This window comes from Lolium rigidum, chromosome 1 (genome assembly GCF_022539505.1).
Source record: "Lolium rigidum isolate FL_2022 chromosome 1, APGP_CSIRO_Lrig_0.1, whole genome shotgun sequence".
Classification (NCBI taxonomy): Eukaryota; Viridiplantae; Streptophyta; class Magnoliopsida; order Poales; family Poaceae; genus Lolium; species Lolium rigidum.
The window spans coordinates 317,735,768-317,807,856 of record NC_061508.1 but is presented as its reverse complement, the minus strand read 5'-3'; the positions used below and the strand labels follow the sequence as shown (position 1 = coordinate 317,807,856).

The 72,089-nt window shown below is 45.6% G+C and overlaps 3 protein-coding genes and 1 long non-coding RNA gene across 4 annotated transcripts; 1 reads left to right on the top strand and 3 right to left on the bottom strand.

The window, feature by feature from the left end:
* Positions 1 to 26,836: 26,836 nt before the first annotated feature.
* Positions 26,837 to 28,993, top strand: LOC124661844 (probable serine/threonine-protein kinase At1g54610). Its single transcript, XM_047199730.1, has 5 exons — positions 26,837 to 27,514; positions 27,601 to 28,140; positions 28,253 to 28,350; positions 28,474 to 28,585; positions 28,703 to 28,993. The coding sequence occupies exons 1-5, from the start codon at positions 26,837 to 26,839 to the stop codon at positions 28,991 to 28,993; spliced, it is 1,719 nt and encodes a 572-aa protein (XP_047055686.1).
* A 1,992-nt stretch (positions 28,994 to 30,985) lies between these two features.
* On the bottom strand, positions 30,986 to 31,725 carry LOC124684230. The gene has a single exon (XM_047218591.1). It carries the CDS (start codon positions 31,626 to 31,628, stop codon positions 31,353 to 31,355), a length of 276 nt encoding a protein of 91 aa, XP_047074547.1. The 5' UTR covers positions 31,629 to 31,725; the 3' UTR covers positions 30,986 to 31,352.
* Positions 31,726 to 37,684: 5,959 nt separating this feature from the next.
* On the bottom strand, positions 37,685 to 38,184 carry LOC124684229. Its single transcript, XM_047218590.1, has one exon. It carries the CDS (start codon positions 38,169 to 38,171, stop codon positions 37,896 to 37,898), a length of 276 nt encoding a protein of 91 aa, XP_047074546.1. The 5' UTR covers positions 38,172 to 38,184; the 3' UTR covers positions 37,685 to 37,895.
* A 30,885-nt stretch (positions 38,185 to 69,069) lies between these two features.
* Positions 69,070 to 71,060, bottom strand: LOC124684228. Its single transcript, XR_006996955.1, has 4 exons — positions 70,969 to 71,060; positions 70,804 to 70,859; positions 69,457 to 69,498; positions 69,070 to 69,357 (listed from the first exon to the last, which is right to left on the bottom strand). It is a non-coding gene; the product is annotated as an uncharacterized LOC124684228 (long non-coding RNA).
* Between the last annotated feature and the right edge of the window lie 1,029 nt (positions 71,061 to 72,089).

Sequence of the window (72,089 nt, the reverse complement as noted above, 5' to 3'; positions counted from 1 at the left end):
ATACTTAGCCAGCCATGCTTGCTTCTCAGGCTCTGAGCTAGCTGCAGGAGTTGAGCTTTGGAGGTTTGATGGAGTGGCATACTTAGCTAGCCACGTCTGCTTCTCAAGATCTGATCCAGAAGCTCCTCCTGCTGTTCCAGAAGTCCCCGTCGTTGCGGTCCGGTTCGTGAGTGCCCAGTTACTGCAGTCTGGCACGTATGTGCACGTGTACCCGTGAGGGATCTCCTTAGGCGCCTCATACAAGAACTGGTAATCACTAGGGTCACCACCGATCTTGTAGACGACGAATGCCGGTGAACTCGGCACTTCTGGTGCTGCCAACGCGAACGGCAGTGGTGGTCGGGACTGGAGTGGTATCTCTCCTTGGTGAGTCCCTAGAGCAGGTCCCGACGGAGAGTACCGATGCCTCATGATTTCCTGGATCACCCGAAGGGCGACACGCTCCAAAGTGTTCACCGAGGCTCTCGGAATGGCGGTGCGGCGAATGAGCTACCATGAAATTAATCTCCCGACGCGAGACCCGGTGCGTTCTTCCGAAGGGGTAGACAGGTCCACTCCATCGAGCGCGCCTTCGGTGAGAACCCTTTCCACCTAATGCCGTGTGAGTGGGTCCTCTGGAAAGAGCCGATGAGGTCGGCCTCGAGGATAGCTTTGACCTCGTCATACTTCTTCTTGAGCTCCTCAGTCAGATCTTCGTACGTGACTGGAGTACCTTCCGCCATCTCAGATGTAGATGGCGATGCAGTTGATGTCGAAGACTGTCCCACCGGGCGTGCCGAATGTGTTGCGGTCGAAACCCACCGGCGAGCAACGACGGGCAACACAAGAGAGCCGGGAGGCTCCCGAGATCTGCGGCTGGCCCCTGGTCCCTCGAGCGACGGCCCACAAAGCCTCGGCACGCACGTCCGATGCTGGTGCAAGGGCGTGCCACCCGACCTATACCCGGTCGGGAAGGTGATGAATTCGCTTCGCTTAGTTTCCCGCATGGCATACACGTAAACATTAAATACGAGCCTCGATCGGCTCTCGAGGTTGTCTCGTGAATCGGCTCAAGGAGCCGATCCACCCATGATTCGTATGAGGTCTACGATCACATGGTGGTCCTGCTTGATCAATATGAAGCTAAAACGACCTACGACGATTTAGGGTTTTCACCACATAATCGGAACATCCTACGCGTGATTGAGCCTGGCAGCCACGCACGGTGATAATAAACCAACCCTAGACAAGGCCTAAAAACCAACATGAAGTTGATCCCCGGAACATCTTATCTAGGGCCAGCAAACTAGACCCTACGTGCTACTCGGATCCTTCAACCCGTTTGCAAGGCCTAACTATGCGAGATATTAAACTAATCCTTGAAGAACAAGGAGCAATCATAACAGATCGGATCTACTAAACAATGATCAAGTGAGGTGCCGCCCTTACACCTAAGATAGGTGTAAGGGCGGATAGACGTCTAAGGGTTGCATGGACAAAAGCATGTGACACGATGAAACAATGCTAACCCTAACACATCTATGATAACTACGTTGCTCGCCATCAACAAGGCTTCAGCACAAGCAACGCATTGTGGTGACCCTGCATACCACTGCATGTTGTAGTATGCCAGTCGTTGATATAACATTCACGAAGTACCATTCCGCAAATATTACATCCCTCAGAGTAGTACAACAGAACATAGCAGGTCCATAACTCATTCATTTATTATTACAAATATCACACATATGTTGTCTCGGAGCTCCTCTTGGGTCCTAAGAGGAATACTCCTGGGTTCGAGGCGAACCCAACTTAGCTTACAATATAAGAGTCTCATTCAGTTATACATTTATTTCTTCGAGTAGCTAAATACTAAGAGTTCGGGCTGCTCGGCTTCTACTACTACTCGAGATGTTCGGGCTTGATCTCCTCCGGAAGCCTCCCGGTTCCGTAGACGATGAGGTAGTCTACGCCCTCGATACCTCCAGAGAGGTCTGGTTCTTCATAGCCGATGATCTCGGCTCCTTCATTGTTGTTGTAGTCCTCCTCCAGACGATTCAGACAATCTAAGCATGGGATTTAAGAGTGGTATGAGTACGAGCGTACTCAACAAGTTCATTATAGATAAGAGGTGTTTAATGCACTAGCTATGATATTAGACCAGAAAGTCTAATACCAATGCAAGTTTTGGTAAACATTTCTTCAAGAGATTGCTTTTATTCCAAAGAGCTATGTCCGTCAGCCTTCACCGGTTTACTAGAACTTCGTGGAGTTCCTTTCCGGCCGCGTTCGCAGTTCCTTATCCCGGAACAGGGAGTGACAGGTCACGCTTCTTTACACTCGCGAGAGGGTGTTGCTTTACCCATAAGAGATCTTAACCTTGGTGCCAACCGGCAGCTTTCCCGTCCACACTTCCTTCGGTGTGAGGCCCGGTATAAGGTCTAGCCAATCATGTTCCTCCGCTACCTCGAACACCCACCCGTTGTTGCATGCCCCGACCCTGGGTCCACGCCGGTCCCATTATTCCCGTAATTTCAGGGTGGACCCCGACCACGACGACGAGTGCTGGGCTCTACCATACACTCCTACGCCGGTAGCTGCAACCCATCATAGACCGCATTACCGTGGGGAATTAGAATGGGATCCCCACCCTCCGGTTGTTCCGCAAGACACAACTGCTACGGCAAGTGATGTCTACGTTCCCCCTCCTTTCCTGTAGACAGTGTTGGGCCTCCAAGAGCAGAGGTTTGTAGAACAGCAGCAAGTTTTCCCTTAAGTGGATCACCCAAGGTTTATCGAACTCAGGGAGGAAGAGGTCAAAGATATCCCTCTCATGCAACCCCTGCAACCACAAAGCAAGAAGTCTCTTGTGTCCCCAACACACCTAATAGGTGCACTAGTTCGGCGAAGAGATAGTGAAATACAGGTGGTATAAATAAGTATGAGCAGTAGCAACGGTGCCGTAAAATAGCTTGCCGGCGTGTAGTTGATGGTGGTAGTATTGCAGCGAGTAGTAACACAAGTAAAACAAGTAAACAAGCAGTAGTAACTCAGCAGTATTTAGGAACAAGGCCTAGGGATTACACTTTCACTAGTGGACACTCTCAACATTGATCACATAACAGAATAGATAAATGCATACTCTACACTTTTGTTGGATGATGAACACATTGCGTAGGATTACACGAACCCTCAATGCCGGAGTTAACAAGCTCCACAATAATGCTCATGTTTAAGTAACCTTTAGTGTAAGATAGATCAAAAGACTAAACCAAGTACTAGCATAGCATGCACACTCGTCACCTTCATGCATATGTAGGAGGAATAGATCACATCAATATTATCATAGCAATAGTTAACTTCTCAATCTACAAGAGATCATGATCATAGCATAAACCAAGTACTAACACGGTGCACACACTCGTCACCTTTGCACACGTGCAGGAGGAATAAAACTACTTTAATAACACATCACTAGAGTAGCACATAGATAAATTGTGATACAAAACACATTGCAATCATAAAGAGATATAAATAAGCACTTCACTACGCCATTCATAACAGGTGAGTAAGTATTCCGTGAAATATAGCCTAAGAGACCCACACGGTGCACACACTGTCACCTTTACACACGTGGGACAAGGAGTCTCCGGAGATCACATAAGTAAAACTCTCTTGTCTAGCATAGTGACATCTAGATTACAAGCATCATCATATGAATCTCAATCATGTAAGGCAGCTCATGAGATTATTGTATTGAAGTACATAGGAGAGAGATGAACCACATAGCTACCGGTACAGCCCCGAGCCTCGATGGAGAACTACTCCCTCCTCATGGGAGCAGCAGCGGTGATGAAGATGGCGGTGGAGATGGCAGCGGTGTCGATGGAGAAGCCTTCCGGGGCACTTCCCCGCTCCGGCAGGGTGCCGGAACGGAGACTCCTGTCCCCCGGATCTTGGCTTCGCGATGGCGGCGGCTCCGGAAGGTTTTCCGTATCGTGGTTCTTCGCATCGGGTTTTCGATCCAGGGGCTTTATATAGGCGAAGAGGCGGCGCAGGAGGGTCGAAGGGTGGCCACACCATAGGGCGGCGCGGCCAGGGCCCGGGCCGCGCCGGCCTATGGTCCGGGTGGCTCCGTGGCCCCCTCCGGTCCTTCTCGGGTGTTCCGGATGCTTCCGGTGAAAATAGGAACCTGGGTCTTGATTTCGTCCGATTCCGAGAATATTTCGTTACTAGGATTTCGAAACCAAAAACAGCAGAAAACAGCAATCGGCACTTCGGCATCTTGTTAATAGGTTAGTTCCGTAAAATGCACGAATATGACATAAAGTGTGCATAAAACATGTAGGTATCATCAATAATGTGGCATGGAACACAAGAAATTATCGATACGTCGGAGACGTATCGGCATCCCCAAGCTTAGTTCGCTCGTCCCGAGCAGGTAAAACGATAACAAAGATAATTTCTGGAGTGACATGCCATCATAAACTTGATCATATTGTAAACATATGTAATGAATGCAGCGATCAAAACAATGGTAATGACATGAGTAAACAAGTGAATCATAAAGCAAAGACTTTTCATGAATAGTACTTTCAAGACAAGCATCAATAAGTCTTGCATAAGAGTTAACTCATAAAGCAATAAATCAAAGTAAAGGTATTGAAGCAACACAAAGGAAGATTAAGTTTCAGCGGTTGCTTTCAACTTGTAACATGTATATCTCATGGATAATTGTCAACATAGAGTAATATAACAAGTGCAATATGCAAGTATGTAGGAATCAATGCACAGTTCACACAAGTGTTTGCTTCTTGAGGTGGAGAGAGATAGGTGAACTGACTCAACATAAAAGTAAAAAGAAAGGTCCTTCAAAGAGGAAAGCATCGATTGCTATATTTGTGCTAGAGCTTTTATTTTGAAAACATGAAACAATTTTGTCAACGGTAGTAATAAAGCATATGAGTTATGTACATTATATCTGACAAGTTGCAAGCCTCATGCATAGTATACTAATAGTGCCCGCACCTTGTCCTAATTAGCTTGGACTACCTGGATCTTTGCAATGCACATGTTTTAACCAAGTGTCACAATGGGGTACCTCCATGCCGCCCGTACAAAGGTCTAAGGAGAAAGCTCGCATTTTGGATTTCTCGCTTTTGATTATTCTCAACTTAGACATCCATACCGGGACAACATGGACAACGAGATAATGGACTCCTCTTTAATGCATAAGCATGTGGCAACAATTATTATTCTCATATGAGATTGAGGATATATGTCCAAACCGAAACTTCCACCATGAATCATGGCTTTAGTTAGCGGCCCAAAGTTCTTCTCTAACAACATGCATGCTCCAACCATAAAGGTGGTAGATCTCTCTTACTTCGGACAAGACGGACATGCATAGCAACTCACATGATATCCAACAAAGAATAGTTGATGGCGTCCCCGTAAACATGGTTATCGCACAACAAGCAACTTAATAAGAGATAAAATGCATAAGTACATATTCAATACCACAATAGTTTTTAAGCTATTTGTCCCATGAGCTATATATTGCAAAGGTGAATGATGGAATTTTAAAGGTAGCACTCAAGCAATTTACTTTGGAATGGCGGATAAATACCATGTAGTAGGTAGGTATGGTGGACACAAATGGCATAGTGGTTGGCTCAAGTATTTGGGATGCATGAGAAGTATTCCCTCTCGATACAAGGTTTAGGCTAGCAAGGTTATTTGAAACAAACACAAGGATGAACGGTGCAGCAAAACTCACATAAAAGACATATTGTAAACATTATAAGACTCCACACCGTCTTCCTTGTTGTTCAAAACTCGATACTAGATATTATCTAGACTCTAGAGAAACCAAATATGCAAACCAAATTAGCAAGCTCTAAGTGTTTCTTCATTAATGGGTGCAAAGTATATGATGCAAGAGCTTAAACATGAGCACAACAATTGCCAAGTATCAAATTATCCAAGACATTTTATCAATTACTACATGTAGCATTTTCCGTTTCCAACCATATAAAAATGAACGAAGCAGTTTCAACCTTCGCCATGAACATTAAAAGCTAAGAACACATGTGTTCATACGAACCAGCAGAGCGTGTCTCTCTCCCACACAAGCATTTATTCAAACAAAAACACAAACAAAAACAAACAGACGCTCCAAGTAAAGTACATAAGATGTGGCCGAATAAAAATATAGTTTCAAGAGAAGGAACCTGATAATTTTGTCGATGAAGAAGGGGATGCCTTGGGCATCCCCAAGCTTAGACGCTTGAGTCTTCTTAGAATATGCAGGGGTGAACCACCGGGGCATCCCCAAGCTTAGAGCTTTCACTCTCCTTGATCATAGTATATCATCCTCCTCTCTTGACCCTTGAAAACTTCCTCCACACCAAACTCGAAACAACTCATTAGAGGGTTAGTGCACAATAAATATTAACATGTTCAGAGGTGACACAATCATTCTTAACACTTCTGGACATTGCATAAAGCTACTGGACATTAATGGAACAAAGAAATTCATCCACCATAGCAAAAGAGGCAATGCGAAATAAAAGGCAGAATCTGTCAAAACAGAACAGTCCGTAAAGATGGATTTTATTAGGGCACCAGACTTGCTCAAATGAAAATGCCCAAATTTAATGAAAGTTGCGTACATATCTGAGGATCATGCACGTAAATTGGCTTAATTTTCTGAGCTACCTACAGGAGGTAGACCCAGATTCGTGACAGCAAAGAAATCTGGAACTGCGCAGTAATCCAAATCTAGTACTTACTTTACTATCAAAGACTTTACTTGGCACAACAAAACACAAAACTAAGATAAGGAGAGGTTGCTACAGTAGTAAACAACTTCCAAGACACAAATATAAAACAAAGTACTGTAGCAAAATAACACATGGGTTATCTCCCCGAAGTTCTTTCTTTATAGCCATTAAGATGGGCTCGAGCAGTTTTAATGATGCACTCGCAAGAGATAGTATGTGAAGCAAAAGAGAGCATCAAGAGGCAAATTCAAAACACATTTAAGCCTAACATGCTTCCTATGCATAGGAATCTTGTAAATAAACAAGTTCATGAAGAGCAAAGTAACAAGCATAGGAAGATAAAACAAGTGTAGCTTCAAAAATTTCAGCACATAGAGAGGCATTTTAGTAACATGAAAATTTCTACAACCATATTTTCCTCTCTCATAATAACTTTCAGTAGCAACATGAGCAAACTCAACAATATAACTATCACATAAAGCATTCTTATCATGAGTCTCATGCATAAAATTATTACTCTCCACATAGGCATAGTCAATTTTATTAGTAATAGTGGGAGCAAATTCAACAAAGTAGCTATCATTATTATTCTCATCAAGTGTAGGAGGCATAGTATAATCACAACAAAATTTACTCTCCATAGTAGGTGGCACCAAAAGACCACTATCATTATAATCATCATATATGGGAGGCAAAGTATTATCAAAGAAAATTTTCTCCTCAATGCTTGGGGGACTAAAAAGATCATGAAAACCAGCTTCCCCAAGCTTAGAACTTTCTATATCATTATCAACAATGGTGTTCAAAGCGTTCATACTAATATTACTACCAGCATGCAAATAAGATTTCATAGGTTTTTTAATTTTCGCATCAAACAATCCATGTTTTAAATCAGGAAATAGAATAAGAAGCTCATTGTTGTCCATTATGCCAAACTAGTGTAAACAAGAAACAAAAAGATGCACTTGCAGGATCTAAAGGAAATATCTTCGAGCACAAACACAATGGCGCCAGAAAAGTACTGTTACACGGAACCGGAGTATGAGTGCCTTTTTACCTTTCCTCCCGGCAACGGCGCCGGAAAATAGCTTGATGTCTACGTTCCCCTCCTTTCCTGTAGACAGGTGTTGGGCCTCCAAGAGCGAGAGGTTTGTAGAACGGCAGCAAGTTTTCCCTTAAGTGGATCACCCAAGGTTTATCGAACTCGGGGAGGAAGAGGTCAAAGATATCCCTCTCATGCAACCCTGCAACCACAAAGCAAGAAGTCTCTTGTGTCCCCAACACACCTAATAGGTGCACTAGTTCGGCGAAGAGATAGTGAAATACGGGTGGTATAAATAAGTATGAGCAGTAGCAACGGTGCCGAGAAAATAGCTTGCCGGCGTGTAGTTGATGGTGGTAGTATTGCGACGAGTAGTAACACGAGTAAAACAAGTAAACACGCAGTAGTAACTCAGCGATATTTAGGAACAAGGCCTAGGGATTACACTTTCACTAGTGGACACTCTCAACATTGATCACATAACAGAATAGATAAATGCATACTCTACACTTTTGTTGGATGATGAACACATTGCGTAGGATTACACGAACCCTCAATGCCGGAGTTAACAAGCTCCACAATAATGCTCATGTTTAAGTAACCTTTAGTGTAAGATAGATCAAAAGACTAAACCAAGTACTAGCATAGCATGCACACTCGTCACCTTCATGCATATGTAGGAGGAATAGATCACATCAATATTATCATAGCAATAGTTAACTTCTCAATCTACAAGAGATCATGATCATAGCATAAACCAAGTACTAACACGGTGCACACCATCGTCACCTTTGCACACGTGCGGGAGGAATAAAACTACTTTAATAACACATCACTAGAGTAGCACATAGATAAATTGTGATACAAAACACATTGCAATCATAAAGAGATATAAATAAGCACTTCACTACGCCATTCATAACAGTGAGTAAGTATTCTGTGAAATATAGCCTAAGAGACCCACACGGTGCACACACTGTCACCTTTACACACGTGGGACAAGGAGTCTCCGGAGATCACATAAGTAAAACTCTCTTGTCTAGCATAGTGACATCTAGATTACAAGCATCATCATATGAATCTCAATCATGTAAGGCAGCTCATGAGATTATTGTATTGAAGTACATAGGAGAGAGATGAACCACATAGCTACCGGTACAGCCCCGAGCCTCGATGGAGAACTACTCCCTCCTCATGGGAGCAGCAACGGTGATGAAGATGGCGGTGGAGATGGCAGCGGTGTCGATGGAGAAGCCTTCCGGGGGCACTTCCCCGCTCCGGCAGGGTGCCGGAACAGAGACTCATGTCCCCCAGATCTTGGCTTCGCGATGGCGGCGGCTCTGGAAGGTTTTCCGTATCGTGGTTCTTCGCATCAGGGTTTTCGATCCAGGGGCTTTATATAGGCGAAGAGGCGACGCAGGAGGGTCGAAGGGGTGGCCACACCATAGGGCGGCGCGGCCAGGGCCTGGGCCGCGCCGGCCTATGGTCCAGGTGGCCTGTGGCCCCCTCCGGTCCTTCTCGGGTGTTCTGGATGCTTCCGGTGAAAATAGGAACCCGGGTCTTGATTTCGTCCGATTCCGAGAATATTTCGTTACTAGGATTTACGAAACCAAAAACAGCAGAAAACAAAGAATCGGCACTTCGGCATCTTGTTAATAGGTTAGTTCCAGAAAATGCACGAATATGACATAAAGTGTGCATAAAACATGTAGGTATCATCAATAATGTGGCATGGAACACAAGAAATTATCGATACGTCGGAGACGTATCAGCAAGCAATGCTTTACCGTGGGGAATTAGAATGGGATCCCCACCCTCCGGTTGTTCCGCCAGATACAACTGCTACGGTAAGCGCATCCGTTGATGAACGAGAGGTGGAAACACTTTTGACTACTCCGTCCCACTCCGGATCTTATGGTTAACACGGGTATTACGGCACAAGAATCACTGGCGACATTTGTTGTTTAATCCTAGATGGATATAAACCCTTGCAATGGAACCTCCACCATATCAACACAATCCATGGTTCCATTGCCCACCACATAGTCATATTCATAGTTATGAAAGTAGTGGTTTTGGTTTTTATGCAATAGTGATAACCATAATACCTTGCAAGTAATTTGATAGAAATACTCAAATGACATGAGCAAGTGATGAACTTGCTCGAACAACTGCAAAGTTTTGCGGTTGGATGGTGTGGACTGACCCTTGTCCTCTCGCTTCGAAAAATAGCATCATTGTCCGATAAGGGCAATGGTTAAAGAAGCAATTATGCATGATTCAGCTTTTAGGGTTGTTTCCCCCTTTCCGGTGTTTTATTATTTTATGTGGAAGGTTAATACTAAGAACAAGTTAGGGATACTCGTTTAGGATAAAATACAACCTTGAAATGTTGTCAAGGTGTTTTTATAGTCCAAAAACATTAATGAACTGATTTTCATTATTGAAAATATTGTGTGTGATTTAAATGATTATTTAAATCATCAAATTAAGACTTATTCTTAATTGTCTTCAAAAACCTCTTTTGATATTTTATTTAAGTAGAGAATTTTATGCTTGATCAATTTTCATATTTTTAATTATTTTTTTAGAGCTATTAAATATTTATTGTGCATTTCCAAAGTTTATGCATTTTAATTGAATTGTGAAATGGCAAAAATGCCCCTGGGCCCACCTGTCGGTGCAACCCAGTGGGTTAGATCGAACCGACCGGTCCGGTCCGGCTCGACCAGCCCCATTCCCCTCTCTTCCTCTCACGCGCGACCAAACCCTAACCCTCTCCCGTCGCTCTGGCGATCCGTGGTCGCCGCCGCCGTCGCCGAATTACCTCGGCCGCCTCCGGTCATCTCTGGCGACGAGATAGGTTGCAAAAGAACGGCCGCACGACGGCACACCGATCTGTCCGCGGCGATCTATACTTCATCGCCGCCACCGTTCGCCCCCATCTCATCTGCGTCACACGACCGCAAGGTTCCGCGGCGATACACCACTCGCCGGCGCCCCTGGTGCTGCGATGCCGCCGTGGCGTTGACGTGGTGGTGATGGAGCGCACGCGCTTGGCGACGCCAGGCCAGGCGCGGCTTGGCGCTGCCGTGGGTGGCCTGTGCCGCCGTGCCGCCATGGCACGCCGGTGCTCTGCTCCAGGTACACGCCTCCAATAATCCCTTCCTTCCTCCTTCTCTGTGCTCTGCTCTAGGGGTTGGCCTGCCTCTCCCATGGAGATGCTGTGCCGTGCCCGCTGCTTGCGCTTGCTGTGCATGCGTGTGTGCTGCTGCTGTACTTCTGGCTAGCTGCTGCTGTTGCTCTACTGTTATGGCCTGTGCTGAGCTGCTGCCGTGTATTGCTAGCTACTGCTGCTTTACTAGTTTTGCTCTATGCACTACTGTGATATGCTGGACTCCTACTGTGACCCTTCTGTGATTGTTCATGAACATCCAGTGATGCTCATGGCCTACTGTCTGGCTCCTGTGATAGCTACTGCCACCAGGACATCCTGTGTATGCACATCCTTGGCCCTGACATGATTAGGATACATGGTCCTTATATTATGCATGTGCCAGAGCCCCTGTGTGGTGCTCATCCTTGCCAATTGCTCAAGTGTATTCATGTATGCTTCTAGATACAGCTATAATTTATTTATGTGATTATTTGTGAGGCATCTGTTGATTATCTGTGGTGGTTTAATTCATAAAGCTTCTGTGTGATGCCAGTGATTGATTCTAGCATGCTTTGCTAGCTGCCTGTGCTTATCTGGTGCTCTCACTGGGGTCTGTGTGACACTTGTGTTTGTGCTGATGTGTATTGTTGCTTGCTCAAGCATCACTTGATGCTTGCAGTGATCCTCTGGATCATTTGCAAAGCTCTGGTGTATTAATTTCTTGTATATTCATTTATCTGTGTTGTTTTACTTGGCTAAGTGGATAAATGATGTGAACTGCTGGCAGTTGTGATCATCTTACAGTTGAAATGATTTAGCTAGAGAGATGCCAACATCTGTTGGGTACCCTAGCTCTTACTGAACCCTCTTTGGGTGATGATGTGCTGGCTGGAGGTGTGGCTGTGGGTTGAGGTGGCCTTGACAGCCACTTGGTGCTGTCATGGTAGCTCCCCCTTCTCAGGGACTGGCTGTGGTGGATTGTTGCTTACTGGCCTGACCATATTTGGTTGCCAGATGCTTTTGATGTTGACAAACCTAGATAGACACATGATAGTCTATCATGTCTGATGGCTTAGCTAGCTCTGGTTGTCAAGTGAGTCTGGTAGCTGACCAGGGTTTTGAATCCATGTTGGATTTCTCTGGTTGTGTCCATGTGTAGACACAACCAGTGTTCCCTGGATGATCTCTACTGGCTGTTCTCTATGTTTGCTTGAACCAAATGACTAGATAGCCATATGATGACACAAACATAGGGTATCTACCCTTTTGGTGTGCTGGAGATTATGCCTGTGCAATATATGAGCAGAACCTCTTGGTCTGTTCATGTTTATGTTTATACCTCACTCCAGCTCCTAGAAAGTTTGTTGGTGTAGAGGTGTGTTGATTTCTTGGCTTGCCCTGCTCCTCCTTGCAAGCTTGATGCTTGGTTTGATTCTGGTGATTATGGGATAGGTGAGACGGCTCTAGGCCGTTCACTGTTCTTGCTTGTTCTTGGTGTGCTTACCCTTGTGGAGTTGCTGCCGGTGAACAGCTAGGGTTTGGCTCAAAAAAGGTTATATATGCTTCTCCCTTGCTCTCTCTGGTCGACAGCAGTGGTGATTTCATTTGGTGACTCCTCTCAGTCTTTGGTGTGCTGTTTAGCATGCACACAGCCTTGTGTGTTGCCTGGTTGTGTGTGTGTGCAAGTGCTGTGCACCTGGACTTGGTCCTATCTGTGGCATGGATCTGCTCGGCAGAAACTTGAGCATATCCACTTCATTTTATTTGTTTACTAACCTGCCAAGTGGCTATGCCACTTGGCATAACATTTGTTCTTTTGTTTGCTTTGTGTTTGTGTGCAGGGACACAACCTGATGCTCCAAGGATCATGGAGATCATCAAGTACAAGACTAGATGAAGACTAGCTTGTAGTGTTAGGATAGAACAATAAATTGTACTTTTCTTTTCTTTTCATTATTATTCAATTCTTGTAATTTGTTGTATTTCCATAATTCAAATCTGGATATTGTAAAGACAATGTATTATATGTGTGATGATCAATAAAGCCCAAGTTTTCCTTATTGAGCTTAATGTAATAGTTGTATTTCTTGTATTATTTCTTAATAGTAATTGTTTGTGAAATTATCTCAAATTTGAATTATGTGATGATTATTTGATGTTGGAATTTGAAATTCAAATTCCAAATTTGATTTGAATTCAATCAAACAACTTAACTTGTAATTCAATCATGCAACTTAGGTTTGTGATGCAACTCTCCCCTCTTTTCTCAAAACCCTAGTTTAGTTGAATAAGGATCAGGTTTGTCGCACTCTCGAAACCCTAATCCTGTAAGGTGTCGAGAGAGAAACTTGTCCCACTTCGATGCAGTTTTTGTTTAAAAGCGCGAAATTTCCCCGTAAATTACAATGCAATGCACATCCCTTTCTAAAATCTACCCCTCGATCGTCTCTAAACCTGGGTCATTACAGCCTTTCCCCCTTAAAGAAAACTTCGTCCCGAAGTTGTGGTTGTAATACCGAACAGGTTCGGGGTATGTTTTCCTCAGGTCTTCTTCCTTTTCCCAGGTGGCTTCCCTCTCGGGATGATGCTTCCATTGTATCTTGCAGTACTTGATAGCTTTATTTCTGAGTTGTTTCCAGCTCTCCTCGAGAATCTTGGCTGGCTTCTCGATGTAAGTCAAATCTGGTTGTAACTCGAGCTCAGCATGGGATATTGGCTCATCTGGTGTCTTTAAGCATTTCCTGAGTTGCGACACATGGAATACATTGTGAACTTGAGCTAGCCTTCCCGGTTGATCTAATTCAAAAGCTAACCCTCGGTTCTGACTCAGTATCTTGAAAGGACCGATGTATCTCGGGCTCAACTTTCCCTTTACTCCGAATCTCTGAAGACCCTTCATCGGGCTTACCTTAAGATATACCATATCTCCAACTTGTGGTTCCCAAGTCCTTCTCTTTTGGTCTGCATAGCTCTTCTGTCGACTTTGGGCTATCTTCAGTCTATCCCTTATAATGTCAATGATGTGTTGCTTTTCCTTGACATAATCAGGATTGAACTCTTTGCTTGCTCCGGCTTCATACCAACATATCGGTGATCTACACTTCCTTCCATACAAAGCTTCGAACGGTGCCATCTTGATGCTGCTTTGATAGCTATTATTGTATGAAAACTCTGCTAGTGGCAAGTGCTCCTCCCATGATCCTCCGAAGTCTAGGGCACAAGCCCTAAGCATATCCTCTAGGATCCGGTTAGTTCTCTCCGTTTGTCCACCTGTCTGAGGATGATAGGCGGTGCTATAGTCCAACTTGGATCCTAAAGCTTCGTGTAGTTGCTTCCAGAATGCTGATGTGAACACGGATCCTCGGTCCGACACGATCTTCTTGGGCACTCCATGCTTACTCACGATCTCTTTGATATAAAGATCGATGAGTTTCTCTCCTTTATCCTGCTGATTTACTGCTAAAAAGTGTGCACTTTTTGTCAACCGATCCACAATTACCCATATCATGTCCTTCTTTTTATTAGTCATGGGTAGTCCGGTGATGAAATCCATTCCTATCTCCTCCCATTTCCATTCTGGAATGGGTAAAGGTTGTAACTTTCCTGCCGGACTTTGGTGTTCAGCCTTCACCCTTTGGCGGGTATGGCATTCCGCCACATATTGTGCTATCTCTCTCTTCATATTATTCCACCAGAATAACTCCTTTAGATCCATGTACATCTTTGTACTTCCCGGATGAATGGAGTATGGTGTTTGATGGGCTTCCCGGAGTATTACTTCTTTAATTTCAGCAATATCCGGAACACAAATTCTTTTCTGGAACCATAATGATCCAGATTCTCCGCGGTGAAATTCTGATGGTCTTCCTTCATCTATCCTTCTCATCTCCTCCATGATGAATGGATCGTCCAACTGACCCATCATTATCTCATTCTTCAGGTTAACATTCAACTCATCGGCTATTTGTAAAGCCGATAGTCCTTCATGAGCTTCCTTCTCCCAAAGTTGTATTTGGGCTTGACTTATTTCCTTCCTCAACTCCGGTGATATTTCTTGTTCCACTCCGCCGGTGCTCTTCCTACTCAAGGCATCTGCTACAACATTGGCCTTTCCTGGAGTGTAATTGATGATCAAATCATAATCCTTGATTAATTCTAGCCATCTTTTCTGCCTCATGTTAAGTTCCTTCTGAGTGAAGAAATATTTGAGGCTCTTATGATCCGTATAGAGCTCACACTTGGCTCCATAGAGAAAATGTCTCCATGTTTTGAGTGCAAATACAACTGCTGCTAATTCTAAATCATGTGTTGGATAATTCACTTCATGAGGTCTGAGTTGCCTCGATCCATAAGATATCACCTTCCGATCTTGCATGAGTACACAACCCAATCCATGCTTGGATGCGTCACAGTACACGGTGTAATCCTTGCCAACTTCAGGAACTGCTAACACCGGTCTTTGTGGTGAGTTTCTCTTTCGAGTTTGAAAACTCTTCTCACACTCCTCGACCACACGAATGGTGTGTTCTTTCTTAACGAGCTTCGTCATAGGTCCTGCTATCTTGGAGAATCCTTCAATGAATCTCAGATAATATCCTGCCATTCCTAGGAATCCTCGGATTTCCTTGACAGTCTTGGGTGCTTCCCATTCTAAAACTGCTGCTACCTTGCTCGGGTTAACAGCGATTCCATCTTTGCTAATGACATGACCCAGAAATTCCACTTGATCTAGCCAAAATTCACACTTGCTGAATTTGGCATAGAGTTGATGTTCTCTTAGTGTTTGCAACACTAACCTTAAATGTTCAGCATGTTCGGCCTTGTCCTTGGAATAGATCAAGATATCATCGATGAATACGATAACAAACTTGTCTAGATATGGCATAAAAATCTTATTCCTGAGATTCATGAATATTGCTGGGGCATTGGTTAATCCAAAAGGTACTACAAGATATTCATGATGTCCATATCTTGAAACAAAGGCAGTTTTCGGAACGTCTTCCTTCTTGATCTTTATCTGGTGATAACCGGATCTTAGATCAATCTTGGAAAAGACTCCCGCACCTCTAACTTGATCAAATAGATCTTGTATTCTTGGAAGTGGATACTTGTTCTTGATTGTGACGTTGTTCGATTCTCGTAGTCTCCGCACATCCTTCTTCCTCCATCTCTTTTATCCACGAAGATCACAGGTGATCCCCATGGTGAAACACTTTCTTGTATGAATCCTTTTTGTTCCAAGTCATCCAATTGCTCCTTAAGTTCTTTCAACTCCTTAGGCCCCATCTTGTATGGTGCTTTTGAAATCGGAGCTGTTCTCGGAATTAGGTCGATAGTGAATTCTATCTCCCTATCTGGTGGCATACCAGGTAATTCCGCAGGAAACACATCCTGGAATTCATTCACTACAGGTATATCCTCTAACTTCACCTCCTTCATGCTATTCAACTGTAGCTCCACTTCAATCTGTGTATGTTTGTCGCCTTGGTAGATCATTCTACTTCCATCGGGGCTTTTCAAAGATACCGTCTTGTTCACATAGTCGATCAATGCTCCATTAGCTTCTAACCAATTCATACCAAGAATGACATCAATGTCCTTCATCGGTAGAATGAACGAGTCCGCGTCAAACGCGCACTTATTGATCATGATGACTTGTTTTTGTTTGGTATGGGTTACTACTATCGTTCCCCCGTGAAAGTATGGTTATGGTTGTATCTAACTTAGTGCAACTAATCCCATGTTTGATGATGAATTGTTGAGAAATAAATGATGTAGTTGCACCGAGTATCAAAAAGTACTTTGCCGGGATGAGTGAGTATCCGGAGCGTACCTATCAGCGCTCGATCGGAGTTGACCACCTCCTCCAGACTGGTGCAGTTCAGCTTGCCGAAAGGCTTCTTATTCTTCCAGTTCCCTCCGGTGTTTCCTCCTCTGCTTCCACCTCCTCCAGACTGACCTCCCCCGGTGTTTCTCTTGGGGCAGTCCTTCAGCATGTGCCCCTCCTGGCGACAACCAAAGCATATGATCTTTGGCTTCTTGCAATCCTTGGCAAAATGCCATGTGAATCCACAGCTTCTGCAAACTATTTGATTTGCAGACTGGAATGCTTGGTTCTTCCTACTACCGTAGTAGTTGCTGTTGTTGTTGTTGTTGTTGTTGTATCTGGGCTTGAAACTCAAGCTGGTATTGGGCTTGTCACTAACAAACCTCTTAGGCTCAAATTTGGCCTTTTTCCTTTTCTCCTCCTGTAGTTGTTTGAAATCATCTTCCAGAGTGATGGCAGCATCCACCAACTCTTGAAACTCCGTCGCTCTCATCATACGGAGCTGAACCTTGAACTGGGGACTTAACCCCCTCAAGAACCTTTTCTTCTTCTTGTCCTCGGTGTTGACCTCCTCAACAGCATACGGGACAGACTTAGAGAATTCACGACATAAGTCGGGATTGCCTTGTCCTTACGCTCGAGACTTTCAAATTCTCGACGCTTCAGTTCCACAATACTTTCAGGGACATTGGATTCCCTGAACTTCCTCGTGAACTCCTCCCAGGTAAATACCTTTCCAGCCGGATAAACGGCTACGATATTGTCCCACCATGATGCGGCAGGTCCACACAGCAGGTGGGTAGCATAACGAACCTTCTCTTGGTCGTTACATCCAACGGTATTGAGCTTTCGCTCAGTATCCATAAGCCAATCTTCCGCGTCCATTGGCTCGGGCGCGTATGCGAAAGATATAGGCTTGGTGTTCTGGAAGTCTGCTAAGGTGACTCCCGGATTCTCGGGTCTCTCTACCCTGTTTTGTTGCAGCAATTCTTGGAAGAATTTGTTCTGCTGCTCCAACGTTACACGTTGTCTTTCCTCCACCAGCTGCATGTACTGAACAAAATTCTGCTGTGTCATGGGTGGTGGTGGTGGTGGAAACTGATCTCTGGCTGCTCCCTCAGCCTCTTCCTTTTGTTTTGCTTCGCGCTCCATGCGGCTGCGCTTCGGTCTCCTCTCCTAACGCTCCCGACATAACCCCTAGTTCACGCAACACAAGATGATACTCATAATTACTCCATGCGCAAGTTTTACGAGCTCAACTTTGTGCACGAGAACTAGTCACGCAATGGAAATCAAGAAGCAAATCCAAATCATACAAAACATATACCATGTATATACATACTTAAGTGGTCTTATTACAATACTCAAGTCGATGTGAGTATGCAAACTCACTTATTAAAGTATATGTACAAAAATATTACATACTATAATACACGTGGTACGTGTGTATTATAGCTTTGCCTCCCTTGGTGGACTCTAATCGTTCTTCACTCCCGGTACATCCCAGGCTTCCATCCGGTCGAACGTGTCGTCCTCCTGATAGACCCTGGAACATAAGGTCTCCCCGTTGGCTGGTAGTCCGAATCAGATGATGATCCTAGGGAGAAATCAGTGTTCACAAACTGATCGTTAAGTGCATCATAGTCCACCCATCGGGTGTACTCCCCTGTACCTACACCATAGGTATTTCCTACATTCGTATCCGACTCAACCTGTGTCGGATACCCTCCAACTTCTTCCTCATTCCACGGATAACTCTGGTGCTGGGTCGTGGCATCTTCATTCATCTCCCCATCATAATACACTGAAGTACTATGAGTTCCAGTATCAGACCCCCAACGCCAACCCGTGGAATTTTCTATAGGAGTCTCGGAACGCTGATTGTTTCCGGATTCCTCTCCGCCCTCATATCCCCCATAGGAACTTCCCAGATAGTTCCCAGGTGTAACAGGTGTAGTTTCACGCTCAAGAGGGTCAATACTAATGTAATCACCAGCTGAATAGACTGGTGTGTGCACCACATTCTCCATAGGTTCTTTCCCCTTTGTCTCCTCCTTGGGTTCAGTAAACTCCTCTAGCATTGTATCAATTGCTCCCGTCAAATGACGGTTCAACTGATATAACAATGACAGTAAGTTACGGCTATTGTCCATATATTTTGCAGCTTCTGCGGGTTTGCTTTTTGCATATTTGAAATGGTTAAGCATGGGATCATCGTCCTCCTCCATATGAGGAATATGTGTGAATTCGGAACCCATAAGCTCTTTCGTCTTATGCTCCCGAATATCAGTTATGGCTCTCATAACGGCTATATGGTAGGCTGTGTTCATAGTTACGGCTTCCCCTGCCGGCATTACTACGCTCATTCCCAAAGATTCGGGAAGTCATAGCCCTACCCTACACTTGGCCAATACGAGTACCATCATAGTACATGTATTTCTTTACTTGAATACGGGGATCACACCCAAATTCAAGTAACATGGCTCGTAGAATATCTCGCAAGTCCTCCTTCGTATTCACTCAGTATGGAATCCATCACCTTCACGTTTCGTCCGGAACGTGAACTTGCCATGTTGGCTGTAGAAATAGAAAGATTATGAGATTAGTAATAATGCATCATAATAAAGATAATAAAGAATTATCGCACTAAAAGATATGGTTGTTTTATTCTCAATTGAATATACACCATATTTTTAGAGAATTCTTTACTAATCCTATTTGACTCCTAACGTTTGGTCCCATTTACTAGGTTCCAACCTAAGGTCAAAGCTTTTGCTATGATACCAACTGTGGTGACCACCGCATACCACTTGCATGTTGTAGTATGCCGATCGTTGATATAACATTCACGAAGTACCATTCCGCAAATATTACATCCCTCAGAGTAGTACAACAGAACATAGCAGGTCCATAACTCATTCATTTATTATTACAAATATCACACATATGTTGTCTCGGAGCTCCTCTTGGGTCCTAAGAGGAATACTCCTGGGTTCGAGGCGAACCCAACTTAGCTTACAATATAAGAGTCTCATTCAGTTATACATTTATTTCTTCGAGCAGCTAAATACTAAGAGTTCGGGCTGCTCGGCTTCTACTACTACTCGAGATGTTCAGGCTTGATCTCCTCCGGAAGCCTCCCCGGTTCCGTAGACGATGAGGTAGTCTACGCCCTCGATACCTCCGAGAGAGGTACTGGTTCTTCATAGCCGATGATCTCGGCTCCTTCATTGTTGTTGTAGTCCTCCTCCAGACGATTCAGACAATCTAAGCATGGGATTTAAGAGTGGTATGAGTACGAGCGTACTCAACAAGTTCATTATAGATAAGAGGTGTTTAATGCACTAGCTACGATATTAGACCAGAAAGTCTAATACCAATGCAAGTTTTGGTAAACATTTCTTCAAGAGATTGCTTTTATTCCAAAGAGCTATGTCCGTCAGCCTTCACCGGTTTACTAGAACTTCGTGGAGTTCCTTTCCGGCCGCGTTCGCAGTTCCTTATCCCGGAACGAGGAGTGACGAGTCACGGTTCTTTACACTCTGCGAGAGGGTGTTGCTTTACCCATAAGAGATCTTAACCTTGGTGCCAACCGGGCAGCTTTCCCGTCCACACTTCCTTCGGTGTGAGGCCCGGTATAAGGTCTAGCCAATCATGTTCCTCCGCTACCTCGAACACCCACCCGTTGTTGCATGCCCCGACCCCGGGTCCACGCCGGTCCCATTATTCCCGTAATTTCGGGGTGGACCCCGACCACGACGGCATGTCTTGGGCTCTACCATACACTCCTACGCCGGTAGCTGCAACCCATCATAGACCGCATTACCGTGGGGAATTAGAATGGGATCCCCACCCTCCGGTTGTTCCGCAAGACACAGTCGCTACGGCAAGCAATGCTTTACCGTGGGGAATTAGAATGGGATCCCCACCCTCCGGTTGTTCCGCCGGATACAACCTGCTACGGTAAGCGCATCCGTTGATGAACGAGAGGTGGAAACACTTTTGACTACTCCGTCCCACTCCGGATCTTATGGTTAACACGGGTATTACGGCACAAGAATCACTTGGCGACATTTGTTGTTTAATCCTAGATGGATATAAACCCTTGCAATGGAACCTCCACCATATCAACACAATCCATGGTTCCATTGCCCACCACATAGTCATATTCATAGTTATGAAAGTAGTGGTTTTGGTTTTTATGCAATAGTGATAACCATAATACCTTGCAAGTAATTTGATAGAAATACTCAAATGACATGAGCAAGTGATGAACTTGCCTGAACACTGCAAAGTTTTGCAGTTGGATGGTGTGGACTGACCCTTGTCCTCTACTTCTGAAAAATAGCATCATTGTTCGATAAGGGCAATGGTTAAAGAAGCAATTATGCATGATTCAGCTTTTAGGGTTGTTTCCCCCATTTCCAGTGTTTTATTATTTTATGTGGAAGGTTAATACTAAGAACAAGTTAGGGATACTCTGTTTAGGATAAAATACAACCTTGAAATGTTGTCAAGGTGTTTTTATAGTCCAAAAACATTAATGAACTGATTTTCATTATTGAAAATATTGTGTGTGATTTAAATGATTATTTAAATCATCAAATTAAGACTTATTCTTAATTGTCTTCAAAAACCTCTTTTGATATTTTATTTAAGTAGAGAATTTTATGCTGATCAATTTTCATATTTTTAATTATGTTTTTAGAGCTATTAAATATTTATTGTGCATTTCCAAAGTTTATGCATTTTAATTGAATTGTGAAATGGCAAAAATGCCCCCAGGCCCACTGTCGGTGCAACCCAGTGGGTTAGATCGAACCGACCGGTCCGGTCCGGCTCGACCAGCCCCATTCCCCTCTCTTCCTCTCACGCGCGACCAAACCCTAACCCTCTCCCGTCGCTCTGGCGATCCGTGGTCGCCACCGCCGTCGCCGAATTACCTCGGCCGCCTCCGGTCATCTCTGGCGACGAGATAGGTTGCAAAAGAACGGCCGCACGACGGAGCACCGATCTGTCCGCGGCGATCTATACTTCATCGCCGCCACCGTTCGCCCCCATCTCATCTGCGTCACACGACCGCAAGGTTCCGCGGCGATACGCCACTCGCCGGCGCCCCTGGTGCTGCGATGCCGCCGTGGCGTTGACGTGGTGGTGATGGAGCGCACGCGCTTGGCGACGCCAGGCCAGGCGCGGCTTGGCGCTGCCGTGGGTGGCCTGTGCCGCCGTGCCGCCATGGCACGCCGGTGCTCTGCTCCAGGTACACGCCTCCAATAATCCCCTCCTTCCTCCTTCTCTGTGCTCTGCTCTAGGGGTTGGCCTGCCTCTCCCATGGAGATGCTGTGCCGTGCCCGCTGCTTGCGCTTGCTGTGCATGCGTGTGTGCTGCTGCTGTACTTCTGGCTAGCTGCTGCTGTTGCTCTACTGGTATGGCTGTCTTTGAGGCTCGCTGCCGTGTATTGCTAGCTACTGCTGCTTTACTAGTTTTGCTCTATGCACTACTGTGATATGCTGGACTCCTACTGTGACCCTTCTGTGATTGTTCATGAACATCCAGTGATGCTCATGGCCTACTGTCTGGCTCCTGTGATAGCTACTGCCACCAGGACATCACTGTGTATGCACATCCTTGGCCACGACATGATTAGGATACATGGTCCTTATATTATGCATGTGCCGAGCCCCGTGTGGTGCTCATCCTTGCCAATTGCTCAAGTGTATTCATGTATGCTTCTAGATACAGCTATAATTTATTTATGTGATTATTTGTGAGGCATCTGTTGATTATCTGTGGTGGTTTAATTCATAAAGCTTCTGTGTGATGCCAATGATTGATTCTAGCATGCTTTGCTAGTTGCCTGTGCTTATCTGGTGCTCTCACTGGGGTCTGTGTGACACTTGTGTTTGTGCTGATGTGTATTGTTGCTTGCTCAAGCATCACCTGATGCTTGCAGTGATCCTCTGGATCATTTGCAAAGCTTCCGGTGTATTAATTTCTTGTATATTCATTTATCTCGTGTTGTTTTACTTGGCTAAGTGGATAAATGATGTGAGCTGGCTGGCGGTTGTGATCATCTTACGGTTGAAATGATTTAGCTAGAGAGATGCCAACATCTGTTGGGTACCCTAGCTCTTACCGAACCCTCTTTGGGTGATGATGTGCTTGGCTGGAGGTGTGGTCTGTGGGTTGAGGTGGCCTTGGCTGACCACTTGGTGCTTGTCATGGTAGCTCCCCTTCTCGGGGACTGGCTGTGGTGGATTGTTGCTCACTGGCCTGACCATATTTGGTTGCCAGATGCTTTTGATGTTGACAAACCTAGATAGACACATGATAGTCTATCATGTCTGATGGCTCAGCTAGCTCCGGTTGTCAAGTGAGCACGGTAGCCGACCGGGGTTTTGAATCCATGTTGGATTTCTCTGGTTGTGTCCATGTGTAGACACAACCGGTGTTCCCTGGATGATCTCTCTCGGTTGTTCTCTATGTTTGCTTGAACCAAATGACTAGATAGCCATATGATGACACAAACATAGGGTATCTACCCTTTTGGTGTGCTGGAGATCATGCCTGTGCAATATATGAGCAGAACCTTTTGGTCTGTTCATGATCATATTTATACCTCACTCCAGCTCCTAGAAAGTTTGTTGGTGTAGAGGTGTGTTGATTTCTTGGCTTGCCCTGCTCCTCCTTGCAAGCTTGATGCTTGGTTTGATTCTGGTGATTATGGGATAGGTGAGACAGCTCTAGCTGTTCACCTGTTCTTGCTGTTCTTGGTGTGCTTACCCTTGTGGAGTTGCTTGCCGGTGAACAGCTAGGGTTTGGCTCAAAAAGGTTATATATGCTTCTCCCTTGCTCTCTCCGGTCGACGACGAGTGGTGATTTCATTTGGTGACTCCTCTCGGTCTTTGGTGTCTTTGTTTAGCATGCACACGACCTTGTGTCTTCTGCTGGTTGTGTGTGTGTGCAAGTGCTTTGTGCACCTGGACTTGGTCCTATACGTGGCATGGATGCTGCTCGGCAGAAACTTGAGCATATCCACTTCATTTTATTTGTTTACTAACTCTGCCAAGTGGCTATGCCACTTGGCATAACATTTGTTCTTTTGTTTGCTTTGTGTTTGTGTGCAGGGACACAACCTGATGCTCCAAGGATCATGGAGATCATCAAGTACAAGACTAGATGAAGACTAGCTTGTAGTGTTAGGATAGAACAATAAATTGTACTTTTCTTTTCTTTTCATTATTATTCAATTCTTGTAATTTGTTGTATTTCCATAATTCAAATCTGGATATTGTAAAGACAATGTATTATATGTGTGATGATCAATAAAGCCCAAGTTTTCCTTATTGAGCTTAATGTAATAGTTGTATTTCTTGTATTATTTCTTAATAGTAATTGTTTGTGAAATTATCTCAAATTTGAATTATGTGATGATTATTTGATGTTGGAATTTGAAATTCAAATTCCAAATTTGATTTGAATTCAATCAAACAACTTAACTTGTAATTCAATCATGCAACTTAGGTTTGTGATGCAACTCTCCCCTCTTTTCTCAAAACCCTAGTTTAGTTGAATAAGGATCAGGTTTGTCGCACTCTCGAAACCCTAATCCTGTAAGGTGTCGAGAGAGAAACTTGTCCCCCTTCGATGCAGTTTTTGTTTAAAAGCGCGAAATTTCCCCGTAAATTACAATGCAATGCACATCCCTTTCTAAAATCTACCCCTCGATCGTCTCTAAACCTGGGTCATTACACGCATGAACAACGAATAAACGTATACTGCCTAGATCGCAAGGCAGCATGGTGCTTACCCGGAAGAAACCCTCGAAACAAGGGGTTGGCGATGCGCCTAGATTGGTTTGTGATGAACGTGATTGTTGTCTTTCTCAATAACCCTAGATACATATTTATAGTCCGTAGACTTTCTAACGTGGGTATAATCCCAACCGTGCACGAGCCAAATTCTATCTAACCGACACGTATCCTACTATATTTACAGATACACGGGCAAACTAGCCCAAACTTTGTATACAAGGCCGATTCATGTATATCTTCCGTGTATATTCTTCAAGCCCATCTTAATCGCGGCTCACCTCTGATCCGGTCAAATTCTGGTGGTAACAGGTGGTCCCCAAAATGCCTCCCTCCAACTCAAGATGACGGGCCCTTTCCGCTTCATCTAATGCTACGGCCCCAAACTCAGTAGCGGAGGCAGCAATTATTTTTAGGTATGGCTAGCTCAAGTAGTGATGTACACAGCAACATTGAATTTGAAGTTTTTGTGAGTGCCAACCCATATGTAGAGTGAAGTTGGGAAAATTTTAGGTGTGGCGGAGGCCAAACCATGCCAGATTGCTGCCTCCGCCACTGCCCAAACTCCATGCTTGGGGCATAGGCCGCAAAAGGCCATACATGTCAACACGGATGCTCAACCCCATTTGTCGTGGTCGTACTGAGACATGACAACAGAGGTTCGTTAACCTCATCATGTCCCATCCCGAGCAATCATGTTGGGAGTGGTCATTACCAATGACCTCAAAGTCACTGCATGACTTCATGAGCATTGCCCCAACAACCTACCAACGTACGACCACACAACCTAGTGTGGCCAAAGTGGCACTCCCCGCTCGGGTCCGGTTGGAGAGGATGAGTACTCCATGGCCACATGGACAAGGCTGCGGCTATACAAGACTAGCCCCTTCGAAGGGCATGGATATAGAAAAAAAACATCGTCAACATCCACGCACGCCCCAACTCATCAAGTCTCACACCCACTTCCCACATAGAGGGATCTAGTCCCCCGTTCATCCAAAGGCTCTTAGAGCACACCCTCTCAACTTTTCACCAATTCCGCCAACTCTTCTCTCTTTGGAAAGGGAGAAGATCCAATTGGCATCACGGGATAGCCGTCCGCCCCACCACTATAACACTTTGAGCACTTCACACGCTCGATTATACAATCGCACCAGGACGTAAGGCCTCTACCGGGATCATCCCAAAGTCATATATACATCATGTGGGCCTTAAGTTGTTAGCCCATCGGATCATGATCATAATCCCAACCTACATAAAACTATATGAGTAGGAACAAAAAAAATCAGTAAGGACATATTTTGATCGCAGGATTCTAAAAAGAATAGAAAGGTAGGATTGATTGTCATGTGAACCGAAACACATGTATTTTTTTGCGAAAGACAACACACATATGCTGACGCTCACAAATACAAACATATACTCACCCCTATGATCGCAAGCACATCCGACCGTTATGAGCACCTCCAAAAGAAGGAAACACCGTCTTCCACTGAAAAAATATTTCGTCTCTTATGAGACAGTGAAGTGTTAAACCTAAGTTTGATCCTTGTTAAGCCTCCTAACCATCCAACTATAGTTTGGTTCTAGAAACATCTACATCTAAATAGGAACTGTCTGATTGTGATCTAGAGGGAAAACGCGAAAATTCCCTATGCATTGACGTTCATTGCATAGTTTGCCATAGAAATGGACAAAAAGTATCCACCAAAGTTATTTTAATTAGTAGACTTTCTTATTGGAATTCCATGCAAAATAGACCATATGAAGAAAAAATCCGATGGAACGGAATCCTGCAATTCTAGCTTCGAAGAAAAGGATCTTCCAGTTCCATACAAAAAGATTGAACCAAAGAGGCAAACACACGCCCGCACTGCGCCGTATTTGTGCATTTCCAGTGAACACTATGCCGAATCGGCACTATTCCACGCATCCACATAAGCCAAGACGTAGCCTAGCAGAAGAGTCCGAATCGGCCGCTCGCGCGCGCGGCCGGCCGCCGCCGGCCGGCCCGTCGATAACATTATTCTTGTCACCGGCCAGGCGGCCGCACCACGGACAGCTGCCGCAGATACAAAAATTAACGGTTTATATGTTTTGGCGCCACATCGGGCGGCCGCCTCTTTCCCCTCAACGTTGATGTCTCCGTCCTCGTCCCACTCCTTCCTTCACCTCCATCTCTTCGGCAGCAGCAGCAGCTGCACACGCCGCCGTCGCCGCCGAGCAGCCGCCGCCATGGGCTGCGCGCACGCCAAGCCTTCCCAGGGCTCCCCCGCCCGCAGCGGCGGCCGGGGCATCGACCACCTCAAGCGCAACAACGGGTACGTCCCCTCCGCCGCCCGCCGCCTCACCGACCCACTCCCCACCACCATCGCCGTGAAGGAGCAGCAGACCACCGAAGCAAACGCCGACCCCCGTCCGGCGGAGACCGAAGCCGCCTCGGAGACGTCGACTCTGACAACGGCCGCGACGCTCTCGCCGTCGCCGCCTCCGTCGGCGCGGCGGGAGCCCGACGACTGCGAGCAGCTGGTGGACGGGTGGCCGACGTGGCTGCTTGACAACGTGCCGCGCGAGGCGCTGCAGGGGATCGTGCCGCGCAGCGCCGACGCGTTCGACAAGATCGAGAAGGTCGGCCAGGGCACGTACAGCAACGTTTACAAGGCCCGCGAGCGCGGCGGCGGGCGCGTGGTGGCGCTGAAGAAGGTCCGGTTCGACACGGCGGAGCCGGAGAGCGTCCGGTTCATGGCCCGCGAGATGCGCATCCTCCGCCGGCTCGACCACCCCAACATCATCCGCCTCGACGGCATCGCCACCTCCCGCATGCACCGCAGCATCTACCTCGTCTTCGAGTTCATGTACTCCGACCTCTCCCGCCTCATCTCCCGCTCCGACGTCCCCCTCACACTCCCCCAGGTACACATATAACTACCGCCGGGCGCCGGCCACGGAGACGATAACGATGGCGTGAGCGTGACAGCGTCTTGGTTTTCGGCGTGCAGGTAAAGTGCTACATGCAGCAGCTACTAGCGGGGCTGCAGCACTGCCACGAGCGCGGGATCCTGCACAGGGACATCAAGGGATCCAACCTTCTGATCGACCGGCGCGGCGTGCTCAAGATTGGCGATCTGGGCCTGGCAAACTACTACGGGCCGGGGCGGCGCCGCCCGCTGACCAGCCGCGTGGTGACGCTGTGGTACCGCGCGCCCGAGCTGCTTCTCGGCGCCACGGACTACGGTGTCGGCATCGACCTCTGGAGCGCCGGCTGCCTCCTGGCCGAGATGTTCTCCGGCAAGCCGCTGATGCCCGGCAGGACCGAGGTGGAGCAGCTCTTCAAGATCTTCAGCCTCTGCGGCTCCCCGTCCGACGACTACTGGCGGAAGACGAAGCTCCCGGCCAGCTTCCGCCCGCCAAAGCCGTACAAGTCGAGCATGATGGAGAGGTTCGCCGGCTTCCCGCCGTCGGCGCTGCCCCTCCTGCACACGCTCCTCGCGCTCGACCCCGCCGCCCGCGGCACCGCAGCACAGGCGCTCCAGAGCGATGTACGTACTCACATATCAAATTTGCAGAGTGATAAACAGAGCGTCTGAATCTTATGCTAAGCTTGAACCACCATTGTCTGACGCAACAAATCCCCACGAATTTGCATTGCAGTTCTTCACTACGGCGCCATTGCCGTGCGACGTCTCTGAGCTCCCTGTGGTGTACAAGGAGGAGACTCCTGATCCGACGACTTCTCACGACGGAAGGAAGTAAGGATCGATTGAACATACTCTCCCGATCCACATTGGAAAACCTATGATCTTGCAATGCTGTATTGCAGTTTTCTTCTCTGAATGGTTTGGCTTCATGGTTTTCTGCTCTGGAACATACAGGCCCAAGCTGAGACAGCGTTCTAGCAAGCGAAGGGAAAGCAAGCAGAGAGCTGACCAGGAGCAGCGTGGGGACGAACTCAAGATCTCCAATGCCAAATATCCCAACAAGGAGGTAACTCATAATTCGCAAGTTCACAGCACGAATGTTCAGTTATCCTTGTCCATCCTTGTACAATTTCTTCAGCAATTCAGCAAGCACAGATTCTCATTTCCTCTTTTGTGAGTGTAGAACGAGATAGCCATGGAGGGCACAGCAAAATCAGGCCAAGAACTAGACGGCATCGTCGCCTCAATCGCCTCCTCCAGAGTCCAAGAATCAGCCGAAAACGCCATCGTCAACGCCTTCGCCAGCACGACCCCAAGACGGTTTTCAGGTAGCCCAATTCAGGGGTTGCTACCTGGTGCTTCACCAGACCAGCCGCAGCTGCGGAGGGCAAACACGTACCACTCGACCGGCGACGACCACAAGGGCGGCGTCGCCCTCGCGCACCACAGCATGGCGATCAGATCGGCGACGTGATCAAGCACCAATAGGCATTTCGTTGTTACTGATTGTTGTGGGTTTTAGCAGATGAAATGTAGCATGAACTGTTCATGATACTACTGTTGCTGCTGATTTGCTGTAACTGAACTCGCTGCTGTTTCAGCTGAGAAACCCTTGATTTGTAGAACTGCCACGCAGTTCATGTATACCAATAAATCACCATTGCAGAAAGGAAATGGGGAGGTTTGTTCAGTTCATGATTGGTCCCACCATAGCTGTTCTAACTGTGTAGAAAAAACTGTTCTAATGGTGTAGGATTTAGTGTGGAAGACTGAAATTATGTGATGATGTGTGTTCTTTCACTAGTACTCCACTATTGTTATCATGTTGACAACACTGTTGCTGGCGATTGGTCAGACCTGCAGTTTTTTGTGCAAACTGAAGGCCATGAAAATATCTGCAAAAACCATCCATAACTAATCCAGGACAGCGTTTCCAACCACAAAAATTCTCCACTCCAAATCAAATTACTATACAGGAATAGAAAAATGAGAAATAGGGAACAGGAAGCATGACTTTATGCAACTTAAATTTGCAAAGTAAGCAGGAGGATACACTCACAGTTCTTCAAAAACATTAATTTATTACTAACCACTGTGCTTAAAAACACACAACAGTATTTCATATCAGTAGTAGTACACCCGCACACCCTAGATACATTCAAATCAGCGACAGCTAATGGAACAGACGGAGTACTATTATCATGTTAACAACACTGTTGCTGGCGATTGATGAGCTGACCCTGCAACTTGTGGTGCCAAACCGAATGATACAAAGTATCTGCATAAACCATCCATAACTAACCAAGGACATCGTTCCAACCATAAAAATTCTCCACTCCAAATCAAAGTACACAGGAAAAAAAAGGAGAACAGAAGAACAGGAAACATGACTGTATTTAACTTATAGTAGTATTTGCAAAGGGAGCAGGATATACTCACAGTGATTTTGATCACTAACCAGTAACCACTGTACTTAAAAACACAAAATAGTACTTCATACATCTAGCCACAAGCTTAACTATGGCATGTAAATAGTAAAATTCTCTACTCCAAGAAAGAAAAAAAATGCAATAAGTAGAAGAAAAATTAGTAGAGAAAAAACAGAGGACATGGCTTGATACAGCTTGATCTGCAATTTAAGCAGGAAAAAGTACAACCCACAATTTTCTCAATTTCTCACGAGGCAACGAAAACATCAACCCACAAATCTACAGTTAACCATGCAACAGCTTAAGATCACACACACACATACATAGTTACATACTAGTAGTTCATACATGCATAAATATGGCATGTAAACAGGTACACACGTATATGCAGCAACTTGGCCAAGCACGTATAGCAGCAGCAGTACTAGTATACACGCACACACTTCTTCATGCACATGAATATATGTCATGTATGTGGGTAGGGTTCATGCAGGATTGGAGGTTGAGAGCAGAGTTCAGAGGTCACCGTAGCGGACGTCAGAGAGCTTGGACTTGCGCGACTTGAAAGATCAGTGTTGAGGAATGAAATTGCGTGATGAGTGCTTTTAACTAGTATTACTGTCATCACGTTAGCAACAACACTGTTACTAGCGGTTGATGTGATCTGCAATTTGTGGTGCCAAACTGAAAGCCGTGAAAGCATCTGCAGAAACCATCCATAACTAATCCAGGACAGCGTTTCCAACCACAAAAATTCTCCACTCCAGATCAAAATACTATTCATAAAGAGAAAAAGGAGAAACATGGAACAGGAAACATGGCTTTATGCAACTTAAATCTGCATAAAAAAAAGCAGGATGCAACCCGAGTTCTTTGAGAACCTTAATTTTGATTAATAAACGCTGTTCTTTTCCCCCATCACAAGGAAAATATTAGAACAAAGCGATCTATCAGTTATTCATGCAGCAGCTTAAGATCACAAATAGAAGTAGCTCATACATGCAACCACACGCGTAAATAGAAACTGGGAGGAGAAATGGAACAGAGAACATTCTTTTGTAGAGGAAAAACAGAGAAGATGGCTTGATACAACTTGACCTGCAATTTAAGCATGCAAATTAAGCAGGGTACAGTACAACCACCGTTCGTACTCTCTCACAAGGCAACCAAAAACACATAGTACACCGATGGATCTAAGACTTAACCATGCAGCAATCACACACCTAGTAGTCCATACATGCCTAAATATGGCATGTAAACAGTACACACACATATATGCAGCAACTATGACATGCCTGCACGTATGGCAGCACCAGTAGTACACACACACATACACTTCTTCATGCATATGCATAGTATATAGAGAGAGAGCTCATGGAGGATTGGAGAGGTTGGGAGTTGAGTTCAGAGGCCACCGTAGCGAACGTCGGAGAGCTTGGACTTGAGCCACTTGAAGCTGCCGCGGACGGATGACTTGAGCCTGGCCTGCGACGCGAACACGTTGTACGACGCCACCCGCCGGCGCCGCTTCTCCTCCGGGTCCTCGCCGGCGCTGGGCCCGTTGAAGCTGTACGACTTGACCGCCACCCCGCCGCGGCCCACGTCCTCGTAGTCATACCCGCCGCCGCACCCGTAGTACGCCGACGAGTGCTCGCGCGGCACCGATCTGCACTTCTCCATCGGCGAGGTTGTTGACGACGATGTGTTTGTTGTCTGCGCGTGTGTAGAGTGTGAGAGGAAAGAATGGTGAGGAAAGCTGGGTGTTGAAGCTGCTAGTGGTGTTATAATTGAGCTAGCTGAAGAGGAGGGGCTGCTCAAGCTTGCTTTATTAATTAGCTAGTGATTGTGCATCAAGGACCTTGTGCTGTGTGGTTATCCAAAAGGAGGTCCCTTGGTTATCTTTCCTGACCACAAAGCAGAAATGATGTGTCTGGTCCAGAGGCTCATGCTTTCTAATCACAAATGATGTGTCTGGTCCTTTTTACTCTCTTTTGATTTTTCTGACCAGGAAGGATAGACTGATGTTTTCTATTCAGAAACGGTCTGTCCTATACATCAATCGAGAATTTACCATGGCTAGTCAATCATTTGTTTGATAATAGCACATACACCTTACTTTACCAATGTTTGTGCTGTTTTATGGCCTCCTTGATTCAAAGGACTGTACAAAAAAAATGGTATCTGAATTCTCATAACAAAATTCTTATGAATTAAGGTTGCTTGATTTTGTATCCTGGAGAAGTTTTTTGAAAGGTTGAAATTTATTAGGAAATTTACATCGATTCAAAACCTCATGAATTTGTGATAAATATGGTGCACACCTAATACTGAGCAAAATTAATCAATGTGCTTTGCAAGTGATGCGATCAAACAATTTCTATCATACATTATTGTGTTTTCAATTATGTACGTCAAGGTAGCCTATGTAGTTTATGCTTTTTTTTCTATCCTCGTGTTGTTGAAACCCTTGCAACAAAGATGCTATTAAAATGTAACAAGATTTTTTACTTTTCTCTTGATTTATATTAATCCTTTGCTTTTTTTCCTTCCAAAATTTCTTCATCGGCAAGCACGGTGCAATAAAAGATATTCCTATCTTGGTAAGTACAATAGAAAAAACATAGGCCAATTAAAGTTATACCAATCAAATCATCGATGGGTAATACAGACCAATCAAATCATCGACGGGTAATTTGCAAGGGTAAAAAGCAAATGTGATGACATGGAGTTGGGCCCCATCGTTCATCTGAAGGCAATCCCCTAAAACTGAAATCGAAAGGCGTTTGGCAACAATGCCCGTGGAATCCGGGGGTGCTGGCATGATTTGGCTGGTTCTTAGTTTGTTGTTTATCACTAATTTTTGACGAGTGCAGTGCGGGGCGGGAATGATGGCGGGATGCAGGGAGTGGGGGCGGCACTCACTCGTCCGCGTGGCCCACGTGCGGTGTTGGATCACTGTTTACGTCGACAGAACACCGGCCCGATCCATCCATCCTCTCCCGGCTTCGTTTCGCTTCTCTCTTCCCGAGCTCGGATCATCTCGTGGTCCCTCTGCGAGACCGAAGCTTTATTTGCTGGAACTGCGTGATCAAACACCTTTCCGAACGTAGAGTGCTGACTACGTTTTGCCAGTGGATTTGAGCTTGGGAGAGCAAGAGATGGATCGAGATCGCGGAGGTTGTTACTCTCCGACGGGGGTTAAAGTGCCCGAACAGCAAGGCCACAGAGTATGTATGCAGAGAAGAGAGTTCTAGCTAGGACCCAGCTTGGCAACAAACAAACCACCGGTGGAACGAACTGGACGACCTGATGGCGACGCCGACATGCCGGGGTCCAACAACGCATCAATGGCGCTCTACGCACCTCGCACTGCGCTGCCCTGCCCTGCCCCCTACCCAATCAATCAGCCCCACCAGCGCCGTTACTATGCCACTGCCGCTACAGCTTCTCGCTAGCTGCTGCGTGACTCGTCCTCGCGTGCCTGCCGTCATCCTCCCTGCCAGCGATCCGACGCTCGCCGCCGCGAGCGCGCGCGCGGCCGTCCGCCCCTGACATGTACAGTGTGCAGAGACGATCGAGGCCGAGGAACAGTTGGCTGTTCGGTTGCTCCTGCTTGGATCGATCCTGTGGTGTCGGCCTCTCGATCAGTGTTCCGGTCCCCAACGTCCTCGTTCAGATTTCCACGTCGTCGCGCGCCATGGATATGGGCGTCCGGCGTCGACGTCGTTGGCATGCCGGGTAGTCGGACAGAGCTTCTCGGCGAGATTTGGACGCGTCTCATGCGCCGCATCTTGTGGATGGAATATTAGTGTCCATTGAACACATCCAGCTTCCAGTCCCTATGTCTGTTACTATAAACCTAAAATATACTCCCCTTAAAAAGGTGCTTGATGACTTCTCCGCTGCTACCGGTCTAGCCATCAACTTCCACAAAAGCACCTTTGTTCCCATTAAAATTGACACTCCCGTCGCCACCTCCATGGCTGCCGCCTTCGGGTGCGTCTCCTCCTTCCCTCAAACCTATCTTGGCCTCCCGCTCTCCCCCTACAAAATGCGCTTCGGCGACTTCGCCACCATCATGACCAAAAGCGACATGCGTCTCGCCGTAGTCCAGGTCAAAAAAAAAATTGTACACGCTATATTTTAGCAAAGAGGGAGTAGGAGGTGTATCGGGAGATCTTAGCCATCCATGGGGAGCCAAAGTTTGAAGAGGAGGACATCAAAGCAAAAGCCGAGAGAGTAATATTAGCCTAGTTTTTTCAATAGTTTGGATTTTTATAAGGGTGTCCCTATGTCTCAGTTGACTGAGATTTTCTTAAGTCTCGGTCAATTCAGAAAAGTGCAACTACAGTTTTAAGAAAAGTGCAACTCAGTTCAGTTGCACATTTCTATCAGAAAAGTGCAATTGAACCTTTCTAACAGAAAAGTGCAACTCAAAGCATATTTTTATAAGTGACTTAGACTTAAGAAAATCTCAGTTGACTGAGACATAGCAAAACCGTTTTTATAAAAATATGGTAGTAGATCAATTTTGTAAAATCTACGTAGCGTCTGAAGGAACACAGGAGTCGTGTGATGACGACGGGCTGATCAGGCGATCAGTGAACTATCTACCGAATATTTTGTCACTGAACCAGCACTGCGCAGCACTTGGTAGCGATCCTCGAAAAAACAGGTTGTGTCGACAGGGCCAGGATATAGTACCATCCTCGCCGATCATGCGATGCACACCCGCTTGCCATTAAAGCACGGGTACGCCTGCATTGCATCCATGAACCACTGGCCAACCAATACCACGCCCATGTCGATCGGCAGGGGCTACAGCCTACATGCATGCATCGGTTTGGCCTGTCTGCCTGTACGTATGTACGGTATGGATCTGCTTTTCCTCGTCCATGATCCCCTTCCTCGCGATGGATACCCAACTCGGTTTGTCGTCAAGGGGAACGACGAAGTTCGCCGGCCGAGTGCGTGCTCCACCCGAGTCGCCGTCAGTGTCAACTGGATTGGGTATCACCACGGACTTCTCCACTTGATCGAGCTCCTCACAGCAGACACTCTTTTGCCCTCACCGGTCCCGTCGTCATCATCTCGTATCTACCCAATCCGTTGAAGAATATCAGCATTCATAGAGCTGAGTTTTTTTTTTTTTTTTTTGGCAGAACTGATAGAGCTGAGTTGGGATATACACCTGCCCTGAACCCCACCGATATTTTTTGCTGTCCGTTTTAGTTTGTTTGGATTGGTCTACCGACAAAAATCAGGATGTGTCCTCCACCTTGTTCATTTGGGCCGGGAGGCGCATCCAATGGCAATACCCATGTTTTTTCAACAAAATGTGATATATTGAAACCTTAATTTACATAAGACAAATAAAAATAAAAACGACATAAAAAATAACAAGGAAGGAACCCATATCTAGGGTTCGTGTCGGTCGCACCGCCTACTCCTCGTGGTTGTTGGTAGTTAGGTCGACGTACTCTGGGACGGGCCACGAATACAGCCATGGGACCATCAGTGGTACCGGAGTTGTTTGTGGCTAGGTCGAAGACGTGGGCTGCAATGGGTCTGTGGCGCCAGAGTCGTCATCGCAGGTTGGCGGGTGAAGTATGAGGCGACGCGCCAAGTCTTCCCACCGCCACTGGGTGGACAGGCCTTGGCCTGCAGCTTCGATGGGACGATGCCCAGCTTGAGGGCTTCGTCGTTGTCCATCTCGTCTAGCTGGTAAGGGAGCTCGTCCTCCTTGTTCATGGCCACCAGTTGCTCCCGCTGCCACGCAAGGAGCCCGAGGTAGTCCACTATGTCATCTTGCTGCTCTTCGGATAGGATGTCGTCACCACCTACCGGCTCTTCCTCCCGCTCCTTCACGGATGAGGGCACTTTGTCGTAGTCCCACTCGTCGTCGCCTAGGTAGGCGGCGCGGCATCAAGGGTCATATTCCCACCGCTCGTAGGTGTGCCATGCTAGCGAGTTAAGGGCGTAGGTGATGTCTCCCAATAGATCAGACGGCATGAGAGAGCGATGTTCTAGGATCTCCTCGCACCAATCCTGCCCCCTCCGGCGGCACCGAAGATACCGGCACCCTCCCCATGTTGAGAATCCATCCCAAGGGAAGGTGGACGTCGTTCCAGCCTACCGGCGACCTGGTCTCACATAGAACCCACGCCATGTTCAATGGGATGTACTCCGACTGCGAGATGGGCGAGGTGGATGATGGCCACCTCGTGAGGACCCGACCTTGTGGGCATGCTTGATTTTCCTCCATGGCCATGACTTGCCCATGGTGGCACGGTTGTTGTGGTTGCAGGTGGTCCTTGGGGCAAGCCTGGAGGTAAGTGGCAATGGCCTTGGCAAGGCATGGCCGCTTGGCTTAAAAAGCATAGGAACATGATGTTCATCAATGCCGGTGCAGAAGGCGAAGCGACCGACATTGAAGGCACGTGCAGAAATCGCGTGTCGGGCCGCTTGGATGAGTATCTGTGTCCGTGTGTCCGAGCAGATCAAAACGGACATCTTCCTCGGTCTGTTTGGATTGACCCGCTAGAGATTCCCTAATGTGCAACACACGCCAAATTTGGGGGAAGGGTCATAATAGCATCTCTAACAGATACTCATTAAAGACACCTTCGAACGTTTTCATGACAATCAAAAATAAGAATTAGGGCACGTAAATTTTGCCCGCCGTAGTAGGCAACGAAAAAAATTCTTCCATAAGTGATGATTAAAAATAGAGCACCCAAATGTGTTATTATTCTCACAATTACATAGATAATGAAACAAATAATATTAACAAAACACAAATAGTACTTAATTATTACATGGTTCGTCAATTCTTCGCTTAAAACTCAACACCAAGTTCATCAAACATACCCCAAAATTCCTCATATACAACATGAAGCATAGAATTGCAACTAGATATTTTGTTGACCATTACATATCCTATACTCATCAATGAGATCTTTTGGAAGATCTACGTGCTTATCTGAAATTTCATGATACACCTCAAGAAACCGGAACTACCATGTTTCGGCCTCTTGTTCTTGTGCATAATAAACATCAAAGAAATGTCTTGCTCTTTGTTCATCTCCTATTTATCTCCGGGCGTAGAATCATCAAACAAGCTCATCCACAACATAACGATTATTTTCGTTACAAAATACTCCTACGTCGCAAAAACAAGATCGAGAAAGGAAAAATGCATTTGAGCCTTTTCCGCAAACACCTAATGTGCATGAAGGAGAATTCCAGCCGGCTGCTCGTCAAGGCCAAGGTGGTCGCCTCTCCAACTAGGAATGATCTTGGGATGGCTCCATTGATGACGGGGAGGTAGAGGTTGAGGCAAAAGCAGAAGTCGTGGTTCCGTCCAAGAGCGCCGAAGGAGCAGCTGGCCCTGAGCCCGGTGGAGGCTAATATTCCACCGGCGGCGGTCAGGGGAGATGCATGTGTGGTGCGGTATATGATAGGGGTGTGTCTATGTTTAAGTTGACTGAGATTTTATTAAGTTTCAGTCACTTCAGAAAAGTGCAACTGCAGTTCAAAGAAAAGTGCAACTCGGTTCAGTTGCACATTTCTGGCAGAAATGTGCAATTGCACTTATTAACAGAAAAGTGAAACTCAAGAACTTTTTTGTAAGTGACTTAGACTTAAGAAAATCTCAGTTAATTGAGACATAGCAAAACCGATATGATAGTGGCACGACGGGATGTGAGCCATCCGGTCTAGGAATCTGGCGGTGATGGTTTTCTCGCGAAAAAGATAAATAGTGAAATTATCCATGACCCACAGCAAATTTTCCCATGTAACTTAGTCATATATGCTGCACACATATATGCAACCTGCCCATGCCTGCACGTATAACAGCAGTAGTAGTACACAAACACACACTTGATGCATCCATATGTACATATACAGAGGTTCATGGAGGATTGGAGAGGTTGACAGCAGAGTTCAGAGGGCACCGTAGCGCACGTCGGAGAGCTTGGACTTGAGCCACTTGAAGCTGCCGCGGACAGAGGACTTGAGCCTGGCCTGGGACGCGAACACGTTGTACGACGCCACCCTGCGCCGCCGCTTCTCCTCCGGGTCCTCGCCGGCGCTGGGCCCGTTGAAGCTGTACGACTTGACGGCCGCCCCGCCGCGGCCCACGCCCTCGTAGTCGTACCCGCCGCCGCACCCGTAGTACGCCGACGAGTGCTCGCGCGGCACCGATCTGCACTTCTCCATCGGCGAGCTTGTTGTTGACCGAAAACCTCTTTTTACAGGCAACGGTACCTACAGCAGTGACGTCAGCAATGACGGCAGCCATGTGCTGATCAATTTTGTCACAAAATTGTGAAACAAATTTGAAACATAATTGAAACATAACTGAAACACTAATATTTTTGTGAAACAAACCGTAGTGACGTCAGCAATGATGTCATTGATGTCTACGTTCCCCCTCCTTTCCTGTAGACAGTGTTGGGCCTCCAAGAGCAGAGGTTTGTAGAACAGCAGCAAGTTTTCCCTTAAGTGGATCACCCAAGGTTTATCGAACTCAGGGAGGAAGAGGTCAAAGATATCCCTCTCATGCAACCCCGCAACCACAAAGCAAGAAGTCTCTTGTGTCCCCAACACACCTAATAGGTGCACTAGTTCGGCGAAGAGATAGTGAAATACGGGTGGTATGAATATATATGAGCAGATAGCAACGGTGCCAGAAAATAGCTTGTCTGGCGTGTAGTTGATGGTGGTAGTATTGCAGCAGTAGTAACACGATAGAAACAAGTAAACAAGCAAGTAGTAACGCAGCGAGTATTTAGGAACAAGGCCTAGGGATTAGACTTTCACTAGTGGACACTCTCAACATTGATCACATAACAGAATAGATAAATGCATACTCTACACTTTTGTTGGATGATGAACGCATTGCGTAGGATTACACGAACCCTCAATGCCGGAGTTAACAAGCTCCACAATTTGTTCATATTTAAGTAACCTTATAGTGTAAGATAGATCAACATAACCAAATAGATCACATCAATACCATCATAGTAATAATTAACTCCACAATCTACAAGAGATCATGATCATAGCCTACGACAAGAACCACACGGTGCACACACTAGTCACCTTTACACACGTGCGGGAGGAATAGAACTACTTTAATAACATCACTAGAGTAGCACATAGATGAATTGTGATACAAAACTCATATGAATCTCAATCATGTAAAGCAGCTCATGAGATCATTGTATTGAAGTACATGGAGAGAGATTAACCACATAGCTACCGGTACAGCCCCGAGCCTCGATGGAGAACTACTCCTCCTCATGGGAGTAGCAGCGGTGATGAAGATGGCGGTGGAGATGGCAGCGGTGTCGATGGAGAAGCCTTCCGGGGCACTTCCCCGTCCCGGCAGGGTGCCGGAACGAGTTCCGTCCCCCGAATTGGAGTTTCGCGACGGTGGCGGCGCCCCGGAGTCTTTCCGGAGTTTCGTCAATTGGTACTGCGTTTTTAGGTCGAAAGGGCTTTTATAGGCGAAGAGGCGGCGCAGGGGGCACTCGGGGCGCCACACCCTAGGCCGGCGCGGCCTAGGCCTGGCCCGCGCCGCCATGTGGTGTGGTGGCCCCCTGGCCCCTCTCCGACTCTTCTTCGGTGTTCGGACGCTTCCGGGAAAAATAGGAGGTTTGGCGTTGATTTCGTCCAATTCAGAGAATATTGCCCGAACAGCCTTTACGGAACCAAAAACAGCGGAAAACAGGAACCGGCACTCTGTGGCATCTTGTTAATAGGTTAGTTCCGAAAAATGCATGAAAATGATATAAAGTGTGAACAAAACATGTTGGTATTGTCATAAAACAAGCATGGAACATCGGAAATTATAGATACGTTGGAGACGTATCAGCATCCCCAAGCTTAGTTCCTACTCGTCCTCGAGTAGGTAAACGATAAAAGATAATTTCGAGGTGACATGCTACCAACATAATCTTAATCATACCATTGTAAAGCATATGAGATGAATGCAGCGATTCGAAACAATGTAAATGCAATGAGTAAACAAGTGAATCATATAGCAAAGACTTTTCATGAATAGTACTTTCGAGACAAGCATCAATAAGTCTTGCATAAGAGTTACTCATAAAGCAATAAATTCATAGCAGAGACATTGAAGCAACACAATGGAAGATTAAGTTTCAGCGGTTGCTTTCAACTTGTAACATGTATATCTCATGGATAGTTGTCAATGCAAAGCAATATAACAAATGCAATAAGCAAGTATATAAGAATCAATGCACAGTTCACACAAATGTTTGCTTCTTGAGGTGGAGAAAGATAGGTGAACCGACTCAACAATAAAAGTAAAAGAATGGTCCTTCAAAGAGGAAAGCATCGATTGCTATATTTGTGCTAGAGCTTTTATTTTGAAAACATGAAACAATTTTGTCAACGGTAGTAATAAAGCATATGTATCATGTAAATTATATCTTACAAGTTGCAAGCCTCATGCATAGTATACTAATAGTGCCCGCACCTTGTCCTAATTAGCTTGGACTACCGGATCATCACAATGCACATGTTTTAACCAAGTGTCACAAATGGGTACCTCTATGCCGCTCGTACAAAGGTCTAAGGAGAAAGCTCGCATTGGATTTCTCGCTATTGATTATTCTCAACTTAGACATCCATACCGGGACAACATAGACAACAGATAATGGACTCCTCTTTTATGCATAAGCATGTAACAACAATTAATAATTTTCTCATATGAGATTGAGGATATATGTCCAAAACTGAAACTTCCACCATGGATCATGGCTTTAGTTAGCGGCCCAATGTTCTTCTCTAACAATATGCATGCTTAACCATAGGGTGGTAGATCTCTCTTACTTCATACAAGACGGACATGCATAGCAACTCACATGAAATTCAACAATGAATAGTTGATGGCGTCCCCAGTGAACATGGTTATCGCACAACAAGCAACTTAATAAGAGATAAAGTGCATAATTACATATTCAATACCACAATAGTTTTTAAGCTATTTGTCCCATGAGCTATATATTGCAAAGGTGAATGATGGAATTTTAAGCAATTTACTTTGGAATGGCGGAAAATACCATGTAGTAGGTAGGTATGGTGGACGCAAATGGCATAGTGTTGTTTGGCTCAAGGATTTGGATGCATGAGAAGTATTCCCTCTCGATACAAGGTTTAGGCTAGCAAGGTTGTTTGAAGCAAACACAAGCATGAACTAGTACAGCAAAACTCACATAGAAGACATATTACAAGCATTATAAAACTATACATCGTCTTCCTTGTTGTTCAAACATCTTACTAGAAAATATCTAGACTCTAGAGAAACCACTCATGCAAACCAAATTTTAACAAGCTATATGTATTTCTTCACTAATGGGTGCAAAGTATATGATGCAAGAGCTTAAACAAGAGCACAACAATTGCCAAGTATCAAGTTATTTAAGACATCATACCAATTACTACATGTAGCATTTTCCAATTCCAACCATATAATAATTAACGAAGAAGTTTCAACCTTCGCCATGAATATTATGAGCTAAGAACACATGTGTTCATACGAACCAGCGGAGCGTGTCTCTCCCCCACACAAGCATTTATTCAAACAAAAACAAAAACAAGAAACATACAGACGCTCCAAGTAAAGTGCATAAGATGTGACCGAATAAAAATATAGTTTCAAGAGAAGGAACCTGATAATTTGTCGATGAAGAAGGGGATGCCTTGGGCATCCCCAAGCTTAGACGCTTGAGTCTTCTTGAAATATGCAGGGATGAACCACCGGGGCATCCCCAAGCTTAGAGCTTTCACTCTTCTTGATCATAGTATATCATCCTCCTTTCTTGACCCTTGAAAACTTCCTCCACACCAAACTCGAAACAACTCATTAGAGGGTTAGTGCACAATAAAAATTAACATATTCGGAGGTGACACAATCATTCTTAACACTTCTGGACATTGCATAATGCTACTGGACATTAGTGGATCAAAGAAATTCATCCAACATAGCAAAAGAGGCAATGCGAAATAAAAGGCAGAATCTGTCAAAACAGAACAGTTCGTATTGACGAATTTTAAAATGGCACCAGACTTGCTCAAATGAAAATGCTCAAATTGAATGAAAGTTGCGTACATATCTGAGGATCATGCACGTAAATTGGCTTAATTTTCTGAGCTACCTACAGGGAGGTGGACCCAGATTCGTGACAGCAAAGAAATATGGAACTGCGCAGTAATCCAAATCTAGTACTTACTTTTCTATCAACGGCTTTACTTGGCACAACAAAACACAAAACTAAGATAAGGAGAGGTTTCTACAGTAGTAAACAACTTCCAAGACACAAATATAAAACAAATTACTGTAGCAAAATAACACATGGGTTATCTCCCAAGAAGTTCTTTCTTTATAGCCATTAAGATGGGCTCAGCAGTTTTAATAATCCATTCGCGGGAAATAGTATTTGAAGCAAAAGAGAGCTTCAAGAGGCAAATTCAAAACAAATTTAAGTCTAACATGCTTCCTATGAAGAGGAATCTTGTACACAAATGAATTCATGAAGAACAAAGTGACAAGCATAAGAGGATAAAACACGAGTAACTTCAAGATTCTCAACATAAAGAGGGGAAACTTAATATTATTAAGATGCATATAACCATATTTCCCTCTCTCATAATAACTTTCAGTAGCATCATTGATGAAATCCACAATATACACATCACTTAAAACATTCTTATCATGGTTCATATGCATAGAAGTATCATTAATTTTGGCATAAGAAGAGTTATTCTCATTAATAGTAATTGGAGCAAGATTATTATCAAGAATTTGAACATGGTAAACACGTTGCATATTAAAAGAATTGTTTTTGGTAATCCAATCATGACTATGACAAGTTTCATAAGGATAATTATAACCTATATCATAGCATTCTTTATAATAATCATCAAAGATCGGAGGCACAGTGTCATCATAAGAAATAGAATAGTTATCTTTCACAGTCGGTTTATCTATGACCATACCATCATTGTTATTAGAAGGAGATGTATCAAACACATAATGATCAGTAGCAAAAGGATTTTCAAACACCTCTTCCCCAAGCTTAAAGCTTTCTATATCATTATGGGAGGAAGCATGGATAGCACTGACACTATGGCAATCATTATCATCATCATTTTCAGAATTAATTTCCCAGAGATTTGCAATATCAAAAGTAGTGTGCTCATTCAAATCATGATTGCTAATGTATGTAAAGGGCATAGGAAGATCATCGTATTCAGATTCATTATCACAATAATCATCAGGAGCAACATACTTACGGTTACCTATCGTTATCTCGTATACGCGGGGATATGCTGTTACCTCTTTCTTTTTATTCCCCTTATTCTTCTTCTTCTTCTTCGTTCCCTTCTTCTTCCTCTCCTTCTCCTTTTCCTCGTTCCCTTCTTCAGGAGGGAGAGGCTTGAAGGGTGGCTTGTCCGCATAACCTGATTTACTTTCGAAACAATAGAAGAAACTTGGGAGGATCCCTCCTTTTCATTAATTAGTTGAAAACACACAGCGGTCCTATCATATTTTGGCAAGGTGTAATCTTCTAAAATATTTTGTATGTAAGTATTTGTATGGCTATTATCAATGCAATAAGAAAAACACCCATGTAGGACATCATCAATATCAAGATCACTCATATGTAACAAAGAGATTTTTCTCGACAGTTCTTCACACCCCAAAAATAAAGTAAGTTCATCATGCTGATTAGGAGTAATTTCATCATCACAATACAAATTTGCAGCACTCATTGGGTTCAAATTATCATTGGAGGAGCATTGAAAATTAAAATGACCCACTTCATGGCAAACTTCACAAATAAAAGGATAGAGGGCGCAAACTTTTTTACCAAGATCATCTAGAGCCCTAAACCACTTTCTAGTTTTTTCATTAGCATGACGGATACAATATTCATCTTTGATTTGATTAATTCCACAAGGTCTATGTATTCCACAAAAATTAACATGCTTATAGGAAATGGCATTCTTAGGAGTTTGAGCATGCTTATTGCAATAATTAACAACAATTTCATTCTTCATGCAAGCCTCTTTAAAAGGTTCATGATACTTATCAAAATTATTTTTAGGCAATTCAAAATGAGAAGCAAAGGCTTTATAAAGATTTGCAGCAACTTGAGAGTCAAGACCATAAGTAGCACTCATATTTCGAAATTTATCGGTATCCATAAAAGCTTCAATGCATTCATAATCATAATTTATACCCGACTCTTTACCTTTGTCGTTCTCCCATCCTTCGAGCGTTGTCCTCAATCCGATCAAGAAGATCCCACCTAGCTTCAACCTCCTTGCTTGTGAAAGATCCCTCCGAACACGCGTCCGGATAGTCCTTGTGTTGTCCTGAAAGCCTCGCATAAAAATTGTTAACAATAACATTACGGGGAGCTGATGAATGGGACATTTGAGCATTAGTGACTTCGGTCTCCCCCACGCTTGAGAAATACTCTCTCCATCACGAGGATAAAAGTTATAAATATAATTCCTATCAATATGCACTTCATGAGGAGGATAAAATTTAGAATAAAAGAGAGATGCAATTTCCTCCCAACCAAGAGAATGTCTATTCTCCAACAATTTATACCAATGCGCCGCTTTACCGGACAGATAAACGAGAGAATATCTTCTTCCTCACTTCATCCATAGAGATACCGCACACTTGAATAACCCGCATAATTCGTGCAAAAACAGTAAATGATCTCTAGGATGGACAGTTCCATCCCCTTTATAGTGGTTGTCCATAACACATTCGATAATTTTCATAGGTATTTTATACGGAATACTTTCAGCAGGTGGATTTAAAATATCAGAAACATCATTAGAGTTATCGCATATGGGAGATAAAGCATTATCAGAGCAAAATATTTCTTCCAAAGCTGAGGAGCAAAAAAGATTATTCTTATATAAACTAGCTTCCCCAAGCTTAGACTTATCCATAGTATTAGCAGTAATTGCATTCATACTAATAACATCGCTACTAGCATGCAAATAAGGTTCCATAGGTTTTTTAATTTTCGCATCAAACAATTCTAAATCAGGAAAAAGATTAAAAAGCTCACCAATTTTTTTGTTGTTTTCCATTATGCCTAACTAGTGTAAACAAGAAACAAAAAGATGCAATTGCAGGATCTAAAGGAAATAGCTTCGAGCACAAACACAATGGCGCCAGAAAAGTACTTTACTTGGAACCGAAGTATGAGTGCCTTTTACCTTTCCTCCCCGGCAACGGCGCCGTGAAAAGTGCTTGATGTCTACGTTCCCCTCCTTTCCTGTAGGCAGTGTTGGGCCTCCAAGAGCAGAGGTTTGTAGAACAGCGAGCAAGTTTTCCCTTAAGTGGATCACCCAAGGTTTATCGAACTCAGGGAGGAAGAGGTCAAAGATATCCCTCTCATGCAACCCCGCAACCACAAAGCAAGAAGTCTCTTGTGTCCCCAACACACCTAATAGGTGCACTAGTTCGGCGAAGAGATAGTGAAATACAGGTGGTATGAATATATATGAGCAGTAGCAACGGTGCCGGAAAATAGCTTGCTGGCGTGTAGTTGATGGTGGTAGTATTGCAGCAGTAGTAACACAGTAAAACAGTAAACAAGCAGTAGTAACGCAGCAGTATTTAGGAACAAGGCCTAGGGATTAGACTTTCACTAGTGGACACTCTCAACATTAATCACATAACAGAATAGATAAATGCATACTCTACACTTTTGTTGGATGATGAACGCATTGCGTAGGATTACACGAACCCTCAAAGCCGGAGTTAACAAGCTCCACAATTTGTTCATATTTAAGTAACCTTATAGTGTAAGATAGATCAACATAACCAAATAGATCACATCAATACCATCATAGTAATAATTAACTCCACAATCTACAAGAGATCATGATCATAGCCTACGACAAGAACCACACGGTGCACACACTAGTCACCTTTACACACGTGCGGGAGGAATAGAACTACTTTAATAACATCACTAGAGTAGCACATAGATGAATTGTGATACAAAACTCATATGAATCTCAATCATGTAAAGCAGCTCATGAGATCATTGTATTGAAGTACATGGAGAGAGATTAACCACATAGCTACCGGTACAGCCCCGAGCCTCGATGGAGAACTACTCCCTCCTCATGGGAGTAGCAGCGGTGATGAAGATAGCGGTGGAGATGGCAGCGGTGTCGATGGAGAAGCCTTCCGGGGCACTTCCCCGTCCCGGCAGGGTGCCGGAACGAGTTCCGTCCCCGAATTGGAGTTTCGCGACGGTGGCGGCGCCCCTGGAGTCTTTCTGGAGTTTCGTCAATTGGTACTGCGTTTTTAGGTCGAAAGGGCTTTTATAGGCGAAGAGGCGGCGCAGGGGGGCACCTGGGGGCGCCACACCCTAGGCCGGCGCGGCCTAGGCCTGGCCCGCGCCGCCATGTGGTGTGGTGGCCCCCTGGCCCCTCTCCGACTCTTCTTCGGTGTTCTGGACGCTTCCGGAAAAAATAGGAGGTTTGGCGTTGATTTCGTCCAATTCCGAGAATATTGCCCGAACAGCCTTTCTGGAACCAAAAACAGCAGAAAAACAGAACCGGCACCGTGGCATCTTGTTAATAGGTTAGTTCCGGAAAATGCATGAAAATGATATAAAGTGTGAACAAAACATGTTGGTATTGTCATAAAACAAGCATGGAACATCGGAAATTATAGATACGTTGGAGACGTATCAGTCATCAGTTTCACTTTTTATCAGACTGTTTCACAATATTTTCCATGTATCACTTTAGTTTCATAAAAGTTTCACTTATGTTTCAATTATTAGTTTTATATTAGACAAATGTCAAAAGCCTCACTAATCTCAAAGCAGAGAGTGGATGGTACATGTAACACCTACACCTACCGGCTCCTTTAAAATCGCTGCTCTCGTTGTTGACGATGTGCTTGTAGTGTGAGATGAAAGAGTGGTGAGGAAAGCTAGGTGTTGAGGCTGCTAGTGTCGTGTTATAATTGAGCTAGCTGAAGGAGGAGCTGCTCAAGCTTGCTTTATTAATTAGCTAGGTGATTGTGCATCAAGGACCTTATGTTATTTGGCTATCATAAAGCAGGTCCCTTTGGTCATCTTTTCTAACCACAACCCACAAATGCAGGATGGGCTAATGCTTTTTAATCACGAATGATGTGTCTGGTCCTTTTTACTCTCTTTTGATTTTTCTGACCGGAGAGGATAGACTGGTGTTTTCTATTCCGAAAGGATATGCCATATACATCGTTCGAGAATACATGCACTTTGTGATAGTGTGATAATTGTTTGGTAGCAAAATAGAGAAATGCAAATGTTTAATTAAAAAAATGGTTTAAGTCTCGGGAACTAAGAGTTCATGCTGAATTGTCCAAAAACAATAACTGAAATTCATATCTTGTGAAATTTCTCTGATCACCTATGCAGCAAAAGTAATAACGTGCAACAAAAATTTCTCTGATCACCTGTGCAAGTACAGTGCAAGAGTAGATATTCCTGGCTTGGCAAGTAGAAAAGCTTGTACACCTTTTTAATCTATATTAGTTGCTACCGAATCATCGAAAAGTAATATGAATCGTAGTGAGTATCACACATTGGGGTTGTTTGGTTCTCGCTCACAAGGCATGCCAGTAAACTTTGCCTCTATGTTGGGTTGTATCATATCTATGGCTCGGCACAATATAATATATGTCCCATGTATCACAGACTAAACTTTTTGACATATATTGCAACACTTGTGGCCAAGTTCTGTGTAGCCACACTTTTGTAGCAGGCCATGCTTGGCTAAGGTTAAGTGTGGCAAAGCTAGCTAGCTACAAACTAAATATTTCTGAAGTACTACTTTTGAAGCACTCCTAGTCGGTATTTCCAAGTCCAGAAATCCCGTGTTAAAGACATTCGGGCCCCCTTTGATTCATAGAAAAGCATAGAAATAGAAAAATCATAGGAATGAGATGATATGTCTAGTTAAATTCTATGGGAAGATGAAGTGTGTTTGCTCGTCCTAAAAAAATCTTTGAGGTATGACCTAGTGTTTTTTTCCATAGAATATACACAACAAGATTTTTATAGGATTAGTTTTTGTAGGATATGTTTCTATGAATTAAGCAACTTATGTAGAAAGTTTTTCTATAGAATTCAAATCCTACATAATTCCTATACTACTTTCGAACCATATTACTTAACATTAATATGGATGTATCTAGAACTAAAATGTATCTAGATACACCTATACTAGAGTCGGCTAATATGAATCGGAGGAAGTACAAAAAATCATATGAATCAAAAAAAAAAAACCCTAGTGCGGCAAAGCTAGGTACAAACCAAATATGCCCAAAGTCTCGCAAGCCATATGGGGACGTATCTACTACTTTGGAAGCACTCCCTGTATTCCCAGGTACAGAAACCCCACGTTAAACACATTCAAATTTCCGAAGGGAAAAGAAATACTGATGGCATGGAGGTCCGACTCATCGTTCGGCTGGACGCATACCTACCCGGGGGTGTTGTGGCATGATTTGGCTGGCAGTATTATTATCAGTGATTTTTGACGCTGGTAGGGCGGGAATGATGGCGGATTGTAGGGAGTGGGGGCGGCACTCACCCGTACGTCCGTGTGACCCCCGTGTGCTGTTGGATCACTGGTTGCGACAGGACACCCGATCTAGAGTATCATCCACAGCCCCGCTTCATCTTCCGTTCGCCAGATCGTTGTATACCTCTTCTCAGATCCCAAGCCCGGATCATTCTTGTGGTCCCTCCTCGAGGCCGATGCTTTATTCGCTGGAACTGCGTGATCGAACACCTTTATGATTTCCGAACGTACAACTCACGTTTAATCGGACTTGAGAGTAGAGTATACTAGTAGCGATCGATCGGGATCTGGGAGGTTTAACCAAGACGTGCCACGTGGTAAAAGTGTCCTAACAGCAAAGGTAACAGAGAATTCAAGCTGGCCACAAGGATCTGTTCCCAGCCCAAATTTGGACTGAAAATTTGGCCGCGTGGTACCCTCTTGTCCTCCCCGGGTCCTCCCGTTAGCGGCACATTCCCACTAACCCACCCTCCACTCCCATATGAATTCACACCGATGAAGCTGCCCAAGCCCTAGCGAGCCATGGAGGACATTGTTGCTCCCACGATCATTGCCCCCACCGCCACCCTCGCCACCTCCTGATCAAGCCAAAGAAAAAGTTCATGGTGCAGCAGAGAGCTCTTCAGATGAAGAAGTGCGCTGGTCGGAGAAATAAGGCTAAGTCACGACTGGCCAAAGCCAAAGACGCCACGGGGGAGAAACAGATCGGCCTCATCCTAGGCGTTCAAGCCAAGGCCGACGCAATAGCCGCCAATCCGTTATTATGATCAAGGAGGAGGCGCTCACCATCGACATGCCACATGCCAGCGTATTGCGCTGGCGCGTCTTCGACAAGCTCGGCCCCGTCCGTGAGCGCACTATCACCTCTTCGACACCGGTCACCAGCTCTCTCGCGGAGCCACCTTGCGTTGTCCAGCACGTCCTCACGGTTTCCTGACTCGGCGGCTTACGTTCGATGTCGCGACAGGCTTGGTTTGGTTTCGGCTATTTTTTTTCCATTTAACCTGTTTTGCATATATATGAATGGAATAATATATGACCAAATAAACGAAATTTAAAGCTGACAAATTACCATTGATTAGGCCGTCATTGAGCTCATACGACAAACTCCTTCCAGCTCATATACTCGAAAGTATTGAGTGAACCTCTGCCGTCACCCAATCTCCACAAAACACCATCCCCAATCCACTATGCACAGGCGGAGTATTGGGGATTAAAAAATACACTAAAATTTAGAAAAAGTGAGAATAAGCGAGGATTAAACTCGCTCAATACTCTAACATCAAATATGATTTTATAATAAGTGGAGATTTGGAGTTTACTGGCATTATGCCCACTAAAACTATACCACCAAATAACAACAGCAACCGGTGGATTATCCACTGCTGGATCGAACTGGCCTGCCTGATGGCGACGCCGACACGCCGGGGCCCAACAACGCATCAATGGTGCGGTGCAGTGGCGCTCTACGCACCTCGCACTCCGGCGGCCCCCTCGACCGGTACCTTCCGATCGGAATCCCCTACCACCAGCGCCGTGATTATACCACTGCTGCTGCTGCTAGAGCGTTAGGGCATCTCCAACCGGGCGACCCATCCCGCGCCCGCGCGTCCGGATGAGTCGAAACGGACAAAAACGCGGCCCAGCGCGCGGACCCATCCCTAAAACGGATGGCCGCGGCGTCCGGGACGACCCAAACCCGGCCCAAATCTTGGCCGGGTTTGCGTGGCCGCGGACGCGAAAGGCTGGTCGCTCGCGTCCTCCCCTTGTCCGCCCGGCCCGCCCGTCCGCCACCGAAAACACAAGGCCGCCGCACACATCTCCCCACCCGCTCCGCCGCCACCCACGGACCGGCGATTTCGGAGCGCGTCGACGCCGGCCATCGTCGCCGAGACGCCGGCAAGCGGGCGGAAGCATAGGTCGAGGTCCCGCGCTGCTTTCGCCGCGTCGTAGCAGCAGTCGGAGGACGCCGGCGCCGGCGTTGTTGTCCTCTCACCGTCGCGACACCTCCCGCCGTTCGCAGCTGCGCCGTTTCCGCCGGAGGTGAGCCCTCCTGCACCGTGTTTCCGGACCGCAAGTCGGCCGAGACGGCCATGGCCGCGAGTCCCTAGAGAAGCATTTGGATCGCCTCCGCCTCCGAGGTGTTCGTTCAAAAGCTCGAACTAATATGTGTCCCTTTTCGGATCATGGTGGACAGCGACGACGAGTACTACTTCAAGAACTTCATCGACACGTCGTCGGAAGAGGAGTCCGACGACGAATTTTTCACGGATGCTCTGCGGTGCTCATCCACGAGCACATTGTCTCGCGGATCCCCGTGTTCCGGGGTCGTTGCCGGGCGCGCGGCCGCCTTGGACCGCAAAAGAGAACGCGGCCACGACCAGCTCTACAACGACTACTTCCAACCCAATCCATTGTTCGTGCCGCACTTGTTTCGCCGTCGTTTTCGGATGAACAGGCCGCTGTTCCGCCGGATAATGGATGGCGTCAAGATCTACGACGACTACTTCGTGCGAAAGTGGATGCACTTGGCAAGGTAGGCCTCTCTTCGTACCGTAAATGCACGGCAGCGATTAGGATGCTCGCATATGGCGTTGCCGGTGATTTCGTAGATGAGTACACGCGCATGAGTGAGTCAACCGGCCCGGAATCGATGTACAGAGTTCTGCGGAGCGGTGATCGGTTCGTTCGGAGAACAGATACCTCCGGCAACCAAATGCGGAGGACACGGACTCGTCCGTTGTCGATCAACACTTCCGGGGGTTTCCTGGGATGCTTGGCAACGATAGATCGCATGCATTGGGAGTGGAAGAACTGCCCCTTTGGTTGGCAGGGGTCATACAGCGGCCATTCCGAGGGGTGCACGGTCATTCTTGAAGCTGTTGCTTCCCATGACACATGGATTTGGCACTCATTCTTCGGAATGGCTGGCTCGCACAATGACATCAATGTCGTTGCGGCGCTCTCCGGTGTTTGATAGGCTAGCGTACGGTCGGTCCCCGATGTGGATTTTGAGATCAATGGCCACCACTACACCAAGGGGTACTACCTTGCCGATGGTATCTATCCACCTTGGGCTACACTCGTGAAGACAATCCGAAACCCCAGCTCGGAGCAGGAGGCAAGGTTTGCCAAAGAGCAGGAGGCAGCCCGGAAAGATGTCGAGCGGGCGTTTGGCATCCTCCAAGCTCGTTGGGCTATCGTCGGACACCGCCGCGAGCCCGGGATGTGCAAACTCGTGGGAGGTGATGACCGCTTGTGTAATCATGCATAACATGATTGTTGAGGTAGAGCGGGATGATTCACTCTTTGATAATGAATGGGACGGCCAAGGAGAGTTGGTTACTCCTCAACGTGCTCCGGCATCATTTCAGGACATTCTTCATGCGCACCATGAAATTCGAGATCTAGCTGTACACAACCAGACTTCAGGCTGATTTGGTCGAAGCACATGTGGCAAGCATGTAGGCAACAATGCTTGCAAACAACAATGATGAAGGAGCCTAGAGCATTTTGTATCGTTTCTTCATTTTATTTGAATAATACTTTATCCTTGATTACATGGACTATGTAATGTATAATACATTTAGAGCATTTCAACTATTTTATATATTTTTTCTATAATTTATTTTGCGTTTTTCTAGTGATTTTACAAGAAAAACATACCATGGGGCGCCGCGACCCAAATCTGGCGCGTTGGGCGCAGCGCGCGACCCAAACGGACGCGCGGACGCGGGGCACCGTCCGCGCGTCCGCTCGGGCACGCAAACGGCCCAAAACGGACGGCCCAGCGCGTCCGTTTGGGTCGCCCGGTTGGAGATGCCCTTACTGCTGCGCGATGCCGTGGTCTGGTCGTCCTCGCCCGCCTGGCGTCATCTTCCATGCATGCCTTGCCGTACGTGCCAACGATCATTGCCGGCCGCCGCCGCGAGCGCACGGCCACAGGAGAGGCGCCCGTCCGCCTCCGCCCCCAACCTGTACAGGGACGATCGAGGTCGAGGAACAGTTGGTTGTTCGGCTGATCCTGCTTGGATCGTGCGATGTCGGCGTCAGTGTTCCGGTCCCGCGGCGTCCTCGTTGGGATCTCCACGTCGCCATGGGTACGGGCGTCGATGGCATGCCGGGCGGTCGGGCAGAGGTTCTCGGTGAGATTTGGACGCGCCTCCTGCGCTGCATCTCGTGAGAGGAATATTGCTGTCGATCGATCGACCACATCTGGATGGATGCCAGTCCTATTCTAAGGTGTAGGCCGGCGACGTGTACGTGTTCGTCCAAGTACAAGGAACTGGAGTCGGGCGAGGACGACGGGCTGTTCTGATCAGGCGACGATTAACACGTACGGCAAACGATACATCTACCAATGAACCTCTGAAAATATACTTCAATTTTACTGGGTTTTTTTTAGATAAAGGGGCATAGCTCACCCTCTGCATCAATTGATACACACGGCTTACTTTATTAAACCAAAGTGTCAATTCACCAAGATTACAAAATCACTTATTACATTCATGGATCAGCTAGAGTGGATACATGAATCAACCAAAACAAAATACGGCACACAGAAACGCTATGCATTAAAGCTATTCTATGAAGATGTCGCCAACTAGTAGCCTGAAAAAAGAAGTCCTGAGCAACCACTAGCATCCAGTTGCATCCAGTAACCATATCCTCCCGCTGCTCCAACGGGAGAAGAAAAGCCCGTTATTGAATAGAATGAGCGGCTCACCGGATAACCTAAAAAAATTAGTTCCAGTTTATTTGTTAAAAATAATATCATTCCTACTCCTCTAGATCGTCCAACAAAGAGCAGATACTCCAATTCGAATTTTATGTTTATCATTCTTCCGTACTCTATTAAGCCATCTATCAAACATATTAGTAATATTAGCTGGTAGAGGAATATTATAAGTTAGATACATCATGCACCAAATAATCTTCGCAAAAGGACAACCAATGAATAAATGATTGACAGTCTTAGTGGAATCACAAAAACATCACTTTTGACATCCATTCCACTTTGGTTTAGCTAAGTTATCCTTAGTCAAGAGCACCTTATTACTAAGGAACCACATAAAGATTTTAATTTTCAAAGAGATCTTTAGTTTCCATAGATACCTACGCAGGTAAATAGCGTGTCCATTCATCAAGTCAAGATACATAGACTTAACTGAAAATAAACCTGAATCAGTAAGTTCCAAACAAACTTATCCGATTCAGTTGTTAGATTTATTGTAATTAGGCGCGGCATAAATGTATCCATTGTAACCATTTATTATCATTCAAGCCTCTTCTAAAAGAAATATTAACAAGTTCAGTAGCAAGCACAGTCGATACTAGCCCATTTTTATGTTGAACAATATTATAAAGTGCCGTATATTGATGAGATAGGAAAAATCTCCCATCCAAACATCTTCCCAGAACATAACAGATGTTCCATCTCCAACTTTTAAATATCCTCTCTTGAAGAAATCATCCTTATGCATGTTAAGGCCTTTCAAAAAAGGAGAATCATTCGGTTTCACTTCTACTTGTAAGAAATATTAACAAGTTCAGTAGCAAGCACAGTCGATACTAGCCCATTTTTATGTTGAACAATATTATAAAGTGCCGTATATTGATGAGATAGGGAAAATCTCCCATCCAAACATCTTCCCAGAACATAATAGATGTTCCATCTCCAACTTTTAAATATCCTCTCTTGAAGAAATCATCCTTATGCATGTTAAGGCCTTTCAAAAAAGGAGAATCATTCGGTTTCACTTCTACTTGTGCTAGTGTTTTATTTTTTAAGTATTTGTTACATATCAAATGCTGCCACATACCCTCCTCCGATAGAAGTTTCAACATCCATTTACTAAGTAGATATTTGTTTTTTTAATTCCAATACCTCAATCCCTAACCCACATTGATCCTTTGGTCTACACAAAATATTCCACCTTTAATTTTACTGGTGAAGTAGCACAGCACTGAAAGTCAATAGAAGTGGACACCTTTTGCACCGATCGTCGGAAAAAAAAAATATTGGAACTACACCAAGAGTGGGTATTAAGAAGATCCATGTAGGTGCTTGGAACTACACCAAGAATGGGGTGTTTTCTGTGCGGTCAGCGTGTCACCTGAAGATGAAGCACAAGAGAACCAGCGCTGGTCTAGTGGAATCCTTGAGTTCTGTTGATGCTCACAATGGATGGTAGGCCTTATGGAGCGCCGATGTCCCAGGCAAGGTTAAAGTCCATGTTTGGAGACCTCTGAAAAATGGACTGGCGTTGGGGGCTGAGCTGCAGCGTCGAAGAATCAAGGGTGGCGTTACGTGTGTGGCTTGCGTACATGAAGAGACCGTTTCTGGCATTGCCCGCATGCGAAGCAGATTTGGGGATTCATCCATGACAATGTATCTGACAAGATCACCTCCCCACCTGCTGATGTGCATGGGCAGCGAGGCCTCCTTCTCCGGTTACTAGAATGGTTCAGCCCGGTCAAGGATTCTGTGATTGAATTGACTATGATGACTCTGTATGAGTTGGTTGGCGAGGAATGAGGCGAGAGAAGCAAGAATTGAGGACCTTGTGCTTATTGCAAGGCGAGCCATTAATCTCCTAGATGAATGGCACCATGTCCAGACTCCGAAAGCACCGTAGAGGGCCCAAGCCTAAGGAGCGCTGGCACCCCCGGCAAGGGACTGGATAAAGGTTAATGCTGTTGGGGCGATGGCGAAGCACTCGGATAAAGGCGGCGGAGGTGTGGTCGTCCGGGATCACGATGGTCGTTTCCTCACGGGAGCGAGCCATTTTTCCCCTAAGGACGCCGAGCTATGTGCCTGTAAGCAAGCCATGGCGCTGATCAAGGAGTTGAAGCTGAAGCGGGTCATTCTTGAATCTGACAGTATGAGTGTGGTGTCTAAGATCACGAGCGAGGTGAAGGACAGATCGGTGCATGGCACTTTGGTAGAAGAAATCAAGCAGTCGCTCAATGGTGTTGCTCATATATTAGCTAAGGAAGGTTGTGATCTAGAAATTTGTAAAACTTGGTTTCTGGTTTACCCAGATTGTATTGCGAATGTGTTGACCCAGGACTTATGTGGGAGTTAATAAAAGCCGCAGCTATTTCCTCTCAACAAAAAATTCATGGGTTACAATCTTCGTGCCAGCATGCAGTTCCAAAGTTTATGTTTTCTCGGTGTCAACACTTCGTCTCAATACTACAAGGTGCTAGCATCAAAGAAGTGAACAGTTAGCTGGATCCGAAGAAGAGTTCCATCACATCGTACGGTGCTTCTCCTAGCACAACTCTTATCTAGACAGGTAACTAATGCAGACTTTTGAAATTGACAAAGTATCCACATTTTGTCTCAGTTAAATTGTATTAAAATAGTCCGCTGCAAAGTATATATCATAAAATCGAATTGTGTTTTGGTTCACCACTCCTGAAATGCATATGGGGGAGATCAGTCCCATATTGATAGTAGTGAATAATTGCCTCCCTTACATTATTGTCATACTTTCAACTTGATTGCATTTTTTTGCTTACATTCCTTGGACTACCTCTTATGTGAGATTTATTGAGCAGATGAAAATTTACTGAAGTAAATATATGAAGATATATTTTATTCTAGGGATTTCTATTTTCGTGCCCTCGGTTCCTTAGTTGTGCTCAGTTTTCCCCAGCCCCTTAGTTTTTCCTCAGTTTTACCCTAGCCTTTGTCTGAAGACCCGCAGAAGGAGCTCAGACGGAAGGAATCCGTTTATTTGGACGTTCAGTGCCGACGTGTTGCGCCGCGTCGTCCGTGGGGCCGCGTCGTGTGGGGCCGCGTCGCGTGGGGCTGGTAGAAAGGGACCGCGTGGGACAGGACGAGAAGCGTTTGGTTGCACGTGAGCAGGAGCTGGGTTTTGTCTCTCTCGGCCCAAATTGGCATTTTTAAGAGCACCTTTTCCCCTCTTTCTCTCTCTGTCTTTTTCACCAAATTAGTATCAAATCTAGAGAAGCTTCTATTTCTGTCTTTCTTCAATATGGCAGCAAATCTAGTAGCAAATCTCTGGGGTTATTTATGCCTTTTGACCCTCGTTTTTTGCCCAATATGGCAGCAAATCTAGTAGCAAATCTAGAAGCTATTATATGATAAATTCACAGCAGCATAATCAGAAAACTAAGTATAATACATAAACTGCATACAGCAGCCAAAAGCAGGCAATAACGTTGTTAATGTTCACGACAAACTAAGCTGAAAAATATACAAGACGCACGCAATGTATGGACAACAAGAAGATTAGGATGAATGAATTTGTTCTTCATTCCTCCTCATATATTTCTTCGTCGCTCCATTCGTGCATTTCCCCAAGGAAATATTCATTGAACTCCTTCCGTCCGCAGTGTGCGGCCAATACATCCTCCAAACGGTATGGCCTCGTGTTCATTACTCATACCGTAGCTTCCTATTCTATCCACACGTACTGGCCACTCATCCCAGGCCTTTGTATCATGAGAGTACTCTCTGATATAACCCAAATCCGCGTAGTAGATGCAGCCAGGTCGAAGAGTCGGGTACACTCGGTGTCGACGGAGATACACCGGATACAATGCACGAACAAGGCATGAAAGCCAATGTTACCGACCGGATGGAGAGAGCGGCTCCGAGTGTCCACACGGTACACCACGGGCGTGTTGTGCATCAACACAAGCAACAGATCACCATCCGACTTCACAAGGTAGAACTTGTCACGTCCAAGTTCTGGAAATGAAATTAGTGTCTCCATCTTGACGAGTGTTCGCGCGCTGCTGCTTCCGTACATTGGTGCACACTATTCTTCCGGACTCAAAATTGTCCGAAGCTATTGCATATAGTTCACCATTGAACGGGGTAATGCAACGCATACTATGGTTCTTGATCGAAAATCTTCCTTCTCCCCAATCTTCATATATATCCTTAGTTGGAGTGCTCTCATCGACCCAACCAAGTTCCTCCGGGTAATGTCCGCAAGTGAAGACCATAGTCGGGGAGTTGATTGCAGCGATCGAATCCGTAAAAACAGCTTGGCATCCGCGCCTCAAACATAGTGTTTGATGTCTTTGTGAGTGGGTTCGAAGCCGTATCTTGTGCGGCGGGTTCTTCCGGGCAAGCACGATGACGCCACGGGAAAAGCCGACGAAGTAGAATCTAAAATATATTGAAAAGATAACATTCAGCACTAAGATTGAAAATAAGATCTATGGTGACGCCACGGGAAAAGCCGAGGAATTTGAACCTTGCACGAACTGCGGATAGATCTATGGTGACGTAGCGGGATGTGCCGAGATGGAGGAAGGTGAACTCAGCGGCGCGTGGAAGGGCGTGGTGTAGCATGATCCATTCGTGCGGGTGCACGTCGGGATCGGGTAAACCTGAGCGCCAATTTCTACGTACTTGCCTCATAGCGAGTAGTTGTCCACGTACTCCTCTTTCGCCAATAAGCATTCGCCGATCTTGTGAAGTGGTCCGTCAGCAGTGAGACCGGCCCAGTTCACGGAGGCGCCGCGCTTGGATGCGCCGCCCTCGGATGCGCCGCCCTCGGAGGCGACGGGCTCGGCGGCGACGGGCTCGGCGGCGACGGGCTTGGAGGCGACGGGCTCGGAGGCGACGGGCTCGGGGGCGATGGCCGCCGGCGCATTCTTCTTCTCCATCGCCGGCGGGGAGGGCTCGTACGGCGGTTGGGGTTTTTGGAGAAGTTGATGGGACGTGAGAGGGGTGGTTTCGTGCGTGAGCGATAATGAGACGTACTGTGTGCGGAGGGAGGGAGAGAGGGGCTTACGCGTCCTAAATGCGACCCGCATCAACAATGGCACGTCTTCCACGTCTGCACCGCGACACGCGTCAACAATGGCACGTCTTCCACTTCCGCACCGCAACACGAGTCCTCGAGTCTAACCCCGGAAATTTAGATATACTCAGGTATACCCTCGAGTCATATACTAGCATTTTTTGTATGCTCAGTTTTCACCTTGAGTGCTAATACCGGCTAGTGCAATATACTCAGTTTTACCCTCAAGTGGCTGGTCAACGGAGAGTCAACAAATGGGATTAACTAGTTAAATGAGTTATTTAATGTGCAAAAAATTCCGAAAAAGAGTGGCACTTACTCATGGAGTCTTTACCACAAATTTCCACTTCTCAAATCATAGATAAATCGTAGATAAATCAAGTTTCACCACAAATTGCCACTTCTCAAATCACCTAGTAGCTATGAAGGTGCATGGTTTTCCATAATAAGCCCTACCCAAAACAGCTTTCCCCAAAACATACTTTGTCCGAATGAGACCATAATTTTCACACTCATGTAGATTTGTATTGCAAATAGTTTGAGGTAGGCCAAGATGGGTTTCATTGTACAAAACACGCATTTTCCATTTTTTAAATCTCATATTTGAATCCCTTAGTCCGTTTACTACTCACTTGCCCTTGGTTTCTTGATACTACTCGGTTTTGCCCTCTCCCTTCACAAACTCTCACGGACGCCCAACATTGCCCCGATTGGTCTAGCCCATGTCACGCGGATCGTGCCCGACGACCGTTGATCGTATGATCTAACGGGCAGGATAACCCCTATCTCTCTCTCCGGTCGGGGCCACCACCCTCTCTCTCTCTCTCGTCGTCGGTTAGCTTCACGCAAAGTTTGGTTTTCTGCATTATTTTTCACGAGCTAAATTATAAACTCTTTTTAGGCATTACTTTTCACGCAAAAAATGATAAACCATCACCGATTTGTTGTAGCCATTACTTTTCACGCAAAAAAAATGATACACCATCACCCATTTCTTGTACCCATTAATTTTCACGCAAAAAACGATAAATCATCACCGATTTGTTGTAGCCATTACTTTTCACGCAAAAAATGATACACCATCACCCATTTCTTGTAGCCATTACTTTTCACGCAAAAAACGATAAACCATCACCGATTTGTTGTAGCCATTACTTTTCACGCACAAAAATGATACACCATCACCCATTTCGTGTACCCATTACTTTTCACGCAAACAACGATAAATCATCACCGATTTTGTTGTAGCCATTACTTTTCACGCAAAAAATGATACACCATCATCCATTTCTTGTAGCCATTACTTTCCACGCAAAAAATGATAAACCATCACCGATTTGTTGTAGCCATTACTTTTCACGCACAAAAATGATACACCATCACCCATTTCGTGTAGCCATTACTTTTCACGCAAAAAATGATACACCATCACCCATTTCTTGTACCCATTACTTTTCACGCAAAAAACGATAAACCATCACCGATTTCTTGTAGCCATTACTTTCCTTTTAGGCATTACTTTTCACGGTAAAATGATAAACTATACCCCCACAACGGTCGTCTCCTCCTTAATTTATTGTGTATAAACCCCCACAACGGTCATCTCCTCCTTATTTTATTGTGTAAACCCTACAACGGTCATCTCTCCCTTATAAACACCCACACGGCCATCCCTTGTGTCAATAGGTTCTGCCTCTCTCTTCTTTTCGTTCACATACACTTTATCCATTGCCATGGCTTCCACGTCTCGGACGCGGACCGGAAGGGGAAGGGGAAGGGGTTCATCATCATTGCCACCACCACCGTCAACACTGCCATTGATCATAGAGGAGTTCTTCATCGTCGTCTATGAAGACCCTTTGGTCAAGAAGGTACGTACGCGTTCCCACATATATGATGCATGTGATTAATTATGGGCATGTTCTAAAAAACCTTTAATTTCAAGGGTTCCCTAATTTCAAACGATCGGCGCTCGATCTCTTTGCAGGAACTCCCAAAAAAATTTGCGGACTATCTTGACGGCAAGGAGCCAGCTAAGGTGTATCTCGCGAGCAGCTGACTGCGGTCCTCGTCTCTGGACCGTGGAGGTCCTATTTGACGGACAAGGCCGGATGTACCTCGACAAGGGCTGGCAGAAATTCGCCATCGCGCACGGTGTGGATTTCGGCTGGTTCGTACACTTCAAATATGAAGGCGATGATGTGCTCACGGTGAAGGTGTTCGACGGAACAATGTGCAGGAGGTACTACTACTCGGACGACGAAGATACTGACGATGAAAGCGACGACGACGTGAAGCCATGCATCCATCCCCTTTAGATAATTAAGGGGATTATGACCAAGAATATATATGTAGCTTCATATGCATCGATTTAGAGATCTAGCTATTTTCTATAGGCCTTTTCTATATATTATGCATGTAAAAAATAACATCCCATTTCCACTATTATTCGAGCACCACATCCTCCAAATGATGCCGATGCCGATGCCGATATCGGCATGGTCGAACGGCTATGCTCGCCACCACTCGCTAGGTCAACGTCGGGATGCACAATGTTTAGCATAAGAGTCACTTTAGATTAAGCTGCGAAAATAGTCACGTGCCATGGGCTGAGGCGGCCCCTACGGAGCGGCTCTATATTATATTCTCTAAATAAAATAGACGACCACAGCGGTCATTGGCTGCGGAGGCCCCACGGAGCGGCAATATATAATTTTCTATAAATAAATAGACGACCCATCGGTCATTGGCTGCGGCAGCCCCATAGAGCGGCCCCATTTGTCATTGGCAGCACCACGTATACAATCAGGAAATAAAACGGCCCACGCGTCAGCGGTAGATGGATCCACCCGTCAGCACGAGACGGTCAGCGAGGAACTGACCTCACGGTAACGGTAAGGCCTCTGACCTGACGGCAACCCGCGTCTTCGAGGGGTTTCAAACCAGAGGGAGGGGAAAACTGAGGAAAAACTAACGAGCTGGGGAAAACTGAGTACAACTAACGACCCGAGGGCACGAAAATAGAAATCCCTTTATTCTAATCTGTATTTTCAATTTAGAACTCAAATGCAAATACATGGAAATTTTCGTATGCTTTGCGAGAGTGGTATGAAAATAAATTCACACCTTACCTATTTTTCAATCTGAGAATATGAGGACCGACAACTACTATGCCGTTTAATAAAGCTGTGAAGTACGTTTCAAAAAAAAAAAATGAGGACCTACTACCAGGGACGTGATACAACCTGTAGAGACTGATGATGATTATTAAGAGCTTTCAATGGAGAATCTACAGGAAGGGGAGAGTACAAGGCAGGAACTCAATACTTTATAGCAAGAAACCTCTGTTTATCCTATTAGGATGTTGTTCCATTGCGAAGTATTTGTAAAAATTCGATCAGAAAACATGCAATGTATAATATTTCATCTAATCTCTATGAAATGAGAATCCGAAGTGATAATTACTGAGAGTCAGATAGCAACAAAAACGGAGAATCAAAATTAGAAACCGGTCATACCTAGGATCGAATTGACGCACTAATGCGTAAGCTTGGTAGGCATGGATTACGGACTCTAGATTCTGGACTCTGGAGTAACTATGTCTTGCCAGAAAGAACCCAGAGATGAAAACACCAAGTTTCACACAAACAAAAGTAGGGGTAATATCTATATTCAGTGAAAATCCAATGAGTTTTACACAACAAACATTACCGATGTTGTATGGTAGTATCTAAAACAGCGTCAAGTAGTAGATCTTGGTCACAGCGTCAAGTAGTAGATCTTGGTTAATAAGACATGAGTAGCTGGGCCATTGCTTTCTATGTAGGCAGAAATTCAATTCGTCTTCGGATGCATACGCTCCCTCCATCAAAAAAATATTTTTTTTATTATTAAAACTTTAACAATAAATTTTGCATGTACATCCCAAAAATCTATGTGCGTATACGGTTTCACGAAAAACTGATATTTTTATGGTCAATTAAAAAGGATAAAGCGTGTCCCATAAAAAATCTTGCTTTTAGTACTAAAATTTATCTTTTTTGCACAACCCAAATAAAAAATGATTTTCATGGAAAGACTTTTTTGCATGTAGCATGTGAAGATGTACAAGTAAATTTTTGTTTGGAATTTCTTAACATTTTAAAATGTATCAAAAAAGAATTTTAAAATAACGGAAGCATACACACTTAAGGGATAAAACATCACTCCAGTCCATGTCTAACTATATCTTCATCATATCTTAAGAAAAGTGAAATTTAAATATTTTTATACTATAAGATTGAACGTGTGGCAACGCACGGGCATTGAAATTTAAATATTTGATCCATGCCTGAGCAACTGCTGGATCTACTTTTATTTTTGAGGGGAAACTGATGGATCTATTGCTCGAACGAGCTGGCCGAGCTGATTGCGATCCCGGGGTCCAACAACGCATCGGAAGAGGCCATCGTCGATCAGTTCAATTGTGCGGTGCAGTGGCGGTCTACGCACGTCACACTACCCAATCAACCGACCGGCGGGTCCCTCGATCTGTACCTTCCTATCACCAGCCAGCGCCGGCCGTGATCATACCACTGCTGCGTGATGCCGTGGGCTGGTCGATCGTCTTCGCCCGCCTGGCGTCATCCTCCTTGCAGCGCCGTAATGGCCGACGATCCTCGCCCGCTGCGCCGCCGCGAGCGCACGGCCACAGCCCACAGGAGAGGCGCCCTCCGGCCGCCGACCTGCACAGGGACAGGGACGATGGAGGCCGAGGAACAGTTGGCTGTTCGGCTGCTCCTGCTTGGATCGTGCGATGTCGGCCTCGATCAGAGTTCCGGTCCCCGACGTCCACGTTGAGATCTCCACGTCGTCATGGGTTGCCATGGCGCCCTGGACCTTGGTCTAGGCTAGCTGAGGTTTCGCCGGTGAATGGACGTTTTCAGCACATGGTTTTCGTGAGGGTTTCGATATTACGCTCGACCATGTCCAAATCGCAGTCTTATTCTAAGGTTTAGGTGGTCGACGTGTACGTCCAAGTAGAAAGAACACCACGCACCTATGGTACCGAATACCGATCGGCAGAAAACATAAACATGGTGTCGACAGGCCGAGGATATAGTATCGTCCTCGCCGATCATGCGATGCGCACCCACTTCCATTAAATCCTAGGTACACCTTCACATACATGCACCACTGAAGTATGGCGCCCAGCTGCCAGCCAACGCCACATCCACATGGACCATGTATTCGTTTGAGAAAGATTCACGAGGAGGGGAGCTACATTGGTTTGGCCTGTCTGCTTGTACGTATGTTATGTACGGTATGGATCTTGCTAGTGATGCTACCACTACACTACTTTCCCTCCTCCATTATCCCCTTCCCCGCGATGGATACCGAACTCGGTTGTCGTCAACGGCAAAGACGAGCCCGGAGATCGGGATGAAAAGGCGTGTTCTGCGAGTGCGTGTTCCCTGGGGTCGCCGTCGATGTCCACCGGAGGGCTGTCACCGCGCACTTGTCCACTTGATCGAGCTCCTCCTCTCATGGCATCCACCCTTTGGCATAGCCCCCACCGGCCGCCGGTCGCGTCGTCATCATCTCGTATCTTGCCCAATCTGTTAAGGAATATAACTAGTGCTAGATGAGGTCTTCACACGGAGGATTAGGCTAGCGCACGCCAACCTTCGGCCAAGAACTATAGACGAAAACGGTCACTATGCAGCTCCTAGCCTCCTACCATGATCAACCACAACAGACTACGTACTGACTGGCACCTGCTTCCGTGAACTTCTATTCGTGACTTCGTTCTACGCTTTAGCATCCTCTGGGCATCAGCTATGAGCTTTGATTTCATATACGGATGATCAGAAACTCAGGATGTAACCCTGTTCCCTAGAGGCCTAGACGTCCTAAGGTTACTTATACAAGTGGAGGAACAGGGGCGAAGCTGCTAACAGAAATACAATTATTGCTGGTTAAAAAACAGACAGTGAAAATGAAGCATAGTCAGCACAAACAATATCATATCACCAACAAGCTAACAAAGTGGAAGCGGCTACTGAAAATGAGGAAGAATAAATAGGAGCAATTCATATAGCAGCTCTCCAGCTATCAATAAATAAGGGAGCGCCTAAATATCAGGCGATTTTTTATTAAGTCTAAGTTGATCAAGTTGCGATATATGCGCAACTGCGAAAATATATATCAGTTGCAACTCATGCGCAACCGATAAAATATCAGTTGCAACCTATATGTAACTGAGAAAATATGAGTTGCAACCCGTGTGTAATTGAGAAAATATGAGTTGCATCCCACTAGCACTTCCCATATCAACACGGATCATGAGACAAATCAAATGGCTAAGAAATCAACTTAGGCTTAATTAAAAATCAAGCGCTTGATTTCTAGCAAAATCGTTAAAATTAATAAAAGATGATCTTTACACGAAGAATTCGTCTTTATTTTTAGAATACGCGAAAGGATTAGTCTCTAATGCGCAGCACCCGCGAGCCTTGTTCGCCCAAGGGTCATAAACGGAGAACGGTCGTCGCGGTGCAGCTCCTACGGCGACCAACAACAAGCGTTGTGGTCCAGCTTAGACTTGTGTTCTACTGAGCAGCTGCTGCTTTTTCAGATGATCACAAGACGTTCTCCTTCGATTTCATCATACACACGTTCGGATGATGAAATGACAGCTGCTTCTAAGATGTAGCACCCTTTGATGCGTCAGTTATGAACAGCAATCGTTCACGTCTGTGAATCTCTAGTTCAGAATTTGGCAACTGCGAATCCATCATTCGGTCTGCAATTCCAGATCCAATCTGAACTCCAGTGATGCTGCAAAATTCAGGACGTTGTCTGTTCCAGTACAGGCCTACTGCTGTATTCTAAGTGGAGGAATAGGGACCCAGCAGATTAACAATCGCATGCCTGTTCAGAAAAACATGAAAACGATGGCGTGTAGGAACAAAAAAATATCAGCAACCGACTAACAAAGTGAAGCAGCCGGTGAAAATGAAGCAGGATTCAAACAGTCACCACAGAGAAGCAGTGGCGGAGCCAGAACATCAGCCTTGTGTTGTCATGTTAAAGTTATGTAGTCGGATACATGTATTTGTATAAATTTTTAATTATCTTTTGCATACTTTAAACTTGCATTGCCAAAAAACTGTGTAGTCAAATGACTACACAGCCAAGGCGTGGCTCCGCCACTGCAGAGAAGCAGAGCGCCAGATGCACACACTGGAAGCTTTTCAGTCACAAATTTATGAACATTATTAAGTTGTAGAATCCTTTGAACATTATTTTATGAACATCAATCTTTCAAATCCGGTGGATCAGTAATTCAAACTTTCCTTTTAGATGGAACCTGAACTTCCATTAACTGATGAACACAGCATGATCGCTGGCCACTAAGAGCATCTCCAGCCGCGTCCCCCAAAGCGTCCCCCAAACCGCGCCGGATTGAGCGTTTGGGGGACGTGTTTTGTTCGTGCCGCGTTTGGGGGACGTCGCTCCCCAGCCGCGTCCCCCAAACGCCGCCCCCAAACATTTAAAATAATTTTTTTAACACATAAACCATTTATATCAAATGTAGCATATGAAAAAAAATGTTTTCGAGGATTGTTTTCAAATTAAATTACAACAAACAATAAAACAAGTAATCAAATATAATAAAAAGGGCTAGATGATACATCAAGGTGCCACGGTATTTCCTTTGATCCTCCACAAATGCTCAACGAGATCAGCTTGAAGTTGCTCATGCACATTGTCTGTCACGGATCTCTCGCGTGCATGGCGAGAAAATCAGCAAAATCGGCAGGCAACTCATGATCAACCTCCGCGAGAGGGCCTTGACACTCATAGGGACCAACATGTGACCTAACATGATTCTTGCGGTCATCCTCGATGATCATGTTGTGCATGATCACACAAGCCTCGCATCACCTCCCACATTTGGTCGTGAGACCAGCTTAGAGCAGTGACCGGACAATGGCAAATTGTGCTTGAAGCACACCAAATGCCCGCTCGACATCCTTCCCGCAAGCCTCCTGTCGTGTAGCAAAGTGAGAATTTTTCAGACCTGATGGATTCGAGATTGTTTTGACAAAAGTGGCCCATTTTGGATATATACCATCGGCTAGATAATAGCCTTTGGTATATTGGTGGCCATTGATCTCATAGTTGCATGGTGGAGCATGCCCTTCGACTAGTCTGCTGAACACCGGAGACCGCTGCAACACGTTGATGTCATTGTGTGATCCCGCCATGCCAAAGAAAGAATGCCAAATCCACAGAGTCATAATCGCCACGCCTTCCAAGCACCACACCGCAATATCCATGACGCCCTTTGTATATACCTTGCCAAGCAAACGGGCAGTTCTTCCATGCCCGGTGCATGCAATCGATGCTTCCAAGCATTCCAGGAAATCCTCTCGGCAGCATTTTGTGCCATGATCCTTGCGCTCTCTTCCTCAGTTGGCCCTCTCAAGTAGTATTTGCCAAACTTTCCCACCACAGCTCGGCAAAACTTGTACATGCACTCAATGGCGGTGAGACTCACTCATGCGAAGGTAGTCGTCCCGTGTATCGGCAGGTGCTCCGTATGCAAGCATCCTCATGGCGGCGGTGCACTTCGAATGGACGAGAACCCGAGAACGCCTACGGCGTCGAGCTTGAGCTTGAAGTAGGGGTCGAACTCTCGAACGCCGTGGAGGATATTCATGAACGGGCCCTTGCTCATCCTGTACCGGCGCCGAAAATTGTCGGCATGTGTTGCCCCGTCGGCGAAGTAGTCGTTGTGCAGCATGGCATGCCCCTCCAGCGGCGGCGGTGGGGTGGGAGGCGCGGGAAGGAAGGAGCGACGAGAAAAGAGGCGCGAACCAACGGTTTATGCAAATAGTCGCCGACATGTGGGAGCCCGCCTCGCTTTTCGTTGTGTCCGGCGTCCCCGGTGCGTCCCCTGTGGGACGGGGACGGGCTCGGGGCGCCGGACACCGTATCGAGCCGCGCCGGACAAAACAGGGCTTTGGGGGACGCGGCTGAAACGCTTTTTTTGTCCGGCGCGCCCCAAATCGCTTTGGGGGACGCTTTGGGGGACGCGACTGGAGATGCTCTAAGACATGCACAAATTCAGGCGCACCGTCCGGCCACACGGCTGGGGATTGATGGCCTAATTTGCACCATATGTTGCTAATGCGTCCGCAACATATCACAAGCCCTTGGGCGATACTTAATTGAAAAGCTAGGAAAGCTCGGACAGGGTGTTTCTGCACCCGGGTGCATATGCACCCTTTATTTGAAATGCATATTAAACATATTTCCAAATGTTAAAAAAATAAAAATAAAAATTTATCGTGTATACCTTGACATGTTACGTGTTCACAAAGTTGTTTCAGCAAAACTGATATGTTTTGTGCCCTGTACTAAAAAGACAAATATTTGGTGTTAAAATAGTCTATTTCTCGAGGCATTATTTGTCTTTTTTACACAGGGTACAAAAATTGTTAGTTTTACGTGAAACTTTACATGTACACATAGAACATGTCCCTCTACATGCTAAATTTTTTTCCTAATTTTTTTTTACTTTTTGAAATATGTTTTATACATACCAGGTGCATATGCACCCATGATCAGTTTTGGTTTTCCGGGAAAGCTCAGGCTAGTCTGAAACTTAATTTCTCAGAAGAGATGACCATTAACAGATAGGTCATGAGCATTAGCCCTGATGGCTTCAACCAGCTTTTGGGAATCGGTCTCCACTTGACTTTTTTTATACCCCCATGAACTTGACCAATGTAGGCCAGCAAGACATGCAGCAGGTTCAGCTTGAAGGGCGCCATGCACATCGCGAGGAATCGGTCTCCACTTGACTTTTTTTATACCCATTGCTTCACCGTTACCATTTCGCAGAATAAAGCCCCCGGCCCCCCTTTCGATTGACTGGACAGAAACTGCATCGATCTCAATATTTATTTTGAGCTGCATCAATATCAATATTTCGACTGACAAGAGGTCAGGCACAAACAAATATTTGGTTGATTCACTTGCTCCCTTGTGCAGAACTGTTCAAAATCATCATCAGTTCTAGTGATCAGTCAAAGCAAGTTCACCTGGGTGTTTGTTGCCCTTTTCTAGGGCAAGTGTGCAACTATCTTGTTCCTGTCCTGTGTTGCCCTTTTCTCCTGCAACTATCTTGTTGATGTCCTTCCATTCCCATTCACAACTTCAGAGACCTTCTAAACTTTAGAACTGAAATTAGATCTTTAGGTCCACTGCATTCTACTAGGTTTTTACTAATCTTTTCTGAACAAAGCTTCACCACAACGGTTTGACAGTTTTGCATAACAGAAACGCTCATCTCCATTCAGGCTCCCCAGTTCTGCAAACTAATCATACATCAATACATCATTCACTCTCCCGTTCTGCAGCAAATCTGAATTCCAGATGCTCCGAAATTCAAGATGGCTGTTCAAGAAACGTCCTACAGCTATACAAGTAGAAGAATAGGGAGCCAACAGATAAAAATCACATGCCAAAGGAAAAAAAAAAAGACTTAAATGATGACCAGTAGGAACAAACAATATCAGCAACCAATTAAAAAGGTGGAAGCAGGCAATGAAAATGAAGCAGAACTGGAACAAAGAATCACCAGAGAAACAGAGCACCAAGATGTACACATTGGAAGCTTTCAGTCACAAATCACGTCATATTATTAGCTAGGGAACCATCTGTACCATGGCTAAGCAGAAGAGGCTGAGACACAATAGGTTCCAGCAACCCAACTGCGACAATGAAGCTTAAAGCTCAGATACACTTGAAAGACAGTTTGTTACAACCACAGATAGTGAAGCGCAACACAGATAGATAGATGGTTTATCATTTTCTAGGCAGACTCATTTCTTCCCACTCTTCTTGAGGCCGGATCCTCCCAGTGCACCCTTCTGGCCTGCCTTTGCCTTCAGCTCCTTCAGTGCCTGGTTGTCAAGAAAAAACAATATAGTCCATGTCAGTAACAAGGGTCATAAAATAAGACGAGCAGTAGGGAAATGCTAGATAGCTGCTGTTGGTCTCACCTTTTGCTCATCTTTCTTCTTCTGGAGGTATGCCAGATCAGTCTGCAAACAAAGAGGAAGACAAAAGCCTCATAAGCATAGATGAACTACAACTGGTCAAGGAAGTAACAAGTGCTATCACTTATTGTTTATTATGGACGGATTTTCCAAATAAAAAGTACTGTTTTTAAGGGTGGTACAAAATTAAGAACGCATGCCTCTCCCCCTACCTTATAACACTAGGGGATACTTGCAAGTTGCAACTAATGTAGCTGTGTATTAAAAGAATGGTATTATGTCTGGAGTATCAAAAGCAAGACAACTAAAACAACCCAAGGCTCATCAAACTAAATGAATAGACTGCTATCTTGTACTGACCCAGTACAGTTGAGTTGTAGTGAACTAACCGCTGACTAGTTAGTGTCCAACATACAGAGAACAGTAATGGCGTAAAGAAAGAAATGACACAAGAATAAAGCTTATGCACCCCATGTTTTGCGGCAAATTCAACTTAACATATTCACCTCAGACAAGCCGAGGTACAACTAATTCAACAAGAAAACACAAGGATCATAAAACTAAATGAATAGACTGCTATCTTCTAGCTGACCCAGTACAGTTGAGTTGTAGTAAACTAACCGCTGACTAGTTAGTGTCCAACATACAGAGAACAGTAATGGCATAAAGAAAGAAACAAGACCAGAATAAATCTATGCACCCCAGGTTTTGATGCAAATTCAACTTAGCATATTCACCTCAGACAAGCCATGACTGCGCATTGTGTAGGCCACACACAAAATCAGAGAAACAACTTTGCCTTAGCTAGATTGATTTTAAGAAATACTCCCTCCTTTCAGATTAAATCGACGCAGGTGATACGGAGGAAGTGACTTACATATGTATGTATCTGGCATCGATTAAATGTGAACAAGTAAAATACGCCCACATAAAACATTGTTTGCTTGCAGACGCAACTACTTCGAATTTTCAAACACCACAAAGATCCAGCCGCCAGTTGACCCTCTCATCCAGCATAATCGACAGAACCGTTACCAATTCGGCGAATCCCCCCTCCTAGTAGGAACAAGCAAAGTGGTTCCACTCACCTAAGACGAATCATTCATGAACCCCTAAATTATTTTTAAAACAAACTTCTAACGCATCAGAACAGGTTCAGACACTCGGCAATTTCGCCAAATTCCTATCCCCCTGACGAATCGTCTACAGTAACCAACCAAACACTGACCGATCTAACGATACCGCCCGCCGGCGACCTGAACACCTCCAAACCTAGAACGAATTACATGGGCGGACCGCTAATCCGGGCTTCGAATCGGGGGCAGCGGCCAGATCAGAAGGACAGCGTACCTCGTCGTAGTCCTTCTCGGCGACCTTGGCCTGCTTCAGCGGCTTGGCCTTCCCTCCTGCGAAATCACCCCGAAAAAGAAACGAGACGTCAGAACCCGGCCGCGAGGATTCAAATCGATCGGCGGAAAGAACGCGCGAGGATCGATCGGGAGCGAGAGAACAGACCTTGCTTCGACATGGCTGACGGGGTCGGCGGTGCGGCGGAGGGCGGAGGGGAGAAACCCTAGCTGGAGCCGCGACGAGGAGGAGGAGGAGGGAAGGAGGGGAAAGTAGGCGAGAGGAAATGGAGGAGATGAGGGATTAATATGGGCAGGAGGAGTTGGTGGAAAATGGAATCTTGTCTTGTGGCCGTGAAAGTCCAGGCCGGGCCTGCGTTGGGTTCAGTAATGAGCTCTGTATTTCCTTTAGCTGGTGATTTTGGCCCAAATATCGACATCTCAAATGCTAAATAAAAACATATAAGTAAATTCCATGATAAATCTAATGATATCAATTTGGTATTGCGGATGCTAATGTGTTTTCCTAAAACGCAATTTCTATATCTCTGTCGACCTTGTTTCTAGCTTACAGCGAGGTCGCGCCGCCCGCCGCTTGATCAACATCGGACGACCCGCGCGTGTCGAGGCTGATACGAGTACGCGACCAATGTCAAGCGAGGGGAGATAGCGCCGTGGCCATCCATTTCTCCCCCAAATCCGCCCATCTTCGTCTCCGTCGCCAGAGATACGGGAGCGCTCGCCGCCGCCGCCATGCAGTTCATGGCGTTGACCTTCCACTTCCTTCCAGCCACCACCCCAACCCCTTCCTACGGCCGCTGCCTTGCCACGCGCGTTCGCGCCGCAGCCGTCTCCCCGTCTCCGACGATTCCGAGCCCAAGCTAAACAAGAGGCTTCGTTGGCCGTGATCTACGGCATCGGCATCAACGACGCTGACCTCCGCAAGCCGCGGGTAGGGTCTTCTCGGTCCAGCACGAAGGGAATACCTACTCCATCTCGCCGATGCCGTCTATGAAGGAGACGCGACGACGGCCACATCCACGCGACAACGGCTACATTTCTCGTGCCACCGGTTACATCCATGCGAAGCCGGTCACATCCTCGCGTCACCAGACACATCCTGGGCTGTCGTCTGCTACATCCCCCTTGCAAGGTGTGTGCGCTCTAACGCAGTAACATCCTCCTCAAATTTCTGCTTTAGATCTTAAGCTGGTGTGTAACATCCGGGTGATTTTAACAAGTGATATTTGTTTTGATTCCCGTCATCTCCACAACTTCACTGGATGTGTT

Bases quoted from the DNA above. Each gene is read 5' to 3' on its own strand.
- LOC124661844 (XM_047199730.1), top strand. From the start codon at position 26,837: ATGGGCTGCGCGCACGCCAAGCCTTCCCAGGGCTCCCCCGCCCGCAGC. The intron at 27,515-27,600 runs GTACACATATAA...TTCGGCGTGCAG, and splicing joins TCCCCCTCACACTCCCCCAG to GTAAAGTGCTACATGCAGCA. The intron at 28,351-28,473 runs GTAAGGATCGAT...TGGAACATACAG, and splicing joins ACTTCTCACGACGGAAGGAA to GCCCAAGCTGAGACAGCGTT.
- LOC124684230 (XM_047218591.1), bottom strand. From the start codon at position 31,628: ATGGAGAAGTGCAGATCGGTGCCGCGCGAGCACTCGTCGGCGTACTAC.
- LOC124684229 (XM_047218590.1), bottom strand. From the start codon at position 38,171: ATGGAGAAGTGCAGATCGGTGCCGCGCGAGCACTCGTCGGCGTACTAC.